This window comes from Mustela nigripes, chromosome 1 (assembly GCF_022355385.1).
Source record: "Mustela nigripes isolate SB6536 chromosome 1, MUSNIG.SB6536, whole genome shotgun sequence".
NCBI classification, from domain to species: Eukaryota; Metazoa; Chordata; class Mammalia; order Carnivora; family Mustelidae; genus Mustela; species Mustela nigripes.
In genome coordinates, this window is record NC_081557.1 from 29334837 (window position 1) to 29406925 (window position 72089).

Below are 72089 nucleotides of genomic sequence, written 5' to 3' on the forward strand. Positions count from 1 at the left end.
AAAAGGGGACGTCTGGGTGGCTCAGTTGGTTGGACGACTGCTTTCGGCTCAGGTCATGATCCCGGAGTCCAGGGATCAAGTCCCTCATCAGGCTCCCAGCTCCACGGGGAGTCTGCTTCTCCCTCTGACCTTCTCCCCACTCATGCTCTCTCTCACTGCCTCTCTCTCAAATAAATAAATAAATAATCTAAAAAAAAAAAGAATTCTGATGATAGATTACTCTGTGATTCTCAGCATACAACTTCAAAAGGGTTTAAACCATTAAATATCATTGCTAACACATCCTTTTCATCTTTTTATCTCCATCTACCTTATTACATGAACAAAATCTTTTCAACCTGTGCATCAATAGATATAAAAAGATTATATCATCATTCAAATATGTCATTCAGTTCCTAGAAATCTCAGTATTTGTATTCTAAAGAGCAGATCCAAAGAGTAGCAGCTAAACTTCAAGCCAGCACAGACAGTGGGAACTAAACTTTGGGTTCTATTTAAAGTGAATGACATTAAGGTCTGGCTTTGTGCAAAATCCCACCTGGTCCCTAGTACATGGGAAGTGAGATGACTGACAGCTACCATTACTTTCAAAGTCCACAGAAGCCACAGAGATGGTGTGAATTGGGGCTTCAAATGTTATCAGAGAAATCTCCAAATAGTCCATTTGATGTGATCTTCTGTGCTACATGTTCACATGCATGATTTCTCTCAGTACTCACACCAGTCTTTTTGTCAAGAGATGGAATCACTAACTGGTCAAATTTGCAGCACGTATCTACCCAGTGAACCATGTATCTACTTCTACATCTTGATTGTATATATGTATCTTGATTATACATTTATATCTATTACTTTGATCATATATGTGTCTTATTCATGTGTAATGTTGTTTTATATGTACATATATTTGCAAAATTTTGTGTGTACGTGTGTGTAGGTATAGCTTTAACTCACATTTCTTACTCACATAAAAATACTCATTTAGTAAGTATTTGGTGAATGATTATTGGTTTTGTTTTACTTAAGGTTTCAGCTTTGAAGTCAGTAGCTGTAAGGCAAGTGTGAGTATTCCAATTTGATGAGACATACAGCTTTGCCATTGTGATTGTGATTTTTTTTTTACATTTTTAAAATGACCTTGTGGGGTAAAATTCACAATCAACAACCTTAGGCATTGGTTTATTTCAGGAGGTTACAGAAGAATAACAGAAATCCCAAGGAAAGTGTATGAATGTCCCCAGCAATGAAAAAAAAATGATAGTATGTATTGATATTCTCTATCATGTTCATCCAATACAGTAGATTTTTCTATGATAAACTGGATTAAAATGAAAAAAAAAAAGGATAGTACATCAAAATTGAAGTGAAAATAGGCAGTTTAACCACTGGGAAACTGGTAAAATAATATTTCAACATATTTCATTGCAAAAATTTAGATTGGAAAAGTTAAGTAAGTTAGAGAATGCCTCTATTGTATAGACTGGCTGTTTAGAGCAGATATTACTGGTCCCAACACTTGGCACTTACAGTGCTTGATAAACATTAATCTATTTGAAAAGTTTCAGAAGATTAGTTTTGATCTCCAAATGTTTACATGGATTAGGTAGTGCTGTATCTTAAATCAAATATACAGAGTAAATGTAAGGTGGCATTTGTTGCTGGAGAAAATGAGGAAATGGGACTGGGAGTAGGAGAGTTAGAAGGGATTGAACAAGAAATCAGAAGATCAAATCGAATCTTTCCCAGACATTATTGACCTTGAGCTAATTACTGACTTGGCATTTTATCTTTTTTTTTTTCTTTTCTTTTTTAAAGTTGGTCTGATTTCAAGCTCTATTCAACTACCTTCTGGCTGTATGATTTCAGGCAACTTCTGTAACTTTCCTGAGCCTGTATTTTTTCCATCAGTAAAATTAAGATAAATGTTCCTACTCTATAATATTTTTGGTGAAGATTAAATAATATATACCCAATATATGAAAAATATTATGTAACCGATAAAATATTATACAGAAATCCATTTATCTTGTTAAAGAATATAATCAGGTATTGCATCTTCTGAAAAGCATTCTTTGGCTTCAAGACTGTTTGAAGGCTCTGAGTATTCCCATATCACCTTCTGCTTACCCTTAGCAGGACAGATAGACAATACACATTTGAAATCTGTTCAAATATATCCCGAAGAAAAAATATGAGGTATAACATGTCTGGGTAGTAAAAGCTCCATGTGTTAGATAGAAGGACAGAATTAAGGTCACTCAAGTTATATTTCTTCATCTTTACAATCGCTTTAATGTTATTTAGAATATATACTTTCAGTAGAGGAATGAATATGTTCCAATGAAACATGGAAGGCACATAATCTCAAGAAAAGTAGAAGCTATTACCAAGAATGTTTAAACCATGGAGAAGACTTGCAGTCTATATAAATCACTCCACGGAGGAAGGAGTTCCGTTTAGAGATAGGTGGTCATGAATACTTAAATGAGGGCTCTGGTTTGAGAATGAAGATGGGGTGGTAGGTTGGATGAAATAAATATTTAGGAGATAAAGCCTTCAGGTCTTGATCTAGAAGGAAAGGAAGAAATAGGAATAATGGATGACACTCAGATTTATATGTGTTGGGAAATTATCTAATATTGGCAGTAGTCAAAAATGAGAAAGATAATAAGCCCACTTAGATTAAAAACATGGAAATGCATCAACAACTGAATGCCAAGGATTGTGTTTTCCTGGAGAGTAAGGCTTGCTTAGATGTAAGACAAAACAAAACAAAATTCAGTTTTCAAAGGAAAATAAACTATATTCATGAGGCTCACTTTCTTTATCTATACAACAGGTATATGATTTGAAAATAAGATTAAAAGAGAGAGAGAGAGAGAAAGAAAGAAATCCAGAAAGAAAAGCAAAGCTGGACTGTGAGATATTGTAGTGAAATTGTTTATTCATATGTTAGATTGTTTATTCATATGTAAGATTGCACTTAGGTATGCATCTAAGTGGATGCACAGATAACATCTAAGCTAGATAATTTTTCCCCCCTTCAGAACACAAACAGCAGGTCAGTTAAACTTGGAGATTATTTTTGGATATAAATTGCAAAGACAATGCAGGACTGACTTTGTGTGATATGTCTACACAAAGTTTATTTTGATCTTTTTTTCCTAAATTGATAAAGATGTTTAGAATTGCTGCTTTATGCAAATATGTCTAAAAGAAAGTAATAAAATTTGAGTAGAGGCAAGAGTTTTTTCCCTTTCTGTGGTTTCAGAGGAGTCTTTATCACAACAGGTTGTAAAATGATACAGAGTAGGAATACAGTCTATCTCTTTTTTTTTTAACTGAGTGACTATGAAATTATTTGATCTCTCTGTGACCACCTACTCCTCAGAAAAGAGAGAAATTATAAAAATGTTGGATCCACTTGACTTCTGTGATGAGCACATGAGATAATAAATGGAAACTTGCCATGAAAATATAATGATAGCTTCAAATAAGAATGGTGTTTCATGGTTTCATGTCTTAACATGTTTTTAATGGAAAGTGGCCACATGTCATTGGAGAAAAATGCATTTCAGATGATTAATTTCCAAACTGAACAGGAAAGCTATTGTTAGCAAACTCTAGCTAGGGGAAAATAAAATTGTATTTTTTAACCTTAAAGTCAAAGTCCTCTATTAACAAAGGGGGCTGGCATTTTCACTTACCAAATGATATGAAATTCAAATATGAGTTGATTTTGCCTACTTAAATTTATGTCACTATTACTATTAGCCAATGGCGTGTATCCAGTTTGCATATGTTGCTTCTCAGTTATTTTAGTGAGGCAGAGGTTTAAGTATAGTATTTCTGTTCTGAGAGGATGCTTATTACTTCAGTTCCATTAAAAGAAGGAAGTAATAGGTTAGCACATGTGATTTCTCTTCATAGTAAGGCTTGGAAAAGGCAGGAAGGAGTTTTACATATATACCTAACAGAAGGATGAGATAAAAGAACCATGGTATCTACAATTCTTATGTCAATAACATACCTCTAAGATGGAAAACTTGGGGTGAACCCTTTGGACAAGAATTCTTACTGACGAATTTATCTTGTGTACCCTTGAAAGCAATCTTTACTGAACTCCAACTCTGAGTCAAGAACTAGGTTAGCTGTGTTTTTCCCAAAAGTAAGTCTTGTTTAGGTGCAGGAAAACCCAATAACTCGATTTTCAGAGGAAAATAAATATACTACATTGATAAGCTTCAGTTTCTTAACTGAACCAAACCTTGTTAATTATTGTTAAAATTGGGTGCCTGGGTGGCTCAGTGGGTTAAAGCCTCTGCCTTCGGCTCAGGTCATGGTCTCAGGGTCCTGGGATCGAGGCCCGCATCGGGCTCTCTGCTCAGTGGGGAGCCTGCTTCTTCTTCTCTCTCTGCCTGCTGCTCTGCCTACTTGTGATCTCTGTCTGTAAAATGAATAAATAAAATCTTAAAAAAATAAAAAATAAAAAAATAAATTTAAAAAAATTAAAAAATAAAAAAAATTATTGTTAAAATTTTGCTTGATTTCTCTAAAGTTTATGTCTCTCTCATGAGCCTCGCCTGAGGTGGTGTCAGCCGCTGGTGCAAATAGAGGAGTTAAAGCACAGGAAGAATAGAAATTTTCAAAACATAGATGCAACATGCGTAATTGTCTCCATTGTCCCGTGTTCTATCTATAATACGTGTTTACCCATTAAGAATCCTGCAGTGGCATTACGGGGCCAGGGCGCATTTCCGGACACTGCTCACTCCTGCCACCTACTGACCTGAAATAGGGGGAAAGCTATGTATTTCTAATTAGAAATACATAAATATTTCTACATTAAGTAAATATGTGTAAACGCCCTCTCTACAGCCCTAAACTGTGCAATCTGGTGAGGGGCCCTTCCTTGTGACTCTAAACATCTGACAGTCTTTCCCCATGAATTTGGGTGAATTTGGCCCCATTTCCTGCTTCAATTTCCACCCACCTCCACCCTGATTCTCCCCATTCTGGGCAGAAAAAGCTGGAATCAATGGTGCACCCAGGGCTGGGTGCACCGCTCTTAGACTCCCCCCCCCCCCGGGGGGGGGCATTGCCATGTGCCTCTCCCTTTCCCCGTGCCCCCTCCTGGGCTGGTGACTAAGCACTCTCCAAGCAGTGGCCCCGGAAGGTCCCAGCATCTCAGCAGGGCTTGCCTTCCGGGACAGCCTCTCCAGTGGGGCCTGTCCCTCTGTCCATGTGTCCGCACACAACAGGAGAGGGCTGGCAGTGGCAGGTGACAGAACCTAGCGCCGAGGAAAGACAGGACCCAGAGGAGGAGGGAGAGAGAAGGTGATGAGGGAAGCAGGACCCCCCCCCCCCCGCAGGTAACAGCACCAGGTGTGTCCTGGAGTGCGAGTGCCCGGAGCCAAGGGGTGCTCTACATCACCAGGGGTGTCTGGGTACTGCAACTTTTTAGTCCCCCACGCACTTAAAATATGTCTCCACTATTCAGAATTTAAAATACTTTGTGAAGTACCACTACGAAAGTGACCTGAGGGCTCCCAACTCGGGGAACTATTGCTTTCCTTCCCAAGACATGTTTCCCTCCAGTCCTAGGGTAGTGGACAGGTAAAATTCAGGGAGCGAAAAGACCAAAAATGATGAAAGAGAATCCAGAGATAGAAAAGAAATTGTCATCAAGTGATGTTCTTACACTAGAGCGGTCTCATTCTTAGTGTGCCTTGCCCTCTGACAAGGGCCGGATATTAGGGTCCAGAGAGAGCAGATTGGCCATTGGAAATGTGGAAGCAACTAATAAAAGCAACTAATAAAAGTTCTTGAACCCCCAAATGATGTGTTTTAACATCTTGGGTACATTCATTGGTGAGGGACTACCCCCCACTTTCATGTGGGAGACATAAGAACCGAGCTAATTTAACAACCACACAAGTCGGGGCGCGTGGGTGGCTCAGTGGGTTGAGCCTCTGCCTCCCACTCAGGTCATGATCCCAGAGTCCTGGGATGGAGCCCACATGGGGCTTTCTGCTCAGCGAGGTGGCCCCTCCCCCCCCCCCACCGGCTTCTCTGCCTCCTTGTGATCTCTCTCTTTCTCTCTGTCAAATAAATAAATAAAATCTTTAAAACAAAACAACAACAACAACAAAAATAACTACACAAGGCAATTAACAGAAGACAGTCTCTGAACACTGGTGCAGAGACCTAGGGTCAGTAGTAATTGCAGAGTGTACTTCCTCATTGACTTCGGTCATTCTTCTCTTCCTTTCTTCCTTCCCTTATTTCTTCCTGCTTTTCCATCATCCTTCCTTTCTTCCTTTTTTACCTTCCTTCCTTCCTTTGCCTTCAGCATTTTAAAATGACATTCTATGCAAAACATCATTTGTGTCTGTTCTGTAAGTGCTGTATTTTTAGGCTGTTTTCTTCTTTCTTTTTCTTCTTTTAAATCTTTCCTTCCTCTCTCCTCTCTTTTCTCCTTTCTTTCCTTCCTTCCTCCCTTCTCCCTTCTTCTTTCATTTATTTTCTTCCTTTTATTTTCCCTTTTCTTTCCCTTTCTTTCTCCTTCCTCCCTTCCTTCCCTCCATTCTTCCTTCCTTCCTTCCCTCTCTCTCTTCCTTCCCTTCCCTCAGTAGTTCTAGATCTACGTATATTATGATTTTATTTATTTGGTTTGGAGTTTGCTGAACTTCTTAGATCTGTAAGTCAATGTCTTTTATCAGTTTCGGCAAGTAGCTTTTCAAACTTCTTCTACCCCATGCTATCTCTCTCATTCATTTGGGTCTCCAATTAGATGCTATTTACTTAGAGATCACAAATGCCTTTTCCAAAATTATCATTCCTCCCACCTCCATGTGTTTTAGTGAGTATATATTTTACTGTGCCAGTTATTTGTTTTTAAGTTACTTTTTTTTCTTTGTTGTGTCTAATTAGCTACTAAGTGGATCTAATAATTTTATTTTTATTCAAATATCATATATTTTCTTTTTCATTTCATGTCACTTTTTATTTTATTGCCACTTCTCTGCTGAACCTATCTCTTTATATTTGTTAAATAATTTTCCAGCAGATTCTTCAAAAATGTTATACTATCTATATCTTATCATCCTAAATTTTGGGGTCTGAGTTTGCTTTTATTGACTATTTTATCTCTTCAACATTATGCAACTACTTTGTCTTGTAATTTTTTGAGTCTGTGAAGAACATTGGTGTAATAGAATAAGAGATTCTGAAGTAAAACAATTTTAGATAACCTAAAAGGACATGTTCCTTATTCCATCAGGGCACTGGAGAGGGCACTAAAGTAATCTGATTTGGAACTGAGGTGGATCTAGGCATTGTTGAAAATTTGAAAATAGGATAAGACCTTTCTCTTTAGGAAGGTTTTTAAGCTAAGCCCTGAAAATTTTGCATCAAACTGTACCTCAAAATGGGGAAATGGTGACTCAATCCCATATGGATCCTAATCTAGGTCTGGGATGTGTCACCTGGTGGGGGAATGACCTTCCTGTTGGTACCAGGCACCAGGGGATGGCATAGACGATTTTGAAAAAGTCATTTCAAAACATGGACCTCCTTGAAGCTTGGACCAGGGCAAGCATCCATGTGTGTAAGGATAGTACTTCTTACAGTAAACTAGTTTGGGCTACAATGCTCAATATCCAGCATGAACTGGTTCTGATTTCTGTATCATGAATTCTTCATAACAGTGTTGTGAATTTCTGACTTCTGTAAAAAATAATTTTGCCGTATACTTTTGCAAAATACGTGAAGGAAGGAAGGAGGGAAGGAAGCCAGTGAGCAGGCTAGTTGGATTAGGTCCGAGAATGGGGTGTATTTTGCTGCGAAATAAAAGGAAGACTATAGCAATGGCTCAAATCTGAATCGAAATAAGAGCATGTTTACTTAAACATTAAGAACTTTAAAATGAATATAAGGTGGATTGTGGAATTTAGAGTAAAGAGTCCTAGTCAAACAGGCGCTGAAAGTCAATCAAATGAATAGTGTACAAACAGTGGTTGTTTTCATGGATCCTGTGAGACATCATTACCATTAGGAAATGATTGAATTGCAATTATGTCTGACTTGTTTGCTGTTGCTTTGGAAATGTTTTAATCTCTTCAAGTGGGCTCTTAGAAGCAAAGTACTGGAAACCATGAGGTAGATTATACAAACTGAACCAAACTGGTTTATATTACATAAACTTATTAATATAGCTTTGTGTTAAATATTTAGTCTTCCTTTTCATAGTTTCTCAAGGGTTATGAGTGAAGGTTATGCAAATCCATCCATGTTCCATTAAAAAAACCCACCAGGGCATTCCTGGAAAGAATGTCCACCTATGGGTATCAGAGAAAATCACACTGCTGGAAATTGTACCAGCAGTATTGCTTAAGTGACCTACTCCAGGAGAGCCAGAGTCATAAAATCAAACATTAGGAGGAAAGGGTCAAGTTTTGGGGCAGAATATGAAGGCAGTATCTAACAATGACTTTGAGACAGGTGTCTTAAAGAGGAGGGAATAATGGTATTGCTTATTGGGAATGCTCGTGTCTTTGCTGAGAAGTTATGGCTTTATAAATTCTCTGGCAATAAGATTTCTGACCGAAGACTAGAAATAAAAAGCCTCTAATCAATTTGTCTAAAATTTCCAAGTGTCTCTGTTGCAGCAATTTTGTATTCATCTGAGTTTGTTGTTGTTGTTGTTGTTGTTCTTTTGTTTTTTTCCTTCTGGCATAGATTCTAGAATTACTTATAGGCCTTAATATGTGGAACTTAAGCTATCCCCTTCCCTTCCCGGGCTTTCTGTCAAAGTAGGTTAGTTTACATTTTATAATAAGGTATGTATTAGACTCACATGCTATGTATTTTTTTTAATCTGGTCTCTCACTCAGCCAACTTATTTTGATATTCAACCATTGTATGTACTAACAATTCATCATTTTTTTCTACTGCAAAGTAGTATTCCTTTAGTGGTATATCAGAATTTAATTATCTATTAACGTGTTGATGGACATCTGTATTGTTTCTAGTTTATAGCTGTAATAAATTAAGTTGCTATGAATATTCTTGTAGAAACCTTATGTGTTGAAATCAGTCTACAAGCTTTTTTCCATCCTTTTGTCAATTCAGCAGTAATTGGTAAAATGTAGATAAAACTATTTTGCTTATTTTCTTCTTATTAAATTTTTAAATCATTCTTTATATATTTTATGCATAAGTTCTACTCAGATATATACTATTCAAATATTTCCTCTCAGTCTGTGGCTTGTCTTTGAATTTACTTAGTGGTGTCTCCTGAAGAAGAGATATTTTTAATGAACAGATATTTATTTTGATGAGATTTCCTTGATGGGTAGTACTTTCAATGGTACATCTCCGAAATATTTGTCTAACCAAAAATTAGGAAGATTTTTCCCTATGCGTTATTCTAGGAATTTTATATTTCTTTCATTTTTTAAAATTATTTTTATTAACATATAATGTAGTATTTGCCCCAGCGGTATAGGTCTGTGAATCATCAGGCTGACACATTGCACAGCACTCACCATAGCACATAGTTTATTTTTAAGTTATGATCCACTTTGAGTTAATATTATATGCTGTACAAAATGTAAAGTTTCAATTTTTTGAATACAGATGCCAAATTGTTTAGTCATCAATTGTTGGAAGATTATCTTTTATTCATTGCAGTGGCTTTGCACTTTTGTTGAAAATCAACTTAACTTATGCCTGTGGTTATGCTAAACTCATTTTGTTCTATTGATCTTTTTGTCTTTCCTTATACAACTGTCACTCTGTCACAATTATTGGTGCTTTATAAGGCTTGTGTACTTAAGCGGTATAAATCCTTCAAATTCTTGCTTTTTTTAGAGGCTATTTCAGCTGTTCTGGATTCTCTGCATTTTCATATGTATTTTTTAATCAATTTACCGATTTCTACTGAAAAACTCAGGTAAGGATTTGATGGAGGGTTTTATTGAATCTATAGATCAATTGCGAGAGAAGTGACATGCATACAATATTGACTATTTCAGTCAATGAACATAGTGTCTTTCTCAATTTAGTTCTTTTTCATTCTTCAAATGCTTTGTACTTTTTTATTTACAGACCTAGTACATTTTTACTCATATTTATCTCAAAGTATTTCATATTTTCTGATGCTATTAAATTCTGTTGATTCTTTAAAAATTCAGTTCCATATAGTTTGTTGTTAGGGTAGACATAACTGATTTGTGTATGTTCACATTAAGACCTGAAACCATGAAAACACGTGTATTAGTTCTAGTAGATTTTTGTAGATGGTAGTGTTTTCTATTTAGGCAATGTGCTGTTTGCAAATAAAGACAGATTTATTTCTTCCTATCCTACAAACTGTTATTTATTTCTTTGTTTTATAGTACTCAGACCTCCACTTTGGTATCTTATGAATCCAAGTTTGGTTTAACATATAAATATCAATTAAATACATTCCATATTTTCATAGTTTAAAAACTAAAAATTATATGTTCATCTTAATAGATTCAAAAAGGTTTCAACTCAGTAATGTTGAATCAACTTGGGCATATCTGTCTTGGTTTCTGATCTCACAGATGAAATATTCAGTCTTCTACGATTAGCATGATAATAGCTGTAGGCTTTTTTATAAATAGATGTTTCCTAGTTACCTGAGAGTTGCCTTTTTAATCAAGAATGGATATTAAATTTTGTCAAGTGCCTTTTTGCATTTATATGCATTTTTTTTCTTGTTCTGGATTTAATTTGCTATTCTTTTTCCAGCACTTAAAGTAAATGTTGATGTCACTGTTTTGCAAACTTTCCTACTTTTCTAATATAAGTGTTTGGTGCTGCAAATTTCTCCTTGTAAGCAGGATAAATTCTATGCCATGTTCCTTATAATAGTTTTGTCAGTTCCCTTCAGTGAAAGACCACTAGGCATCTACTTGCTTAAACTACGTTTTGTTTATTGACTCACTTCAATAGCAGAGATAGTAACTAATTGGGGAACGATGAGTCATCTCAAGAAGAGGGTATTGAAATGACTTACAAGGAATTTCAGCATGTGTTTGTTGCTTTAGAGAAGGGTTTAAGGAAGTGGACCATTGATGTAGGTTGAAAGCTGTTAGGCATTCTTATGTATCTTCAAAATTCTTATCTAGACTGTAAGAGGAACAGAATGAGGCTGAACCTGGCCTTGGGAAAGAAGCAGAAGTCCCTCATGTTAGCCCAGATAAAAGGTTTGACAATTTTTGGAGTTTGCACAATGTTCACACTTTTTGTCTGCATTCAGAGGGGGCTATTTATTTCTTGATTCCCTGTGATCACAGAGTTGTCTTATTTGATACTGATATTCTGTGACATTGCGTTCAACGGGGAAACACACTGACAGCTGTGAATGCCAACCCAGCTTCCACCTGTTAAGAATTCTCTCTCTCTCTTTTTTTTTCCTTTCTCAGTTACACAATCCTACATTATTTGGCCCCTGATTTTCTCTCTGACTGCTTCTCCCTATCCTTTTTCTTTCAATTCTTTCACTGCCCCTGCTGTACTAGACTTTTTTTTTCCCTTTCACTTCCATGGGCCACACACATTTCCAATTTTTCAGCACACCTATAGTTGATAAAACTTACACACTAAAGTGCTTCCCCCAGATCATCCGATAGATGTCTCCTTCTCATCAGTTCTCAACTCAAAAGTTACTTCCAACATCTGTTGTTTCCTGTGGCAATGTTTTTTTTCTTGTGATATGTCATTTATTGTGATATGTCATTAGTGATATGTCATTTGCAAATATCTCTTTCCATTCTGAAGGTTGCCTTTTAGTTTTGTTGATTATTTCCCTCACTGTGGAGCAGCTTTTTATCTTGAAGTCCCAAGAGTTCATTTTTGTTTCCCTCGCCTCCAGAAATGTATCTAACAAGAAGTTTCTATGGTTGATGTCAAAGAGGTTGTTACCTGTGTTCTTCTCTAGGAATTTGATGGTTTCCTGTCTCACATTTAGGTCTTTCATCCATTTTGAATTTATTTTTTGTGTATGGTACAAGATGGTGGTCGTTTCATTGTTTTGTATGTTGCTGATGTAGGCAAAGATGCAGAGAAAGGGGAACTCTCTTACACTATTGGTGGGGATGCAGACTAGTGCAGTCACTCTGGAAAACAGTATGCAGGTTCCTCAAGAAGTTAAAATTGGAAGGCACATAGGTGGCTCAGTTGCTTGAACACTTGTCTTGATTTCAGCTCAGGTTGTGATCTCACGGTCCTGGGATCAGACCCCACATGACTCCCCATTGGGCATGGAGCCTGCTTAAGATTCCCTCTCCCTACGCCCCTGTCCTTCTCCCCCATTCACATGCAGGTGGTGGTCTCTTTCTCCCTCTCTAAAAATTTTTTTTAATTTAAAAAAAAGCTAAAAAACAAAACTACCCTATGATCCAGCAATTCCCCTACTAGGTATTTACCCAAAGGATACAAAACTACTAACTTGAAGGGGTGCATGCATCCTGATGTTTATAGCAGCGTTATCAACAACAGCCAAATTATGACAAGAGCCAAAGTGCCTATCAGCTGATGAATGGATAAAGAAGATGTGACATATATATATATATATGTATATATATACATATATATATATATACACACACACACACACACATATATATAACATATAATATCTATAATGGAATATTACTCAGCCATCAAAAAGAATGAAATCTTGCCATTTACAACAACATGGTTGGAGATAGAGATTGTTATGCTAAGCAAAATATGTCAGGCAGAGGAAGACAAATAGCATATGATGTCATGCATATGTGGAGGGTGAGAAATAAAACAGATGAACATAGCAGAAGGGAAGGAAAAACAAAATAAAATAAAAACAGAGGGGGAGGCAAACATAAGAGAAGCTAAATTCTAGGAAACAAACTGAGGATTGCTGAAGTGAGGTGGGTAAGGTATAGGTTAAGTGGGTGATGGGTTAAGGAGGGCACTGGTTGTGATGAGCCCTGGGTGTTGTGTGTAAGTGACAAATCACTAAATTGTACATCTGAAACTAATATTACACTGTGTGTTAACTAAGTAGAATTTTAAACAAAAGCTTGAAATTACTGAAAAAAAAGTTTGCCTCACGAGAGGCCTTACCAGTCTCTTTTCCACATGACTCATCTTCTTTATAGTATTTATTAGTAGTTAGGACATTCCTGTGTATCAATTTATTTAATGCTGGTCTTTACCCGATTTGGGAACAGTACTGTCCCCATCATCGTTGTATCTAAAGCAGCAATAATATCACTATGCATATATAGAACCCTAATAAATATTTGTCAAATTATGTTTTATAATACTTCAGGGTCTATCACAAAATATTTTGTACAGAATGAATGTTTAGATGTAGAACCCAGACATAAATTTTAGGTATAGAATTCAGACAAAAAGGATTAATTTTATGTAAAAATGGTACTAAATGACTAATTTAAATTAACAAATTTAACTGTATATAGCTCAGGAGATAATGAGGTCCACAAAATTTTCTGGTTTTTTTATTGACTGCTATATGGATCTGTTTCTCACTCTTATTCAATATTAATCTGATTTTGAAAAATATTATATCTGATTTTGAAAAATATTATAATTATTATCTATGCTTACATGAGCCATTTCATCTGATTTCCAAAGGGGGTTATAGTCATTTACCTTTTTTCCCCCTAATCTTAGGGAGACTTATAAGTCACTTATACATTCATTTAAGTTTCATGATTAGAAAACTAAGCCCACAGAATAAATGGCACAATTCTTTAGTGGCTCATGGTTATTTTAGTATACAATATTACGTTCAGATAACCCACTTTTCTACATTCCATTTCACTCCTAAGGATTTGATTCCATCTCTATCATTCATCAGACATTTTCCAGTTTTAACGTTATCTTTTCTAAATCCAGATGGCTGAGGCAAGATGCAGGGTTCTAAGGAAGAATTGCTCACTACAGAACAGGAAGACTGACATCTGAATCATTAAGTATTCAAATCTAGTATTCCAGTATTCCTAATTATACTTACCTTTTCCTTCCATTACCTAATACATTGTTTTTTTTGGTTTTTGTTTTTCAATTCCTATAGCCAGTTCTTCCTTATTCTATATCTGAATTTTTACTTGCTCTACTGGAGTTCATTACTTGGCTCTGTAATATCAGTGAATTCTTTTGGATTTTAAATCCAAAACGTGAGGTAATTTTAAGTCACCAAAAGGTGAGCTCACCTAATGCATCCCATTGTGAGATAAGCTTGATCATCATTCCTTTATTCAAGTTTTACAAGGATATGAGAAAAAAATTTACTCAAATTGATGACTTCTATGAAACGTTCTGGGAGATAGGGCAAATATTAGGTGGCAGATACTTTGTAGAAATGATCTCATTTAATTCTCTCCAGAACACTATGAAGTGGACACTATTATTCCCATTATTCAGATTGGAAAAATGAGACCCAGGAACACATTTATCTAAAGTACAAGAGCCGGCCTTGGAGACAGACTTATTTTTTCCACAGGCCATGGTTCTAATCAACTTGGGACGCTGTCTTTCTTGTTTCCTTCCTTTTCTCCTTTATTCTCATCTCTTTTCTACTACTTGGCGGGTTTCCTCTCTCTTTCTTTATTATGTTGGAGATTGGGGGAGACAACAAGGAATTGAGCAGAGACCTTGCTTTCAATTACTTCATGAGCTCATCCTTCATTTAATCACAGTGCTATGTATGCATTTAACATTTGTTAAATGTTTTTAATAAGGCAACAAATAAAATATAAGAACCCCCACCTAACCTAAAGAAAGGATCAGTTTCCCCCATCCCATTATTCTCTTATAAATATAATTTTAAAAATATAATACAAAAATATTCTCTAATCTTTTATTTTAGATATTTTAGAATTCTGACAAATCAGTTCTCATTTGGAACTTTGTTTTATAATCTGATACATTTATTTTATATTACAAAGATTATAGGAACGCATTTTAAACTTTAAATAATGGGTGATAAATGGAGGATTTTCAGAAGGATTTGATAGGAAGGATATACATTTGCACAGTTTATGCCTGATGGACAACTTTAAAAATTGCTTTTTGGAAGTAATTGACAGCAGGAAAATAAAAAATGCAAAGTTCACACATGAAAACAAGTCAACCAAATAAACCAAGAAAAATGTTTTCTTTTCCAATAAATCATAGAGAATTAACTTGTTGAGTCAATCTGGAAAAAAAAAAATGGCATGGTTAAAACAGAAAAAGAATGTGGTAAAGAGAGTTAACCAAGCAACTAATTTAGTTATTTGCACAGAGGGGTTTTTTGAAGTGTTAAATATTAGCATTGTAATGAACTTTTAATTTTGAAATTCTGTAATTTCTTAAAATGTAAATGAAAGGAATATAATTATGCAAAAAATTAATTATATATTAAATTAGGATAAATTAATTGCTATATTAAATTAGGATAAATTAATTTCTTTGTTGAGGAAGAGTCTCCTCAAAGCAATAAATAAAGTAATGCATCACTTTAAAGAGGATCAAAGACTTATTGAGGACTGATCTCAAGATTTAGTGCTTTGTATTTTTATTTCCTCAGTTAAATGGATTTTATTTAAAGTAGTCTTCAAAATCATTAGACATTTGCTATGGTAATTGCTTTAAGTCATTGTTTATCTGAAACAACTCAGCTGTCTAAATTAACATTACTTCTGCCTTTTTAGTCTTGTAAAAATAAATCATCTAACTTTAATTCATTTATAAGGCATGGAATATTGGATTGTACTTTATTTTTTCACATTTTGCTCTCATTAAAGTTTTACTACATCCAGCTCTAAAGCATACATTCCTCTCTGTATTTTGACATGAGTAGCAATGTTGCTCAGGAGAGAATCTATGCAAGAGCATAGATTCATAGCAATTTTGGAAAACTGTGCTCTTATAATTTCTCTGATTCCTGAGCGCTTGTACTGTTAAAGTTATAAATATGGAGAGATGTGAAGACACAGGATTACTTCTATCTTAAAGTGTTTGGATGATGATATGTCCTTTCAAAGATAATATTGAAAATAGATGAGGACAAGGAAAGGAAGCATTGCCTCTTGAACAGTAGGTAACTATAATATTTGCAGTCTATTGAGTGCAAATTCTCTGCCAAGAATTGGGTTACTCACTTTGTATGTGTGTTCTCATTTAATTCTTCCAGCACACTCAATAAGATTATTTCTTTCATTATTTATTACACTTACCTTATGAATGAATAAAAAGAACCATCAGAGTGAAATTAGTGTCTAACAATAAAGACATAATTTGCATATTTGCTAAATTATATTTAACTGCAGATAAAAATCTGGAAAACACTGGCTTAAACAATACAGAACTTTTCCTTTTCTTTAAATTTATTTATTTATTAAAGATGTTATTTATGGGGCGCCTGGGTGGCTCAGTGGGTTAAGCCGCTGCCTTCGGCTCAGGTCATGATCTCAGGGTCCTGGGATCGAGTCCCGCATCGGGCTCTCTGCTCAGCAGGGAGCCTGCTTCCTCCTCTCTCTGCCTGCCTCTCTGCTTACTTGTAATTTCTCTCTGTCAAATAAATAAATAAAATCTTTAAAAAAAAAAAAAAAAAGATGTTATTTATTTATATATTTGACAGAGAAATAAATACAAAAATATTTTATTTATTTATTTGACAGAGATTTATTTATTATTTATAAATAGACATATATCTATTTCACATTTTGCTCTCAGAAATATATATCTATTTATAAATAAATAGATATATAAATAAATAGATATATCTATTTATAAATAAATAAATATTTATTTATTTATGATTTGCCAGATTTATTTATTTATTTCTTATAAATAAACAAATTTGTTTATTTATTTATAATATTATAATATTATAATTATAATATATTATAAATAAATAAACAAATTTGTTTATTTATATGACATTTTATTTATTTATAAAATAAAGATATTTATTTATTTATTTATTTGACAGAGAGATCAAAAGTAGTCAGAGAGGCAGGCAGAGAAAGAAGGGGAAGCAGGCTCCCTGCTGAGAAGAGAGCTGGATTCGGGGCTCAATCCCAGGACCCTGAGACCATGACCTGAGCCAAAGGCATCGGCTTAATCCACTGAGCCACCGAGGCACCCCAGAAATTTTATTTTTCTCACATAGAAGTTTGGAATTAAGGGCCCGTAGGTGGTTCAGTCCCTTAAGGGTCTGTCTTTGGCTCAGGTCATGATCCCAGTGTCCTGGGATCAGAGCCTGCTTCTCTCTTTCCTTCTGCCTGCTGCTCACCCTGCTTGTGTGTTCCCCTTCTCTCTCCCTCTGTCAAATACAGAAAGAAAGAAATCTTTTAAAAAAGAGAGAGAGAGAGAGAAGTTTGGAAGTTAGCATTTCCGACTAAGGTGGTAATTCCGTGAGACTATCAAGGTTCTGGACTTTTATGTTTTTATGAGTTCAGTTATCTTTAGCCTGTATGTTTGGTTCATAATGGAAAGACAGATCTTCCATTCTAGAATCTAGTTTTCTTTGTAGAGAGGAAAATGGAAAGAACAAACGCTGAAATATTCTAGGTAAATGAGTCCCCTTTTCCATTTTAAGAGAAGCTTCTGGAAGACTCATCAGACAACACTCACATCTCATTGACCAAAAATACTACATCATATGTTCACCATTACATGAAAAGAAAGTTGGGAAATGCCGATTTTTATATGACCTTCGCTATCATTAAAATAAGGAGGTGTAGGGGCGCCTGGGTGGCTCAGTGGGTTAAGCCGCTGCCTTCAGCTCAGGTCATGATCTCAGGGTCCTGGGATCGAGTCCCACATCGGGCTCTCTGCTCGGCAGGGAGCCTGCTTCCTCCCCTCTCTCTGCCTGCCTCTCTTCCTGCCTCTCTGCCTACTTGTGATCTCTCTCTGTCAAATAAATAAATAAATAAATCTTTAAAAAAAAAAAAAAATAATAATAATAATAAAATAAAATAAGGAGGTGTAGTGTAGAAGATTTAAAGGGAGAAAATAAAGTGAAGAAGAAAGGGGAGATTTTTTTCCCCTTAGGAAGCCAGAAATTGGAGTCCTCTGTTACTGAATGACTGAACAATTACGTGGAGCCAAATTTGTCTAAGCCTAATCTAGAGAGATTTATTGCTATATTATGGAGCATGATCTGGATTTCCTGAGATTCACACAAGTGGAAAAACTTGAAGAGCTTGTAGTAAGCCTCAACAAACACTAAATGTTCTATTAGGTGAATGTTACAAAAACATGGTGGGACACAATCGATCTGAAAGGTGTCCTTTTTTCTTTCTTGTAATTGTAAATTGTAAAACATTTATAATGTAGCACATACAGCCCTACTGAAAACACCATGCTGAAACTTTAAGGATGTGAGAAATATAGTCTGTAGGTGTAAGAGAAAATTGCCTTTGTGCGTTCGATTGAAGTTCAAGACCACAACAGATAAATTAATTTATTATGATCTTCATCCTCCCATTTTTGAAGAAATGCAAGTCTTTCTGTGCAGAATTACAATGACAAGGTAATTTCAAATGCTAAATTTATTCTAACTTTTTTTTTTTAACCTATGAACTCATATATGTTAAGAAGAAAATCAGTTGAGGGGCACCTGCGTGGCTTAGTTGGTTGAACGTCTGACTCTTGGTTTCAGCTCAGGTCATGATCTCAGGATTGTGGGATCAAGCCCTGCCATGGGCTTGGTCTTCAGTGGGGAGCAAGCTTAAGATTCTCTTGCTCTGCTACTCCTCCCATGGGTATACTCACATGAGCATGTTCTCTCTCTCTCACTGGGATAGATAAATAAATCTTTTTTGAAGAAGAAGAAGAAGAAACTCAGTTGTATCTTTAGGAAGTTGACAGTGTAGAAAATCTATTGAGACACTTTCATCTTGCAAAATAAATAAAGAAAATATTTTGGTGAATGTGACCAATTTAAAACCTGGTTTTGAGTTTTTTGTTTTGTTTTGTTTTTAATTAATCTCAAACACATGTTAAAAATAATAGTCTGGGACGCCCAGGTGACACAGTCGGTTAAGTGTCCAACTCTTGGTTTCAGGTCAGGTTGTGATCTCAGGGTCATGGGATCAAGCCCCACGTCAGGCTCTGCGCTCCCTGTGGAGTTTGCTGCAGTTTTCCCTCCCTCTCCCTCTGCCGCTCCTTCCCACCCTGTGCCCTCGTTCTCTCTCCCTCTTTTAAATAAATAAGTAAATCTTTAAAAAAAAATGAATAATCCATTCCACTAATTAATTTACACCACAAATATCAAGAGAGTTTGTATTCTGGTCTAGGTAAGAGTATCATTCTTACAGACAGAGTCTAAGTCCTAGTTATAAGCTGTTGCTTTAGTCATATATGAAATTCCGTTTCACTTATAAAATAGATTGCAAGACACTTATTGCCAGAGACAGCCCATGTTTATCATAGTTATGTGCAACATTGAGTGTTTTTGCTGCCATATAATAGGAATTCATTATATTAATATAAAATATTAATAAGCTAATTATTTGCATTTTATTTTTTTTATTTTTTTATTTTTATTTATTTATTTTTTTTTTAAAGATTTTATTTATTTATTTGATAGAGAGAGATTACAAGTAGGCAGAGAGGCAGGCAGAGAAAGAGAGGAGGAAGCAGGCTCCCTTCTGATCAGAGAGCCCGATGTGGGACTCGATCCCAGGACCCTGAGATCATGACCTGAGCCGAAGGCAGCGGCTTAACCCACTGAGCCACCCAGGCGCCCCAATTATTTGCATTTTAAAGATTTTATTTATTTATTTGTCAGAGACAGAGGGAGAGAGAGTGAGTGACACAGGCAGACAGAGAGGCAGGCAGAGGCAGAGGGAGAAGCAGGCTCCCTGCCGAGCAAGGATCCTGATACGGGACTCGATCCCAGGACCCTGGGATCATGACCTGAGCCGAAGGCAGCTGCTTAACCCACTGAGCCACCCAGGCGTCCCAAATTATTTACATTTTAAAGTAATTGATGACAGAGGATTTAAATTGTCAAAATATATAATATTTAACAGAAGCACAGGATAGCCTAGTTAATATAACACTATTTGTATTTAGTACAATGTAAGCTCTCCTGAGTCACCTAATGTTTAATTATGTTTTAGCATAATCTATATATGTTTATGTATTTATGTTGCTAATCCTTCCTTTTTTTTACATCTCTGGGAGACCAGTCCACTTACATAAAATGAAATTACTTTAGATTTTATTTTTCTGGTTCAGCTTAAGGACACTACTTAACTCTTTTTTATTTGTTTCAGAATTTGCCGATCAGACAATTGGAAGCAAGATAGATGTCTAAGAATCATTTTCTTCTCTATTGCTTGTCCTATAAGTAAATAGACTGAGAGTTTTGGGGTAAATGCTCTTTATTTAATGCTGTAGTGAGGTCCCTTAATTTGGGCACAGAGCATAATGTTAGCTAAAGCTCTTTCTGGTAACAAAAGCTTCATGTTAATAAAATTGCAATTAAACTTCTGGCATCTCCCAGTTGAAAAAAATGTAATCCTTCTACAAAATTAAAATGGAAAAGAAAAAAATTCCAGTAATTGGAGGAGGGTTAAATGTGATAAACAGCTGATGAATTATTCAATACTTGGCATTCCTGGCGAATCTACAGAATTTAATAAGCTTCCCTAATTGACTTTCATGCCAAATTACATTATTTTGTTCTATATTTTTATTGAAAAGTTCTTATTAGCATAATGCTGAGTTCTGACAAATGAGCATACCAGCACGACCACTCCCATTTTACAGATATAAAAATGTTCTAGTATTTTCCTTATATCTTATGAATGTGTTTGTTTAGACAATGGTCAAATTAGGCAAATCATTCTCAACCCCAAAGGAATGATAGGATATACAAACCTGGGCTGGATTCACTCACAGAATTATATTGGGGGAGGGGTTGGAAGGAGCAAACATCTGCGCAGGATAACCATATGTGGACAAGTCTCTAGGTCTGACCTAGTGGGAAAGGGAAAATAATAGTATGAAGGAGAGCACCAATTATGCTTTTATGGAATCTTATGCAGCTGAATCTTGGCCATTCTCCTTTCTTGATTACTGGCCTTCTTTTTCGTCTGACATAATAAAGTCAAACTTTGAACTGGCATCATTAAGAATTTGCTAACTGTGCCTAGATTGTACCTACCAGCACAAGCCTAGTATTAAGGTGTTTCACAGTTAAACAAATAATCAACTGAAAATGTGACTTTTTTTTTTTTTTTTAGCCAACAAGCAAGAGCGGTTTTCATCCATCCCTTCATTCTTCACTCTACTGTAGGCTTTGTTCTTCTTACACTGTTATAAACAGTGTATTTCTCTTTAATTTTTATATTTTTGTCCACCTTTATTGAAATATAATTAGCAAATAACACCATGTACGTTTAAGGTGTACAACATAATCAATTGACATATGTATATGTTGTGAAATGATTACCACAATAAAGTTAGTTAACATAGCGTCACCTCACATAGTCACCATTTTTGTGTGTATGTGGTGAGAACATTAATGCTCTTAGCAAATTTTAAGTCTACAATATGCTGTTGTTAACTATAGTCACCATGCTATACACTAGACCCTCAGAACTTATTCATCTTCTAACCAAAATTATATTCTCTTTGACCTATAACTCCTCATTGTCCCCAACCCCAGTCCCTGGCTGTCAATCTCTTCTGTCTCTGAGTTTGATTCTTTCAGATTCCACATATAAGAGAGATCATACCATAATTTGTCTTTCTCTGTCTGACTTATTTCACTTAGAACAATATCCCTGAGTTTCATCCATGTTCATAAATGTCTGGATTTCATACATGTATATACATGCACATACTACATTTTTTAAAAATCTATTCATTCATTGATGGACACCTGAGTTGTTTCCATGTCTCGGCTATTGTGGAGAATGCTCCAGTGACCATGGGAGTGCATCGATAGTCTATTTTTAAAGAGGCAGAATTGTATTATTTAATAGCAGGAATGCCTAAACTTGGTTTCTTGGTGACACTGCTCTGGCTTTGGGGTGATATAGCTAAGTTAATTCACCTACTTCATGCCATGGTTTTCTCCTCTCTCAAATAGGCATAGTGATAGATACCCCACATTGTAAATAATGTAAAATGTATTGCACTTAGAATAATACTTTATGCATAATAATTACCATATTAATCTTCGTTTTTGTGGTTAAAGGGTCTTTGTCACAGGATGCCTGCCTATCATCCTTAAACTTCATTCCTACTGCCGATGCATCATACCATGTTGTGTAGCCTGGTAAATGAACCAAGATCCACTTGTTTCTCACTTAGGTCCACAGCAACCTGGACAATCATAATAGAAAGTGAGTTTTAGGAGACCTCATTAATATTTCATTGGTCTAAGTGTTTCTTATAAAACATAAGCAAATCAATGACCAAATACTTCTACTCCCAGATATCTACTGAATAAAAATTAAAATGTATGTTTAAAAAAATCATGTACCTGAATGTCCAGAGAAACTGAATTTGCAATAACCCAAAACTCTAAAACAAACTAAATGTCTACCAGAGGTTCCTGGATAAACAAATTGATAGTACTGTATTGTGGGGTACTACTTGGGAATAACAAGGGAAAAACTACTTATTCATAGGTATATCACAAGATATGCTAAATGAGAGTAGTTGAAACAAACAAGTACATATTGTATGATTCTACTTATTTGAAGTTCTAGAACAATCAAAAGTAATTTATTGAAGACTTAACGTAAGTTTTCTGGAAAGATGTGCAAATGAGCCATCAGTAGGAAAAAGCTATATCAAGACCAGAGGTGACAGGACATATATGCTGGAAAACCAAAAATAATGTGTAATTGGTTAAAAAAAAGTAAGTTTCTGCTTTTAGTAATTTTTAAAATTTCCTTTGGTAAATCTGTTTATAAACTTGGTTTTTCTTTCATGCTTTAGTCAAATGTACTGTTTGCTTCAGGGGCATGGGGGTGGGGGGGACTTTCCCTAATTGAAGACTCAACATTTTCTCATAAGGTAAAAACATTGAGTATGAGTGGCTCTTCTACATGAATGTTTACAGACCTCACAAGGTAGGGCATTAAAATAGTGACGTGAGGGCCTCCCATTTTTTTTTAACGGAATTAGCAACTTCACCATAAGCAGTGGTAAGGTTTCCATAAAATTAAAAACAACAGATAGGAGTGTTCTAATACATATTTGTGGGTTATTTTAAATACAGCTTTGAGAATAACAAGGGGACTGCCATTTTTGTTTTTAATGCAAAAAGAGTTTGTGAAACTGTAATGGCTTATTTAAAGGGAAATGCATGACTTAGGAGGAAGGAAACATGCTTTCTGTTCTTTCTCCATTAATCTGGAGTAGATACATTTTGAGGAATCTCTTCCACACCTTTGCCATCCACTACTTCCACGTTGAGATGCCATCATGTTGCTTGTAGTCCTGGGGATTCAAGCAAAACAAAGCAAAACAAACCATCATGACTAGAGGGGTGTATTTTAAACAACAACAATAATGATAATAATAGCTTGTTATTTTCAAGTTTTTATGTTCTAAGCACTATGCAATAAGGCATGGAACATGAATTATATCATTGAAACTGCAAACTCTCTGGAGACAAAATTGTCAGAAATCTCACGCTCAAAGAAAGAAGTAATTTTCTCCAAGTACAAAGTCAAAAGAAAGAGGCAAAGCCTGACTTCACTTCTGTGTTTGTAGTGCTCCCAGCTCCTTGTAATAACAGCATTTCACCCTCCCTGGGCTTCTGCTGGACCCACGCTAACAAGCAGTCCCATCATTCAGGTTCTTCCTTTGGCTGGTGGGGAGGAGGGTTGCTCAGCTCTCTCTGTGCTTAAAATTTACCTGGACATTCATGATCAACTTGGTCCTCCGCCCACATTTCATTCTGAGTCACTAAACAGTCCCTGACAAAACCTGGGGCTCACAGTGCTATAGGCCACCTGAGTCTCCTTTGGAAATGGTCCCGTGGTGTTTTGGTAATTCCCCATTACCATTCATGTCTACAGACGCTCCTGAATTTTCTGTGCATGCTTTCAAAGTCAAAGCATCCTTAGTCCCCTGGGGTCACTGTGGCCTCCAGGGACCGACCAAGAGATAGTCTCTGTGGGTTATTTCCCTTATTTGTAAAATGACATGAGCACTATCTATCCCCCACGTAGCAAATCTGCTGTGAGGACAAATGAGGTGATGTACGCAAGAGGTCTGGGAAGTTTTTCACCTCTTTAATGTTCTCCTTTCTCAGTTGAAGAGGACCAGACAAGATAATCTCTAAAGTTCCCGTAGATCAATGATTCTACGAGTTGTAATTTATGAGCTTCCTATTCAAATTCCTGATTTGGACTTCAAACACCTCAGTTTATGCTGAGGCAGATTCTAGTAAGCATTCCATAAATTAATGAATGCGTAGAATGAATTTAAAAGCCCTCAGAAGGTTAATTTCTCAAACTCCTACTTAGGTTACCTTATGTTTGATTTTCCTAAAATGTTTGATTTTCCTAAGTCAGTCTAAATAGACAATTGTAGTTCACTTTTAAGGACATTATGCCACTAAGAAGTACTAAATGATAGAAAATTTCTCTTACTTGCTTGGTCTGAACGTACCTATTGCCTTAAAAAATTTCAAATTGGCTTATATTGTAAAAAAGACCTTTTTAGTTCATCTGATCCCAAATTGAATATTTTTAATTCAAACACAAATTTGGGGCTTTAAATGACAGCTAGTGTTCAAAGGTGAACTAATTAGGCTTAAATAACACTGGATACCTTCCAACATTTTGGTGTCTTGGCCCTGTTTTCAATCTGTAGGATATTATCATTTGGTTTAGGTGGCAAACAAAAATGTCGTCTTTTTCTTTGATTTACAAGTAAAAAAAAAAAAAACCCAAAAAACAAAAAACAAACTTACCCTCCAATTCTGTGTTTTTGACATTCAATATTCCATTACAAAATATTAAATTTTTATGGACAATTTTTATGGTAGCATCACTTTACCACTTCTTTCAAATAAATAAGGCATAAAAAGCTAGCAACATGTAAGATTCTTGGAAGTCATGGACTTTGTACACTCTGCCTCACCATTTCTTAGCTGGGGAAGTGATGATCTTCCTACAAATAAAGCTGTTATATATAAAAATATATACATCTTGGGTGCCTGGTGGCTCAGTCAGTGAAATGTCTGCATTCACCTCAGGTCATTTTCACAGGGTTCCTGGATTGAGCCCCACATCAGACTCCTTGCTCAGTGAGGAATCTGTTTCTCTCTCTACCACTGGCTCATGTTCGTATGTTTTCTCTCTCTCTCCTTCTCAAATAAATAAATAAAACCTTTATATATATATATATATATATGTGTGTGTGTGTGTGTGTGTGTGTGTGTGTGTGTATACATCTCTTTACCAAATATTACTGTTTCATGACTTGCTTTCAATTGAGAAAGAGGTAATTCATTGTTATTGAACTTTGTAAGGGAACTTTAATTTCTAATGGCTTTATTGTCACATTTACCTCATGATAGATAAAATTTAGTGGTCACTGACTGCTTCATATTTACAAGGGTTCTCACTGGCTTTGGTTCTCATAATAAATTACCACTTGAAGGATATTTAATTCCATAATTGAATCTTATACATATCATTTTAATTCAAAACGTAGGACTTACTGGGGCGCCTGGGTGGCTCAGTGGGTTAAAGCCTCTGCTTTCTGCTCAGGTCCTGGGATCAAGCCCCGCATTGGGCTCTCTGCTCAGCGGGGAACCTGCTTCCTCCTCTTTCTCTGCTTGCCTGTGATCTCTGCCTATCAAATGAATAAATAAAATATTTGAAAAGTTAAAAAAAAAAAGTAGGACTTACTAAGGTAAGACTGCAAAGAGAAAATTAGGAACACGAAATGCATGACAATATTGATGTTTTCTAAAATAAATCACATGAAACATATTTTCCCAAGAATATGTTAGTGTATCTATTACCTGCTCTCACTGGAGCTGTAAGACTCAATTGTGACATTCCCTCTTTGATCCATGAACATATCTGAAACACAGGAGATCATGATATTCCTTGAACTTGTAAATGTACTAAAAAAGCACATTACCTTTTATATTATATCAATTTTTCAAAATAGGAAGGCTTGTACCTCTTTTCAGATGGAAAAACGGAAGGATAAACTTCAAGTACCTGATAAAGATTGTATCACCGAGTGAGGGGCAGAGGCACACTTGATGCCCGCATTAGTCCAAACTCATACCTCATGCTCTTTCCAGACCTGGTCACTGTGGCCTTTCCAGGATTCATCCCTACCTCTACACATATAGAAAGCCCAGCTATCTAAGCACTCACTGTTGTTTCTGGGCAGCTCCTCTGACAGATAAAGAAAAATAAACTATGGTGAGAAATCACAAACTTACCCTCAAAATACAATAGGAATAGTCTTAGCAGTCTGCATGGTTCAAACGCTGGCTCTGCCTCTTAATTTGCTTCATGATGACGCATAAGGCATCGAAGCCCAAAGCCCTGGGTCCTCCCATATGCAGACCTGACAAATGAGGTTAAATGAGCCTGTAAAAATAAAGATTATGGTCGGTTATAAAAGCTATACCCATCTTCTTTTTCTGACTCTTCACTAAATGCCTCGCGCCCTTTCTCCTTAAATGTATGGGTGAACCGGTCGGTCCGCGGAAGAACAGCAGCTTCAGTTCTGTGCTGTGATGTTGACGAAGTCACCACCTGCCCGCGGGTCTGTTTTGACATCTGAAAAGCCGGAAGAATCGTTGACGACTGCGTACCGTACTGTGAAGACCAACGCGCTAGCATCTACAATTGGTCTGCGCTCCGGAGAAGACGGGAGCCGTGTGCCATAGACAGCTTTTAAAACCTTTATTTCCAAGATATTCACTAAAGAGATTCGGAAACCTGTTGTTCAAGACAGACTCTCCTTTAATGAAAAACAAACACCTGCTGGCATTCATTCAAGACCAGGTCAGCAAAGGATGACTATTTTAATCGACCTGTATTTTAATAGACCTGATGAACAAGGAGCCACTGGGAAAATATACTGTGTGGTCACATGCTGGCAGGAAATGAAAAAAAGGCAAAACAAACCAGCAAACCCTCCCCTCGCCCTGCAAGGCCCATTCTCTGCAGTTCTCTTTCAGCTGACAGCATGTTTTACTGTGAGTTTTACTGGATTTACCTTAAGCAAGCATTAACCACCTTAATTGTGAGATGGTGCCAGCAACTTCTGATGTCACTCTGCCTGACAACAGGTGTTCTTAATATACCATGCCATAAGTCCCCGGTGTTACCTTCAATCAGATCTACTTTTTTTCATGGGGCTCGGTAATTAGAAATTGTGCAACATTTCACACTTGATTTGAGATTTAGATTTTTCAACACTCTCCCGGAGGAGTACCGTCAGAAATAGAATGTGCTTGAATGAAATTGTTTGCTTAAAACAAGGCATGCAAAAGCATGAGCCATGCTGATTAAGGGCAACGTTTTTAGATTTCTTTAGTTTTAGAAATACCTCAGCTCTCATTGCTTGACATGGCTGCCGATGTTATAAATGACCATGAATATATCAGGAAGCCTTGCTCCTGGTCTCGCTTAGCACCCCTGACGGGTTTGGTAAATGCTAAACCGTTGTAGGAGACACATCTGAGCGCAGCCTGGGCAATGGCCCTGAGCAATGGGAGTGTGCCGGGGGAAGACTTTTGTCTGGATGTCACTCTGTGATTGAAAAAGAGCACAATAGAAATGACCTTCTCAATATGCTGGCCGCAAAAGAATTACCTGGTGTGAGGAGAGGTAGTAAAATATTCCTTTTAAAAGTTGGAGCAATACAATAACAGAATAGAAAAGGGGGACTAAAATTAGAGAGAAAAGAGGCCAGTCTTTCAGCAGAATGCTTTGTTCCTTTCAGAATAACATCTTTTAAAAACATGCATCAGTAATCCATCCAAGTCAAACGTCGCCGTTGTGCAATGCCTTCTGGCCCCAGCCCACCTTTATTCTCCCCCCAACCCCAGTCAGATCTGACACTTATTTCAAATCCTACATTTTGACTTTAGAGTCTGGTTTTCTTGTTTAGGAAAATCAATGAAATGTGATGATAAAAAGCAGAATTCCATTTAAGAGGTGTGACATATTCAGAGTTTTAACAGGTATCTCGTTCTCAGTGAGCATTGCGGGGGAGCGTGGTGTTGCTCTCCCAGTGAGACTCTTGGCTTCTCTCATGCCGCCCATCCATCCTTCAAGGTTATCCTCCAAAAACTTGTCTGAGTCCCAGTTATTTTCCAAATAAGGATGCTCAAGGCCTTCCTTGATCCAGTCCCCACAGTACTTCATAGTCTCCACCATACAACAGAGTTCACTGCTATCGAATCAACCACCTAACCTTCCTACCAAATGATTGCCTACCTTTGCCCCTCATTTCCCCATGTCTGCCCCATTGCTTTTACAGTGAATTGTACCTGTAATCCTTTGTCTTCTTCTCCCCATCTCTGCCTATTTTTAGTGTACTTACCCCACCTCTGGCACTTCAGCCAAAATGAATGGCTAATCTGGTCACAAATCCTATAGCAATGTATTTAGATCCTTCCTAAATAATTTCATCAATTATCTACCATGCCATGCATTATAATATACTGTATAATATAACAAACATACATTGTATAATATATCATTCAAGATAATAGACTAATTTTGTTATTATTTCCCGAAGGTCTAGATATAATTTATGGTTTTGTCTCCTCTATACATACCCCTCCCAGAATGCATTGTGTTTAGCATGTATTAGATAACTTGAATAGATACCAAAAGCTCTTTGTCTGTCAAATAAATAAATAAAATCTTAAAAAAAAAAAAAAAAAGAAAAGAAAAGTTAAGGTTCATTGTGGAAGATGGGTTGCTGAAACTGAAGGGGGTATGTTAGAAGATGGAAGCAAGGCTTTCTACCCTAATTGAGCTTGGATTCATTTAGTCCATTCTTCAAGGTACCAACTCCTCCCAGGAAATTTGTCTTTATCCCTCAGAAATGCTGTCTTTACCTTGGAATTCTGTGGACTACACTATATAAAAACATCACAATTGTATAGATGAGCCTATTACATCACTGGTAACTCTTTAAAAAACTGTACTATAAAAAAAAAAACTGGACTATATTTTGGAGCAATTATGGGTAAGAAAGCAACAGATTTTCCAGTATTTTTTTTTTCTTATTTGGAAAAATGTGTCATTGCCTCCTATCCAGTCAAAATACTTCATAAGTTCTATTTTAAGATTTAACTAAATAAATATTTTTAAAAAAGATTTAACTAAATAAATCTTTAAGAAAAAAAGATTTAACTAGACACACATCAATTAGTGAGTCCAAAACCAAGTTTTAATCTTAAACAATTGCAGACAGCCTACATACAAAAGCTTTTAGGAAAATAAACTGGTCCTATCATTTGAATTCTAACATTCTTAATCCTTTTTAATTAAACTTGTGAAATGTCCTTAATAATAAAATTCTATGTTTGCCTACATTTGTCTTTTTTAATTTAAGGAGTAGCTCAGATTATTTTAAACCAGTTCGTTTTATCTCGCTAAGTCTCAGTTTCCTCATTTTCCAGGTATAGATCATGATGCTACCTGCTTCTTTGGCTCCAGGCCATATTGCAGCTGGTGGAAATTGACTTGAGCATTTGCAGATGATTTAGTTCCTGCTCCGTCTACCTCACTGTGTTGTTGTGAGGATTACATTTGATAATGTCAAAGTGCTTTGAAACTGGAGAAGTCTTATACTAATGGTATCATCTCTGAATTGTGGGTCATTTTAGATTGATGACACCGTCTTAATGGTGCCAGAATCACCGACCTTTTGATCAGTTAATTCCATGAAATTAAATAATGTGCTTTGTTTCCACATTTGACCCAGTTGTTCATGGCTGGGATAGAGGGGGTTCTGGAGAGTGTCTGCATGTGTGCATGGGCACACACGGGTTAGAGGAGGATGTTAACCTATTACAAAGTAAGTTTCACATTAAAAAAAAAAAAACCTGTAAATGATAATTTTATCAGTTGTTTAACCTGATCCACAGCTCAAGTTCAGATGGTTCACATAGCATGGACATGCCAGCTATTAGATATTATGCTTCCGTTTGTGTTAAAAATAGTCAGTTTCCTCTTACTCTTTTCCTGGAGAACCCTGCCCCATGGCCAAGACAACTACTGCTCCATCAGGCTGGTGTCTTTAACTTTAACTTTATCTTTAACTTTTACCTTTCCTAACTGTGTAAGTAGAAAAAGGATGAAAGAAAAAATGAAGGGCTCCTGGGTGGCTCAGTCAGTTAATTCTGAGTCTTGATTTCAGCTCAGGTTAGGATCTCAGAGTTGAGAGGCATAGCCTCATTTTGGGTTCCATTCTCAGCAAGGGGTCTGCTGAAGGTTCTCTCTCTCCCTCTACCCCATCTCCCACTCTCATGTCCTCTAAGTAAATAAATAAAATCTTTAAAAAGAGAGAGAGAGAAGAGATGTGCATTGTTCCTAATCTGGATTGATCTTTATAGAGGAGGGAAAAAAAATGAGCTGCTTAACCAGGTCTTTTCTTTCTGGTCTCTACATTTCTTATTCTCCAGCTCCCATCTCTAGAGCTGGTCATGTCTGTCCTTCCTGGGCTGTTGCAGGACCTTAATATCCTCTCTAGTCTTGTAATACTTTTCAGGCTCCTCGAATGAACTGCAACTATGCATCCTTGGGATCTAAGATGAGACATTGCCCTTTCTAGATGCCTCTCTGTACACCGCAGGCATTCATCACTGTGTACCATAACACATTGCCTTATTACTTGTTTTTTAGCCCCAGGACTGATCGTTCCTTAGCAGCGTTCTCCGGTGCTCACGGATGATCCACAGTTGAATGAATAAATAGGCTTAATGTGTTGAGATTTAATCTATGATACCATGTGTGAACGTTAAATGCATTTGATCTTGGTTAATTCCTATTTTGGGCACATGAACAATGATATTCAGAGAGAGAGAGACATTGATCTGCCGAACATTACACAGAACACCTGTCTGGATTTGAGTGGAGTTTGTCTGTTTCCAAAATATGTATCCTTGCAACGACCTCACACTGCATTTGAAGTGATGAATAAATCTTTCCATTCCCACTGAGCCTCAAAGCCCATGGGCATTTGTGGTTCACTGAGTGGCCCCATTATTCTCTGACTTGGTTTTCTCCACTGAGATAGAATTTTTTTAAACCATTTCTGAAGTTTATCTCATACGAATCTTTGCAACACAGATTCTGTTCTGTATCCAGCAATCAAATTCAAAATCCACTGAGGTTTGGGATTCTCCAGGCCATTTGTTAAAAAAGACTCTTACGCTTGAATGCTTTAAGCTCCAGTATTCTCTTTCTTTTGTTCCTTTTTGAGTCTGTGACATTTTTTAAGGTTTTACTCTTTGAAACATTTTGCGATTCCCATTGTTTGCACAGATGTATTGCGCAAGAGAATGGTATGATATCTGCCTTCCCAGCTCTTCCCCTTATCTGGTCTTAATCTTATCAAATTCTCAAAAAGAAATTTAGAAAAAAGGAACTTGAATCGGGTGTGGTTTGTAAATTCTCTGATGGTATTTCTTTTACTCTTTCTAAACATGTGTCATTTTCTTCCATGCCATGGAAAAGGCCCACACACTGTGGGCAAGTGGGTGTGTCTGCATAATATGTACCACGGGACTGGTACTAAAGTCTGCTGGTACCAAAGCCTTCCATCCAGATCCTGGCCAACCCCTAACCAGTAGCGTATCTTGGGTAAGTTACAACTTTTTGAGCATTTACTAATTTACTCTTATATTAAGAGGAAACAATAATTATAACTACCTTCTTGGGTTTGTAGAAGAAATAAACGTACCTTACTTGACTTAGTCTCAGAGGAAATTTAGTAAACAAATTTTTAGATATAATTCTTTTTAAAAAAAAATTTTATTTATTTATTTGAGAGAGAGAGAGAGCATGAGCAAGGGGGAGGGCAGAGGGAGAAGCAGACTCCCCACTGATCAGGGGGCTCCAAACAGGGCATGATCTTGGGATCCTGGGATCATGACCTGAGCTGAAGGCAGATGCTTAACCAACTGAGCCACCCAGATGCTCCTGATTTTTATATAACACTCTTTTAAAATAAAGATATTTCATTTTAGAAATTTTAAAAAGGAGAATATAAATTTTTTTTGAAAAGAAAAAAAACTCCAATGCTAATATAATATATTTTTCTTTATCAGTTTCCATTCTATCATAATGGTTTATGGGAATGAATACCCAGGCTTCTCACTATTAATGTGTTAAAAAGTGGGGGTTTGTTAGCAAGAATGAAGCAAATTCTCTTCTCCAGCCTCCAGAAAGGAGAATAGCCCTGCCTCGATCTGGATTTTTTATTTTTTATGATTTTATTTATTTATTTGAGGGAGAGAGAGAGAGTGAGAGAGGGCATGAGTGAGGAGAAGATCAGCAGGAGAAGCAGACTCCCGGTGGAGCTGGGAGCCCCATGTGGGGCTTGATCCTGGGACTCCGGGATCCTGACCTGAGCCAAAATCTTAACCAATTGAACCACCCAGGCACCCCCAATCTGGATTTTAACCTGTGAAACCTGTCAGACTTTTGGCCATGTAAGAGAATCAAGTTTTGTTGCTTTCAACAGTAAGGCTGTGGAGAGTTGTTACGGCAGCAAGTGGAAAACTAATCTCCCTACCCTGCAGCACCCACTAGGAAGCATGTTTCATGTGAGCAGGAATTGATCTTATGGTCGCTATATTTCTTGTATCAAGAGCAGTGACTGGTACACAGTAAATATTCAACAAATTGTTGATGAACATTAATTAATAATTTTGGATTGATTAATCCTTTTGTCAGATTCTATATAACTCAAAAGAAACATGTCAACTAATAACTTTTTACATTTTATAATGCACAAAGCATGTTTATATCTACTTGATCTTATTTTAGGGTAGAATATGAAGGAAGTACACAAAGTGTAGAGATGAACTTTTAATTTGAATGTTGAGAAACTGAAGATCTGAGATGTGAACGAAATTTTGCTGCTTCGGGCAGGTGGTAAAGGGGCAATCCTGTCCTCCAGGTCTGGTATTTGACTTTCAAATCCTTGTGAACATCTAGTGATTAATTAATTAATTTATCTAGTCATATTCATCCATAATAGAGTACTTAAGAACTAGGCAAGGTACTAGGAACCGAAACAAAGTAAACAAGTGGTTCTGCCTCTGTAATTCAGAACCTGGTAGCCATATAGACATACAAATAATCACTCAGTATAGTAAGGTAAAGCTCAGAGTTAAATAAAGCAGATTCAACACATTTTTAAATTTCTCTCCAAATGCAGTCCTAAAATGATACTACAGAAATAAAATAGGAAAAACTAGTAACTGCAGAGCAAACTCAAAGAGGACTGAGCATGTAAGATTGCTCCACTGTGTGTTTTCAACTAGAAGTGGATGAGGAGTGTGATTCTCCTATGGGGCAGAGGTGGTCCCAGCTCCAAGTGTTCATGAAGATGGATCTAGAAATTAGGGAACTGGTTGTCAACAAGTTCCTGCAGAGGCTTGAAGCAGTCCAGGAACTACAGAGGACGGTCAAGACACAAGATGAACACAGGGACGCAGATGAAAAATCTGGATCTGTCCAGTTATCTTTTGCATAACCCTCCTCTTTCAAAGACAGAAGACTTTGAAGTATGCACACGGGCTTTGACAGACACTGTACATTCCCTAAATAGTACATTTCCCCAACTCCTTTCTTCCTTTCCTACCTTCACTCTTTATTTTTAAGGATCTTATTTATTTATTTGAAAGAGAGAGTGAACACACAAGCAAGGGAGCTGCAGGCAAAGGGAGAAATAGGCTCTCCGCTGAGCAGGGATCCCAAGGTAGGACTGGATCCCAGGACTCTGGGATTATGACCTGAGTTGAAGGCAGATGCTCAACCAACTGAGCCGCCCAGGCATCTCTGCCTTCACTATTTAGCCTTAAAACACACATACACACACACACACACACACACACACACACACCTCTACCCTCCCATTCTCTATAGCATTTGGGATAGCTTTGTAAAATCAACCTAACCAATAAACTCCAGCCAATACGATCAGAGTGGAAGCCTTCTGGGGAGCTTTCTAAAAGGGTGGATGCATGGAGCTACAGCAGCATATTGACAGGACAGGGTATAGATGAGAGAATTAAGAACACACTGTCCTGCCATTGCTAAGCTATGAAACCAGTGACAGCAACATTCTAGTTCCAGATTTTCTACTCTGTGAAAAAGAAGTAACCTCTACTTTCTTAGGCCATCTGTAAAAGCGTTTCTGTTATTTGGAGGCAAAAATCATCCCTAAAAATTACACATACAATTCAGTAAAAGCTAGAAAAGGTACATATATATGAAGTTATGAAAGAGAAAAATGTTGATGAGACAAAGCCCTGAGGGGTTGGACTCCTAGAGCCCAGGTAGAGATTAGCTTTGGGCCGGAAAATTGAGGATGACTTTTCTGCTAGGACAGAAAGGATGGGTGTCAGGATGAATATAGGTTCAAAAACAGGGTTCTGGGGAGACAACATGCTGAGAAATCTTCCACCTGAAAACCTGACTTTTTTCTCTATAAAGCCTTTTATGTTTAGCAGAGGGTTTGAGGAGTTAAGGCAAAGTGAAGTTTGCAGTCAGTCACAGTTGAGGCAGCTAGGAATGGAAGCTGACTACCATCAGGAAGATAGTTATGCAGCTTTGGAGACCCACAATGATCGCACCGGGATGACTCAGAGGTAGAGCTTTGCACACAAGGGAGCTGACAGTGATGTCACAGACGCATGTCAGAGGAGTCTATGCTAATAAGGCAGCACCATCTAATGAAAAGAACAGGGGCTTTGGAATGAGACTGGCAAGACTGTTCTCCTAGTTATGTCACTTACTAACTTTATTGCATTGAGTCGTCTGCTTTACTTCTCTGAGACTTTGTTTACAAAACCTATAAAGTGCTATCTGCGATGTGTGGCAAATAATTGCTAAACAGTGATAAACGGTATCGATGGTGTTGCTTTTACTCCTACAATTATTGGATCATCAGTGACAAGTAATTGATAACCCAAGGGAGCTAATAGACTGAGAGGTCGTCATAAGGGAGAATTGGTGAGGTAGTGAGTAAGAATAGTTAAGACTTAGAGAGATGTAAGAACGTGTACCAGTAGTGAAAGAGAGATATCAGAGTTTCATGTTCCATGTATGAAGCACTTGGGGGCAATAACAAAAACCAGATGCCTCCGAAAGTATGGTTTGCTGGAGTGTATGTGAAGGACCTTGGATAAGTCGTTGAGAAATGTTGAGAGCACAATATAAACCATGTTGACAACAGGAATACTGAAAACATCCAAGTCCAGGATCAAAGTCACAGTAGGTGTAAGTAGCCAGTAGACAAGCAAATGCTATCAATAAAGAGGTCTGCAGGGTTCCCTCGGGGGCTCTGTCAGTTGAGTGACCAGCTCTTGGTTTTAACTCAGGTCATCATCTCAGGGTTGTGAGATGGAGCCCTGGGTCACGTTCCAAGCTCAGTGCAGAGTCTGTCTGTCTCTCACTCTCTGCTCTTCCCCAGCTTGCTCAAATAAGTAAAATCTTTTTTAAAAAATGAAAAATAAAGAGATATGCAGAATAAGAAAATTGCATGGAATTTGAAGACTGCATATCTCTATGAAAATAGCAGGATATGGCAACAGACAACGGGAATGGCAACAGCGACTTAGAGAATTCCGATGTTCCCCTCTGCTGAGGGGAGCAGCACACAGGGAGTGGGAAAATCATGAGAATAAAATCAGGGATGTAGAAATCAAATGCTTTCATTGTCTAGTTTTGAAACCTTTAACAGATTTTTTTTTAAAGATTTATTTATTTAATTAGAGAGCACCGACAGAAGGGTAGAGGGAAAAAGAGAAAAATCATCAGGCAAACTGCACTAAGCGTGCAGCCCCACACAGGCTCAGTCCCAGGACCCTGAGATCCTGACCTGAGCCAAAATTGAGAGTGGTGTCTTATACAACTAAGTCACACAGGCAATCCAAAACCTTGAACAGATATTTAAATTCCTGGGTCTCAGGTTTTTCAACAAGGTAGTAATGTCTATTTCAGAGGGTTACTGTCTTGTTGCATGAGATAAATTATATTAAAGCCTCAGTAGCAGTCCTCATATATGTAGTAGCACTTTTCAATATCTTAAGAAAAAAAAATGCTGGGAATGCATGTGGTCCCAGGAAAAGTCACATTTCAGTTATGATTATCAGGAAGAACCTTTTAGTTTCTGGATCATGCCATTAGATCACTAGAAAATAAATTTAGGGTAAGTCATTGCAACTTCCTTTAACAATCAGCTCTCTTTAAAACACTGATTTACAAGTAGGAGAAAACAAATGAAACTCTCAACTAAAGTCTTAAAGCAGATTTCGAATTAGAATTGCAATTGCATTTTTTTTTTTGCATTAGACATTTCATCAATACATTCTATTGTCTTGCCTGCTGAAAGACTTTCATCAACGAGAAGATAACCTTTTAGCTAGTTATAAGGGTGAGTCAAGAGACCAGAAATCAATGAATCTTTCAGGCTTTGTAAATGACAGGGCAATTTCGTGATCTCTAACCTTTACTGCACTATAGATATTTGTCAGGAAAAATAAATAAAAGAAAGTAAAACCATTGTGAAACTACTCTACTGGGTAACAGTGATAAACTACATAATATGGTGATTACTAATAATTTCTGATCCTCTCTAATGTTTTTGGATTTTCATGTCTCGATTCAGCCTTGATTGTGGCCAAAAAACAAAAGCCCACAAGAAATATTCTCATGTATATATGAATAGCATAAGCTATATTGTTCCATATAGTACAGAAACATTAAGAGATAATAAAGTATCTTAATTTTAGTGCTCTGGTAAGCCTGAAGTTTGTTTGCCTAACAAAATGATAGTTCAATTTTTACACATTTTTAATGTATATGAGAGTTTTATTTTTCCTCAAAGCCAATATTTTTCTTTCTTGAGGAAGAAAACTTAAATATCTACTTGTTGGCTAAAATGCAGACAATTATTATTATAATTTTTTTATTACATTTCCTGAGACATACTGATCTCTGAAAAGGCTGACATTTTGTTTAGTTAATACTTATAGACAGAACTTTGAAAAACACAGAATCTTAGAGCCCAGAATTAAATGGGATTTGGTAATGTTTTTGGCCTTTAGTTATTTAACAAACCTAAGGAAAAAAGGGAACAAATCAAATCTGTTGTGGATAATAATGACCAAGGCAATTACTCTTTCAAATTTTTTTTATTACAGGTTGTTAATACAAAGACACTACAGATAAGTGCTCTGTATTTAAATATTACTCTGTGAAAAAAAAATTAAAATTAAACAAACAAACAAATACATAAATAAAAATATTACTCTGTGAGAATTACTTTAAAAATAAACTTTACTTTTGGTTTTTTTTTTTTGTATTTTAGTAATTTCAGGTATATAGAAAAATTTAGAATATACAAACTGTTCCCATGGACCGCAACACCCTTCCTTAAGTTTCTTCTATTATTTCTTTTTTTGTTAGATTTTATTTATTTATCTGAAAAAGAGAGAGACAGAGAGAAAGACAGAGAGAGCTCAAGCAGTGGGGAAAGGGAGAAGCAGACTCCCTGCAGAGGAGGGAACCCAAAGCAGAGCTCCATCCCAAGACCCTGAGAACATTACATGAGCCAAAGGAAGATAATTAACAGACTGAGCCACCCAGGTGCCCTGAGTTTCTGTTATTATTAATATCTTGCATTAGAGTAGTATATTTGTTAATATTAATGAGTATGGACATATTGTTATTAACTAAAATCCATAGCTTAAAACAAACAAAATAAAATAAAATAAGGTATAAAAAAATAATATAAAATAAGATTTACTCTTTATGTTGAACATTATATAGTTTTTATACTCTCTTCCCTTCAAATTCTGGGCATCTATTTATCTTTTTACTGTCTCCATAGTTTTGCCTTTTCCAGAATGTCAAATAGTTGGAATCACACACAATACATAGCCTTATCACGCCGGCTCCTTTCATTTAACAATATGCATGTAAGGTTGTTCATGTCTTTTTAGGGCTTGTGAGCTCTTTTTTTATTGCTGCATAATATTCCATTCTATGGATGTACCGAAATTTCTTTCTTCATTCATTTACTGAAGAGCATCTTGGCTGCCTACATGTTTGGGCAATTATGAATGAGGCTGCTATAAATACTTACACGCAGATTTTTGAGGAGACATAAGTTCTCCACTCATATGGTTAAATACCATGGAACTTGATTGCTAGATTGTATGGTAATATTATTTTGTTTTGTCAGAAACTGCTAACCTGTCTTCCAAAGTGGGAGTACCATTTTGCATTCCCATCAGTCTCTTATGATGGTTCCTGTGGTTCCACATCCTTACCAGCATTTGATGTTGTTAGTGTTTTAGATTTTCACCATTCTAACATGTAAGTAGTGGTATCTTACTGTTGTTTCGATTTGCAATTTCCTAGTGACATATAAAGTTGAGCATCTTTTCATACGTCTATTTATCACCTGTTTTATCTTCTCTGGTAAGACTTCTGTTCAGATATTTTGCCCATCTTTTAATTGGAGAGAATTGCATTTTTAAGTTAATATTTAGTGCTTCAGGATAGACATAGGCAAAGACAATGATGCCCAAGTCAGTAAGATTTGACCAGGAGTAGATGACTGAATAATGAAAGTCTGTGTCAAAAAAAGGAAGTTTTTCAGCCACGGTGTAATATGAATGAGAGCTGTTACCATGTCCATTCAGGTTCTCTTAGGTGTAAGAAGACTTATTCTCAAGTATAGTCCAATTGTTGGATTGGAGAGCTTTATCCATTTTCTCCTGTTGCTATCAAATATTTAAGTGTTTAATATTTAAATTACTCCTCTTGTTTTAATCAAGAACCCTATGTTAACAATGCTCTCATTTGTTTTACAAGTATTTATTAAGTGGCTACTATGTGTTAAGTACTGTTTTAGATTGAGAAAATGCATTGAAGAATGTTCCTCAGCTAGAGGAACTTACAGTAAATTTGGAAGCATCAGATTAACAAGTAGGTGCATTAAAAGTAAGACAGCTTTAAAGGAAGAAAATTAAAGCTGGAAAATGAATAAAATAAGACAGGATTAATGAGATAGAGGCTGATTAGAAGGGACATCTGGTTGGAGGAGGCTCCAAGGAGGAGAAATTTGAACCAAACCTACAGGACGAACCAGATAGGGGAAGATAGTAGTGAAAAGTGCAGGTGTGGGCTGAAGATTCCAAAACTGAAGCAAGAATGAGTGGGAAAGCCATGAGGTAGGGCTGACCTTGGCATATTTGAGGAAAAAAAGAAAGCAAGTGTAGCCAAAATGTGATAAGTGAACGGAGTGAACTCTAGTAACACTTTGTCCAACGGCTGATTGTTTTCCAAGATAACAAACCTACAAACAAAAGCAATGAAAACATTTCAGTTACAAAATACAATCTCATACAAGTGCTAAGTTAAAATTTCAGAGGAATTAAGCAATGAAAAGTTCATAGTATCACTTTCCTATAGGCAATTGGATATTAAAACAATAAATACTAAACCATAAAACACATATATGCAAGTCTAACCCAATTCTGATGTTTCCCTGGATGGCCATTATGTCAGACAATAAAATATTACCCAACATGTATTTCTCACCTTCATTCCTATTAATAAAACCTTAAGTTTGTTGGAGATTTCAAGGTCCCAGCTTGCTATTTCAGTACTTCTTGCCACAGGGAATAAACCATATGACACAGACAATAACAGTATGTCATCAGCAAAATTCTAATGGGAGGTTGTAAAAATCTTAATTTCCTGATAAAAGAGCAAGGAACAGAAATGAAGGCCTCCACTCCCATACCCCTTCTCCCTTGAAGACTTTCTCGATGTATCCATCTGTTATTAGGAACATGTGTGAATGATTGCAGTCATTAGGCTACAGCCAGTTTCTCAAATAACACCACTGTGCAACTAAACTTTCTACACGAGTTAACAGTATATCTTCCCAAGCCTGGTGATGTGAGAAAGCAATATATGGCTTCCAGTTAGTCAAGCTTTCTGTCACTCACCCATGTTCCTAATTGCTAAAACTATTGAATGATCTCTTCGTTAATCAAATATCAAAGAATCACTTTATTTTCCTGGGCAGGGGCGTATATACTGTGCTTGTGCTCAGCATAGTTACTGGGACCTCAGTGAACATAAACAGGTAGAAGCAACAGGCATTGAGCTCTTCTGGGTGAAGCTCTTAAAGCCAGATGTATTTATCATGTCAACATCACTAGGAAGCTTGTGCTGTTAACATTCACATTTTATACATCAGGAATCTGAAGTTCAGAAATGTAACAAGTCCATGGCCACCCACCTCTTAAGTGGCAGTCAGAATCTGAACCCAGGTTCCAGGGTCCTTGGCTCCAATCACTCCATAGGACTGTCTCCTAGAATTAACAAGCCATTTCATTACACAAGGTTGAGGGGCCAAGCTAATGAGATTTTATGTACAAGTTCTGATTCCTTCAGGGTTGATGGAAAAAAGGATAAATATAGAGGGACTCTCTCCAAGACATGTATGCTTACTGTACATATTAAGGTTTAGTATTTATATGCATGTTTTTATAACTGTTTTTGTAAGGATTAGTTAATAGTTTTGTAAGGGAAAAATGAAATACAATAATAGTCTTGATCAAGTGCCAAATACTATCTTTGCTGCAATTAAAAATGGCTAAATTATATATATATGTATACATATGTACATATGTATTATATGTAATACATTTAATACATACATTTATATAATGTAATACATATAATACATACATTTATATAATAAAACATATATATATATATATAATTTTTTTTTTCTTTTAGAAAGCTGATTTAAAGAAAACACTGACAGATTGTTAAGAGACCAAATTAGAGGCTAGCCTGCTAATAAAGGTCATTGAACAGTGTGCACTTATGTTTGTTTTAGAAACCGAAATTTGAGAAAACGTTTGTACGCCATCACGGCAGCTGTCCAATGTTTTTCTGGAGTTAGAGGTTCCCTGTTGTTATGGCATAATTACAGAGCCCTGTGTAACCAAGAACCTCAAAACAATCTGCATTTCAAAGGAACTTGAGTGCCCAGCGATCTGTCAGTTCAAGCCCATAGGTTGTTCAAGGAAGGAATTTGATGGTAAAAAGTCTTTACACAAATCAGATAACTGAGTTACAATAAAGTTAAGAGAATTAATTAAATTCAAGCTAAGAGAATTAATCCTGTTTTGCGTGTTTTTCTGTTACATGGATATTAAAAGGCTGGCATCTCTTTTACCATTTATACTCCCTTATGGAAGTTCTCATGGGTGTGGGAATGTAATTGATAGTAGCATCATTGTTTCTTTCTATTGCTTTTACGTTGTTGCTACCAATGCCAATGCATACTTTCATAATTTTGGTGATGGCGATGCAAAATACTGTTTGTATTTTGGGAATATAAAATATCTAAACCCATATACTGATAACTTGGGCCTATTTCACACAATCTCAGCATTCAAAACAATTCACTGAGTATGTTAGATATACACCCTTTTCCATTGAGGCATCTGCTTGAAGATCACTCTCAGAGAGGCTTCCCTCACCCCTAAAGGAACAGCAGCCAACTCCCTTCTTCTCATGTCTTCCTTTATCTTCAGAGAACCTAAAATTGTTGTATCTCTATTTGTTTCTGCACTTTTTATTTATAGCCCTTCTAGAATACATCTTTGTCTATTCTCTGCTATGTACTTAGGATGCTGAATGGAGCTGGGCTTATGGTAGGTGCTTATTAAATGTTGGCTGAAATAACTAATGAATGCATACTGCTGATTTCTTCTCTGAACTGATTATTCAACAGTGAGAGTCATGATGTTTTACTCATCTAACATTCATGTGAAATGTAGACATCATAAGGTCTAATGGGCATTCCTTTGGGAAGATGTCGTGTTCCTTCTCACATGTAATAGCATAGCTCACTTTGGACAACACTAAAAATATATTTACTTGTCATATTAAATGCTTTCTCATAACTATTTTGATAATACGAGTCCTTGACTCTTGGCTGAAAGAAAGAAATATTATGCTTATTATATTTTATTCTAATATAATGTAACTTAGCAAGGACCATATCATTATTATATAAGATTTCATTTTAAAAGTTCACCATAAGGACTGGAGCAATATTTACTGGTGTAATAGTTAAACCCAGGTGGAACTTCATACTTTCTTATCTTAACCATAATCCAACAAATTACTTTAATCAAGCATAATACTAAGGAAAAACAGGAAAAGTAATTAACAAAATAACTTTCTAATGGAAACATTTACTCTTATCCTTAACTCTGAAAATGGATTTATGATGAAAATTACAAGATTTTCTCTCCATAGGATGAGCTAAAACCCCCATTGGTACTAAACATTTAACAGAATATGTAATAAACTGTGAAGATAAAACAGAACTTACTGAAAGAGACATTTTGCACAGTCACACCTGAGCCCCTCCCTATCTGTACTGAATGCCAGAGGAACAAACCATCAAATTATAACCCAGAGGGAAAGATACTTCTCGTGAAGTCTGATCATCTGTCTCATCTACTTTATCATTGGTCCATGACTAGTTTCAGGTTTCATGATTTGTAACAACTATTCTTTCCAGTTAATAGTTAGGTATTGTGACCATTTCTAAATATTTTTAAATTTTATTTTTTAATTTTATTTATTCATCAGAGAGAGAGTGAGCACAAGCAGGGGGAGCAGCAGAGGGAGAGGGAGAAGCAGGCTCCCCACAGAGCAGGGAGCCTGATGCAGGACTTGCTCCTAGGACTCTGGGATCACGACCTGAGCCAAAGGTAGATGCTTAACCCACTGAGCCACCCAGGCATCCCCTAATTTTTTTGTTTAAATGAGTTGTGTTTTCACATTTTGTCTGTTTTTGAAATATATTTACCTGGTTTGTTCTTGATTATTTCAGAATTGACAGTGGAAGTGGAAATCCCTTTGCTCTGACGTGTTTAACCAGAAGATCATGGGTCTCAACTAATTTAAATTAAGACGTTGAAAGAAAACTTGTTTTGTCCACAAATACATTGAACTCCATGGTTTATTTGTGATTAGTTTTGTACCAATATCTAAATATCTATTTCATATAAATTGAAAGTTGTCTGTATATTATGGTATTTAAAAAATACACACATGAAAATAAACCCTTTTGAGCATTTTAAAACTCATCTTTTGTTGCCTTTGTGGTTGTTGCTAATTTAGTTTTTATGTTACATAACAGAATAGGAAGATAAGAGAAAGAGTTTCAGTTTATTACAAATAAGACCCCAACACAAATAACATTACAAATACTCTTCTTATTCACAGAAATTAAATTTTCAAGTAGACCTAATGATCACTTAATATTGTAATTCAAAATTGTTTTTTCAGGAATCAAAAACGTATCATTAAGTTTGAAACACTGTAGTGGATAACACAGTTCAATTATATTTGTCTACGTTCTCCTAAATATTTGTCCCCTAAATGTTGCTCATACTATTAGATTCAAGTGTAAAGAAAGCATCCAGCTATGGAATTTAAGAGGAAAAAATATCATTATTTCATTTAATGATTTGTAGAAATAACACCAGCAAGCATCCCTAACATCCTTAATATGACAAATAGGGTAGATGCTAGTCAAGACATGTTAAGCCTCCTGTGTGTCATGTGTTGTGGTCCATATCTAGTGTTCCAAGCACAAATGCCTACAGAGGCCAGGCAGGAAATAATGATAAGTTTGATGAGGTGCAAACATTAAATTACACAACTGTGTGGATTTGTCCTTCTATTTATATTTGTTTATAATACTCTAGAGACAGAAAAAAAAAAAAAGCTTCACCAAAAAGCAAGTGTGCAAGTGCAATGAAAAATAGCAACTCCTACTTGGTCCTAGTGGCAGGGAAATAATAGTGTAGTAGAGGACATGAATGATCAGATTCTACACACTTTATAGAAGTATTTTTAGATTTTCTGTTTGTATTTTTAAAGATCACAAGATAGTGAGAGTGGGAGGATGCACAGGGAGAGGGAGAGAATCCCAAGCAGGATCCACACCCAGCCCAATGCAGGGCTGAATCCCATGACTCTGATAACATGACCCCATACTCAACCAAGAGTCAGGCATGCAACAGACTGAGCCACCTAGGTGCCCTGAAGCAGTTCTAGCTCTAACAGGGTTAACTGTCAAATCAAATGCTGGGTGTAAGAATAATATTCAAATGTAATTCCATGTATATGTGTGAGTGTATGTGTATATGCACACATACATATAAATGTATATATATGTATATATATATATATCTGTGTCTATTTGTATATATGTGTGTGTGTATACTTTTATAGTAGGTGATCATTAAATATATATATATATATATTTGTGTGTGTGTATTTGAGAGGCATGATAGTTTCTGGGTGTAGGGACTAGAAATCATTTTGAGCACGAGTTTGATGTAACCATTTGACATCCAAGTAGAGATACCAGATAGGCTTTTTAGGGAAGAGCATTTCAGGGAAATGTTTCCAAATGTGTTAATTTGACAGTACTCAGCAGAGGTATAGCATTAAAACCATAAATGAGGTCATCTATAGCCATATGGACCAATATGGTAGACTTAGCCACGTAGGGCTTTCACACATGAGAACCGTGAGTTGTCTGAGTTGAGATGTACTGTAGGCATAAAATACCCTGGATTTTGAAAACATATGGTGAAAAAATAACCTAAACTATCTCTCACTAATGCTTTTATACTGATTGTATTTCTAATCCTGTTTTAATATGTTGTCTTAAATAAAATAAATTATTAAAATTACAACTATCCACTCTTTTTACTTTTTATAAAATTTTACAGTTATAATGTGGTTCACATCTGTGGCTGGTTTGACATTTTTCCTGGAAAGTCCTAGCTTAGAGTATGAAGGTAGAGAGGGAAAAGAAAAGCTGCAATGACTGACTGACCCATGAAACTCCTTCATTTAGAGGGATGGTATTACTTTCTGAAACTCAAGTGAATATGTATTTCAAGAAGGAGGGAATCAAATGTATAAAATAATGCCGAGAAGCCAAAATTAGATTTGAAACAGAGAAGGGCCACTCGTGTTTATGATTTGGAGGTCATTGTTGACTTTGACAAGAGTTAGTTCAGCAAAGCTGTAAGGATGAAATCTAACTTGGAGTGAGTTCCAGAGAAGTGGGAGGAAAAGGAATGGAGTGCAAACAGCTCTTAAAAATGCATCACAGAACTCCTGCTATAGCATAATTAATAAAACTGGGATTAAGACAGGTGTTAATTTTGTCGCATATTGACAAGAAAAATTGATAAATAGAAGGGATAATACCTATAGTGATGCCATTAGAAAAAGAACAAGAAATTGAGTATTTATGGATTTGCTGATTTCATTTTGATATTTACCTATCTCAATTTGAAGAAATACTGAAGAGAGACAAACTTTTTTTTTCTTTTTTTTTTTTTTTTTTAAGAGGGATAAAGGTAGGGGGCAGAGGGAGAATGAGACAATCCTTTTTTTTTTTTTTTTAAGATTTTATTTTTTATTTGAAAGAGAGAGTACAAGTGGGGAAGGGCAGGGAGGGAGGGAGGGAGGAAGAATCTGAAGCTTCAGACTCTGCACTGAGTGCAGAGTCCCCTGCAGGGCTCGATCCTCCCACAAGCAGGAGGCTGTGACCAGAGCCAAAACTGGGAATCCCACCCTTAGCAGATTGAGCCACCCCGCACCCACACCCAGAGAAAGAGAATCTTAAGCAGGCTCCATGCCCCCAGCACGGAGACTGAGGTAGGGCTCAGTCTCACAGCCCTGACATCATGACCTAAGCCAAAATCAAGAGTCCAACACTTAATGGACTGCACCACCTGGGCGCCCGGAAGAGAAACAAACATTTAGCAATTAGAGTAAGTTTCTGAATGTTTGCATTTAGGGAAAAGAGCATCAACTTTGGAGTCCAAACAATCCCTTGTTTGAATTGCAGCTCTACTAATTAAATATGATTGGGCATAATGTAGGACAGGAATTGTTTTTATTTTCTATTATTTATTTATTTATTTTAAAGATTGTATTTATTTGACAGAGAGACAGCAAGAGAGAGGGAACCCAAGCAGGAGGAGTGAGAGAGGGAGAAGCAGGCCTCCCACTGAGCAGGGAGCTTGGGGTTCAGTCCCAGGACCCCGGAGATCATGACCCGAGCCGAAGGCAGATGCTTAATGACTGAGCCACCCAATCACCCCAAATTATAGTGTTTTTAATATAATACAGTGTTATATTGGTTTTGGGTGTACAATTTAGTGATTCAACACTTCCTTATATTACTTTTATTACAGTGCTCCTCAAGATAAGTGCACTCAATCCCCTTCATCTATTTCACCCAACCCCCACCCACCTCTCCTCTGGTAACCATCTGTTTGACTCTTGTTAAGAGTTTGGTTTTGGGTTTGTCTCTTTTTTCCCACCTTTTGTTCATTTATTTTGTTTCTTAAATTCCACAAAAAAGTGAAATCAAATGGTATTTGTCTTTCTCTGACTGACATATTTTGCCTAGCCATATACTCACTAGATCCATCCATGTTTTGCAAATGGCAAGATCTAATTCCTTCTTAGTGGCTGAGTAATATTCCATTGTGTGTACATACCACCTCTTCTTTATCTATTCATATATCGATGGACACTCAAGCTGCTTCCATAGTTTGACTACTGTAAATAATGCCGCAATAAATGTAGGAGTGCATATGTCCCTTTGAATTAGTGTTTTTATACTCTTTTGGGTAAATACCTGGTAGTACAGTTGCTGAATCATAGGGTAATTCTATTTTTAACTTTGTGAGGAACCTGCATACTGTCTTTTACAGTGGCTGCACCAGTGTGCCTTCCAACCAGCAGTGTAAGAGGGTTCCTTTTTCTCCACATCTTCACCAACACTTGTTTCTCATGTTGCTGATTTTAGCCATTCTGACAGGTGTGAGTTGATGGCTCACTGTGATTTTGATTTGCATTTTCCTTGATGATGAGTGATGCTGAGCATCTTTTAATGGGTCTTTTGGCCATCTGTATGTCATTGGAGAAATGTCTTTCATGTCTTCTGCCCATTTTTTTTTAATTGGATTATTTGTCTTGGGTGTTGTTCTGTGGTATCAGTTCTTTATATTTTGGGCATACTAACCCTTTTTTTGAATATGTCATTTGCAAATATCTTCTCCCACTCAGTAGGCTGTCTTTTAGTTTTGTTGGTTGTTTGCTTCAATGTGCAGAGCTTTTTATTTTAATGTAGTCCCAATGGCTTATTTTTGCTTTTATAGCCCTTGCCTCAGGAGACCTATCTAAAAGAATGTTACTACAACCAATGTCAGAGAAATTACCGCCTGTGCTCTCCTCTATGGTTTCAGGTCTCAAACTTAGGTCCTTAATCCACGTTGAGTTTATTTTTGTGTATATTGTAAGAATGTGGACCAGGTCCATTCTTTTGTGTGTTGCTGTTACTTTTTAGTATTATAAGAATCCTGTGCTGAATAGCCTTTTGGCTAAAGTTTTATTTACATCTCTAATAATTTTATTAGGATAAAATATAAGAAACTATAGGGAGAGGAAATATATGTATTTCTGTAACTTTTAATAACAGTGTTAAAAAGTTCAAGAAAGGGTGCCTAGGTGGTTCAGTGAGTTAAGCCTCTGCCCTCTGCTCAGTTCATGATCCCAGGGTCCTGGGATCGAGCCCCGAGTCAGGGTCTCTGCTCAGCAGGGAGCCTACTTCCCCCTCTCTTCCTCTGCCTGCTTCTCTGCCTACTTGTGATCTCTGTTTGTCAAATAAATAAATTTTTTTTTTAAAAAGTTCAAGAATAAAAATAAACAAGATTTCATTCTCACTAACAATGCATGGAAGTGCTTCCTTCAAGAATTCTTGAAAGACAGTAGTTATTAAAAAAAAAACAAAACAGGGACGCCTGGGTGGCTCAGTTGGTTGGACGACTGCCTTCGGCTCAGGTCATGATCCTGGATTCCTGGGATCGAGTCCCGCATCAGGCTCCCAGCTCCATGGGGAGTCTGCTTCTCTCTCTGACCTTCTCCTCGCTCATGCTCTCTCTCACTGTCTCTCTCTCAAATAAATAAATAAAATATTAAAAAAAAAAAAAACAAAACAAAACAGTGACTATCATGATTAAAGGACTACTTCTGTATAAAAGAGTCAACTGATTTCCCCAAAAATATTTTGGATGTTTTATAAATTAAGAATCTGATGCAACTCCTGAAGCTTCCTCCAAGAAAAATAAAGATGCTTCCAAAAATCTGTATTCACTATCAGAAGGTGTTGTGACTTTAGTCTTAAGTCACTTTTCCCCATTTTTATATATTGAGAGATACTAGGATGAAAATAAGCTGAAAAACATTTTAAAAGTCACTTCTCTACCCTCTCATGGTATTTGAAACATGTGAAATTGAACACAAATACAAAGGAAGCATGAAAATGGGGTTTGTAGTTCATTTGAATATCCTTTACTTCTTGTGATACCAATGGCAATAAACCTGAAAAATGTTTGGCCTCCCTGTTTCAATTTCACAATGGCATAATTAAGTCATTGATCTGTGTTGTACCAACTGAGGCCTTTGTCAGAAAGTAAAGCAAAGATTGGTCTTTGTAAATATATGTAGGTAGTTAAAATTGTAATTATGCAAGATTTCAGTTACTGCAAGCATTGGAATAAGCTGAAAGGGGTCCTAAGAAACAGCTGTCTGTGCCTGTATTGATACAGTGCTTTACGGTTTTCTAAATAATAGGGTTGCAGAGACTATTGTGGATGCTGGTGTGGGGAAATGGAGTGGGAGTGAGGAATTGCTAAGGGATGTTGAACATTCAGGGCCTAGTGATTATAATCTCTTTCAATGGGGCACTTAAGAGGGTATTATAAAATGTAATAGCATAACAATGGGTGAAGTAGAAGTTAAAATATTGCACTTTTCAAGGCATATCATGAGAAAATGTGTGCCATATAAGGTGATGCATTGCTGAGTTCAGAAGCAGTGAATGGAATTTCAAGAGGAACATTTGCATATTTTGATGGGCTAGAGGATAGATTCAGTGTTTAGAAGGTGGTACCTAGCACCTGTCGGGTGGGGTTGGCTGCATCTAGAAGATTGTTTTGCTTGGGGCATATTAGGATCATTTTCATGTGTTAACTTAAAAATCTCTGAAGTAAGGATAAAAAGAATACTTTTTGAGCACTTTCTTCTTATTGGGCACCTTCTGATTTACATTAGTATATGATGTCCCCTGTAATTTCTTAATTCTTTCTCTAAGTTGGAATTGATGCCCATCTAGCCAACATGGAAACTGAAGTTCTGAAAGATTTGCATAATTTTGCTGCCTGTATATAATTAATGGGAGACACTGATATTTGAACAAAGTAGCACAACTGGATAAAACTGTGCCAAAATCTAAGGCTCATCTTCATTTTTCAAGCCATGAAAGTGTCACATGGAACTTGCAATGATTTAAGATTCCATTCCATCTTCATACTGAAAAGGGTACTAAGTTTCTATCTGGTCTCCACTATGAAAGAAGTGAACTTCAACTTGAACATAATATCCAGTGTCTTCAAACTTTGGAGGACATTGAGTTCTACTAGGTGATGTACATCTCAAAACATAGGTCACTTGACTGCCATCAAAATAAGGTCTAGTCCAATCATTTTTGTTGGCTGTTTTCTTCTTTAGTCATATCTCCCAAAAATCATGGCTCTAGACATGCTCAATTACTTCTAGTCACCTAAATATGCCATGATCTCAACAACCTGTGCCCTTTCCTAGGCCTGAAGCACTCTCCTCTCTCCAGCCTCAAACAACTGCTACTCACTTTGGTTTCTTAGTAATTCTCTACCCAAAGCCTTCTCTGACATGTGTGAGTTGAAAGCCTGCCCCTTTTTTTTCTGTTCCTGTCACATTTCAGATTCAGCCTTTTGTACCTTATAATAGCCTATATTTTAATCATCTACTTTCTTCTCTTTCTCACTAGCCCTCAAACACCTTGAAGTTACTCAGTGAGTAACTTAATCAGGTTCCTGAACCTTCTTGTAGACCCATTAGTGTACTTCCTTATAGAATCTGGTTTTAGCAAAAAGCCTGTTAATTCAGTGTGACCAGAACCTCCCATCTTGGATATCTTCATCATCCTCAATACCTGATGAGGTTGCTCATCCTCCCCCAACCCCAGGTGATGCCTGGTTACCCTGGCCTATCTTCAGCAAGAATCCTGTTAGATTGATTTAGCCAAAGTCCTCCTTAACCCTAATGTTCCTCTTATTAATTTTCCATCTACTGACCCCACTCTGCTTCTTGGCTATAAATTCTAACTTGCCCATGTTATATTTGGATTAAGCCCAGTTCTCTACTGAGGTCTCTTTTCTCCTAAGGCAATAGTCCTGAGTTACATCTGTTTTAACTTCTTTAATGTCCAGTTCTAGTTTTTCTTTGTCATCATGCAATCAATCCAAGACCTGTTTGGGGACAATAAACAGTCATCAGGTGATAAATGGACTTAAGTCAAAATATGCAATACAGCCTAGGAGCATCCTGGAATTTATGGACACCTGAAAATGTGCAATGCCTTTGGAAATGCTCCTAAATAAATTGAGGGGACAGAATTGACTTCTCAGCAATCAACTCAAGCCATCTAACTGCTTCAAGATGTTTTTAAGCCATAAATACTTCTATGAAATATATGGTGGCTGCAGGACATCTATTGGAGGCAGTCTGCCGCATCCAAAGGAAATGTGGGCATCTGATGGCAAAACATCAGAATAGAAGTACTATGAAGAAAAACACAATAGAACAGCAGTGGTTAAAATATCTGCAAGCTACTATATTGTATGCTACAGGTTCTGAATGGAAACTAAATCTTCCCCAAAGGAGCGTGAGTGAAGGTTTGATTTGCATTATTAAAGGAAAACACTGTCATTCTCTTGCCTCCTTAATCCAGCCTATCTAACTTGACAAGGATCTTTCAGTGGCAACAAATTAACCCAAGTCAATCCAGCTTTAGGGGGAAAAAATGAATTCTTGGCTTTCATTATTGAAAAAACCATTCATGGACTTCAAGAATGAAAAATTTCAGGCATATATGGATGCGGGAGGTCAAGAGATACCCTCTGGATTCATGCAAGGTTTCTTTGTCTTTTTCTTTCTTTGTCAGCTTCTGTAAAAGGTTAAATACCTGCTAAGCGTTCCTGAATCACATTCTCAGAATTTAGCAACTCCAGTAGGAAGAAACTATCCTTTTATTCCTCAGTAATTCCTGTAAAATTTCCGAGACTCAAACTGATGTTTTGTTGTGTAAAAGAGAAAGAAACTATGAAAAAGAAAACCAGAGAAACTAACTTTTCCTCATTCCCACCAGACTGTCTCATGTTTCTGATTACAGTTTACAATGTGTGGGTTTTTTCTCCGCACCAACAAAGAGTTCTCCAACACCAGCTGGATGCCCTGCAGTTTCACTCAATTCTCACACTGTCTACCTGAAGACAGCATCAAGTTTCACAGGTTAAAGGTTCAGTTCTACAAGACTGCCCCTATCCAGTCCCACATTTCAGAAACCAATTATGTGTCCAGATTATCACCTGTGCTTCTGAATGACCAACTATAGATTGGAGGGTCCAGTGACCCTCTCCTTAGTTTTGATTAATCTGCTAGAGTGTCTCACAGAATGCAGAGAAACATTTTACTTAGCAGATTATAAGTTATTTGTTTAAGTATATAATTTAGAAACAGCCAGAAGAAAGAGATGGATGGGGTAAGGTATGGGGAATGGGCAAAGAGCTTCCATGACCTCTCCTAGTGCACTACGTCCTCTAATCTCTATGTGTTCACCAACCTGGAAGCTTTCCAAACTCCATCTTTCTGGGGTTTTATGGAGGCTTCATTACATAGGCATGATTGATTAAATCATTGACCATTGTTGATCTATTCAACCTCTAACCCATCTTCTCTCCCCAGCGGTCAGAAGAATGGGACTGACACTTCCCACCTTCCAAACATAGGGTGGGTTCCCAAGGTAACCAGTCCCCATCCTTAGGCAGCTCCATAAGTCACTTCATTGATATTAAACTCAGATGTGGTTGAAAGGGGTTTGTTGTGAATATCAAGACATCTTTGTCATTCTTATTACTTAGGAAATTCCAAAGGTCTTATGAACTCTATGCAGGAATGGGATGAAGACCAAATATATCTGTTTTATAATAAATCACAATATAACATTGCCCTTTTTTTGTCATTCCTCTGTTGAGATGGGTAATAAGGCTAAGTAGTTCAGTCACATGTAGGTTCCTGGTAGTCATTGGATGCAGGGAATTGATACTGTAGAAAAAAAATAAAATACCACTGAGTTTGTAACATTTAGTTATCTTAGTAGCTATGTTTTCATCATTAAGCAGAGAGCCTAAATTTCATTTCTGACCAATTAATTATAATGAGCCTTCCTTTGTTAGATCACAGAGTGTCTTTGAAGTCAGGTCACTATGTCTTTTATTCACAGAAAGAAATTAGTGCATATTTGTGTGTAAAATGTTTATTATAACTCCCCAAGTATTCAATAAATATATAGTAAAATGCAATAAATGTGGAAGGATGTTAAATAAGAAATTACATAATATAGAGGAAGTCCAAATAAAAAATCAGAAGAAAAAGCAATTTTTCTTTCAATATTGCTTGAACATTCTTTTTATTTAGATTTTCACATTTTCTTTTTTTCTTCAAAGCAGGTAACAATGCAGCAAACACCTCAAATCCTGTGTTTTTAAAAGAAAGCCTCAATAGACTGCCTAGACAGAATGAACTCAAAGGTGTAGTCTAAGTAAAGATATTAATGTGCTTTCAGTGAATTTTACTACTATGAATTTTTACGGCTTACTTTGACCTAATTTTACGGCTTACTTTGACCTAATTGAAATATAATTAGCCTAAAAATAAGAAATGGCTTCATGCTTTGATTCTTATTTAGAACAAATTGTTACCAAATTCTTCCATTTTATTCCACATAAAAAATTTCTACTTCTGAGAACTATCTCATAAACAGCTGTTTGGAATATATATTATTTTTAGCAGGGTTAATACTTATTATAATTCTAAATCAATGATTTCAAAATGCTAATCCTTGAAATGCACTGAGAAAATTTTGAGGACCTAAATATCTGAGCATTGCATTCTCATAGACCAGTGCTATTGTCCTTGTATAATATCAAGATGATCACAGTCTTGACAATATAATATATTTTCATTACACTTTTAATTATACTTAGTTGTTAATTAAGGACACCTTATACTGAACAGCAGCCATCTGACAAGATTAAGGAGAAATAATTGGTGTCAGTAAATAAGTACTTTATCAGTATGAGCATAGCTATTTATGACATATTGAGAAATAATCACAACATAACAAACAAATCTGGTAATAAAAATACGTCGGGTGGAAGTTGACATAACTTTGTGGGAAGAAATTCAACAGCTTTGTCTATACGTCCAGGTATGATACATGGTACTAAGTATTTCTTGTGATGACTTTATTGGATCAATCAAATTGCACTGAGGAAGCAATGAGTGACCATAAGTGGTTTTGGCCATTGTACTGATAGAATCTCCATGGTCTGAGTTCACTATGAAACTTATTTTGGCCAACATGATGGATGTGATTTTTTTATCAGGCTGCTACTTTTCAATTAAACGTCATTCTGGCTTCAAAAATTAATTGGTTTGAGTTTTCTCTTAAGGTTCCTCAAATGGTGAGGCATAAAAACTTTCTTGATCCCAGTCAAAGAAAGAAAGAGAGTAAACAGATGTTAGAAATGTTTTAATGTACTTCCATAAAAATGGTGGAACAGGAGTTGCAGCATGGTTAAGTCTGTCAGGTAGTTGTAGATATTTTGCAGGTCTTCGATAATAAGAATTAATAGATCTTTAGTTCATGAATTTCTAATTATATGACTCAGCTAAAATCATTTGCTGTTGCTTCTTATTTCATAACCAACTAGTTTTTTCCATTTATAACTTATTATCTTAGATTTTTCTTGACCAAGGCTTGAGATTATTTTGTGATTTTTTTTTTTTTCAAATTGGCTGATAACTGGCCAATTCTCTTTAACGGGCTCTAAGTCCCAATTTCCCAGATAAAATGTGATAAGCCCAAATTACATTTTTGTCAGAATTAGTGCATTATAAATCACTCTTTAAAGACTAAACCAGGGCACCTGGGTGGCTCAGTGGGTTAAGCCTCTGCCTTTGGCTCAGGTCACGATCCCAGAACCCTGGGCTCGAGTCCCACATCAGGCTCTCTGCTCAGCGGGGAGCCTGCTTCCTCCTCTCTTTCTCTCTCTGGCTGCTTGTGATCTCTCTCTGTCAAATAAATAAATAAATTCTTTAAAAAAAAAAAAAAAAGACTAAACCATTACTCTCTACTTTCTGTCCCTTTATAGGGACTAGAAAATGGCAATGACTAGAGGAAGTTTGGTTGTCATTAGATGAAAAAGATGGCAGAACTTCTCATCTGGCCCTGAATCAGTCACTGCAAGATGGTTACATAGGGAGAAATAAGCTTTCATATTGTTTAACCATTTTTTTACAGGTTAGGGAGGTAGCTTGACAATTTACACTATCTAATTCAGAGAATTTATGCTGTCCTTAGAACTGAGATACTGACATAAAAACAACCACAAAAACTAAAATATGTACCCTTAGCTTTAGTATCAGAGAATAGATGGTAAAGAAACATACAAAAGCTGGTGACATCTAAGAACCAAGCTAAACCTGCCAAGTGTTGAGGTAAAACTATATAGCAAATCTAACCTCTAAAATAACTTGAGAGGCATTTATGTGGCCATCGCCTTTAGACACTCATGTTTTGAAGAAATGGTTAGACAAAGGTAGACTTGTAAGTGAAATGAAAGAAAATTAAACTTCTCAAGGTAAAATCACTCTACCTATAATCTTATGACTAAGAAACCTAAAAACCTCATTGTCTGGATTTCTGATTATGACCATCTTTATTCCATATTATTATTATTATTACTTAAATTTAAAAAAAATTAAAAACTTAAATTTCATCAAAATTTACTATTGATCACAACAACACACTGAGGCATTCAGAGCAAGTAATATTCCTATTTTCACAAATGCAGTTACAATTGGTCAAGGTCTAGGTCCTACTCATGTGGTATTCAAGAAAAGACTTTGTGACTCTTAGTTCAGTGCACTTCAAATAACTGTATGTTATAACAAAAGGTTTCAATTTTCTTCAACAATCATCCTATGGTCTATAGCATAGGTATTTAATTCATTATTCTCTATATTTGGACATCAGTGTGTGACATGTTTCTATCCACCAGAAAGCATCCAAATAGAAAAAACCCATTGAACAGCTAAGGAGACAAATTATCTCAGCAAACTGATGTCAGTTATCTTCTGTCTTCAGCCACTATACTTCTGCTTTAATGTGCACACATGACCTAAAAAGATAATTATAGGAATGGAGGCCACATATAAGCCCAATATCAGGGATTCTACTTCCCAAGACTAATCTAATCATCATTGTTGCCTAATGTTTGACATGCTAGCCACAGAGAGAAGTGTGAGGTCTTCAATGATATCAATTCTTAAGTAAACTAAATGGAAAGCTGATTTCAATAGGGCTTTACCTAGAAGGGACAGAATAAAAAACATATTCTGGTTATGGATTTGTTTTTTCTATTCCCTGGACTTTGACCACCACTTTCTGAGGGCTTACTGAATACTTGATGCACTGGAATGAGGCCCCACTTACAGAAAAGAAGATGTGGTTGCAGGTTTATGACTGAGAGATCCACTAGTCATACCACATTAGTCTCTATCTGGAGGCTTCCAGCCTGATAGATCACCAGGATAGCCAGTTGAATGCACAGCTAAAAGGTCCCCTCTAGGGAGATATTCTGAAAGGGTAAGGTACTATCCTTAAGGACACTGACTATATATTTAATTTAAAAAATTTTATCCAGTAGAAGAAATGGACTTGCTTTTAGAAATCAAGTGTGGAACCTGGAGTGGTCTCATTATCATTCCTGACGACCTAAGGGGGATTTTATGCTTTCTGTCTTCACAACTATGGATTCTGTAGGGTCAGAAATTTTGATCTTTAGAAGGAAACTACTTTCACCTGGGACATATAAAAGTATTGTATGTAAGTATAATTATAAAATTTAGCTGCTTCCTGGGCATATAGGGCTCCTTTCATTTCTAAGACTTTTATACAAGAAGAAGAATCACTCCCTAGGTAGAGGTAATGGACCCTGATAATTTTGAGACTGTAAGGCTGCTGTTACCTAATAAGACAGAGGAAGAAATACACGTTAAACTCAGTTGTTCCATGTGGATGCTTCTTATTACACTCTTGACCAATTGTAACCATAAATTTGTAACAACAACAGCCATATTCTGAGAAGAGCAGAGGGATCAGGGCTCAGGCTCCCTTGGAAGCAGGGTCAAGGTAACTTCACCGTGCAAGATACTAAGGCCACAGAGATGGTAGCCAAGAGTACTGGGAAACTGGAAATAGGTAGATAGGAAGCATGATTTTAGCCCTGACACCAGCTGTCATTTGTCCAAGTTATGTCTGTTTTTTATGGTTCTCCTCAGAAAGAAAGGCCTTGAGGAGCAACTCTCCAAATGAATATGCAAAAGTGAATGGCTGCCAGAGGTCAATTGTAGTAGACATGGAGATTCACCACCCGGGTCTTTCAAAACCCTGTTCACTGCCCAACTGCTGTTGTGCAGTCAGCAGACAGCCTCCAACCTCCAGGTCTTTAGGTCTGCATCACTTGCAGACAGCTGTCTTGTTTGGGGGAAGCCACATTCAGTGACTGAGGGGGTCTGGATAGACAAGCCCAGCCATTTCAGCCTCTATGGGACATACTGAAAGGCAATTCTCACATGCAGAGTAACGGTATAGAAGGTCCTGCATTGCAATTAAAGTTTTCCCTCTATCCAGTCTTGTTTTGACCCCCTTCTCTCTATACAGGTTGATCTCTAATAAGCTCTCTATTCATCTCACTGTATGCATCTGGAGAATCCATTGTGCAAGACATGACCAATCATATTTCTCCCATCAACACCACCCCATCGTCAACCACCCCTCCCACAGTTTTTCTTGTGTGTGAAAGTTGTTCAGAAAACAACAAAATCTAACCTTGGAAGAATCATCCTTGGTGACTTACTCCCTTACTCCACATACAATATTTTGTTTGCTATCTTTTCAAAATTACCCACAATTTTGAGTGGAGCCTCACAATTACCTCCAAAAGTGTCACACCCATCCAAGACACAAGCATCTCTTGCATAGATTATTGCAGTAGTCCCCTAACAAGTCTCTTTACACGAACAGAACAAAAGTGATCAATTCACAATATAACTTAGATCTTGCCATTTTTTGGCTGAAAACCCTACAATCATGGTAATCAAAACGGACATGGTAATCAAAACTGGCCTTTAATTATTGGCTTAGTCTATCACATGATTTTATGTTCTGGATAACTGAAGTTACATTTGTGTAACAAAAAAATCAAACTGACTACATGATACAGAAGTTATATGGAAAGGGGGGATATAGCCATATAAATGAGGTCTAGAAATGCATACGGATATGTGCTAATTCATTGACTCAGCTTCAGAATCTGACTCCTGATAACCTGAAAATCAAAGATTGTAATTCTTGACTTCACAGCTATTTTCTAAAAAAATTTTTAAGAATTTATTTATTTGAGAGAGAGACAGTGAACGAGAGCAAGGGCACAAACAGGGTGGGTGGCAAGCAGAAGCAGAGGGAGAAGCAGACTCCCTGCTGAGCAGGGAGCTCCGTGTGGAGCTGATTCCAGGACTCTGGGATCACTACCTGATCTGAGGCAGAAGCTTAACTGGCTGAGCCACCCAGGTGCTCTCTTTTCACAGTTGTTATTTCAACAGTCTTTATTTCCTAGGTTAAAATCTTTATAGCTACCTTAGAATTAAAAATGGTATCTTAAAGATTTCCCAGAGGAAGTTCATTAGTCCTAGAAGTTAAATGCTACATGAAAACTCACAAAATATAATTTGAGATCCAGAATTTAATCAAAATTAATGATTTCCATTAGGCAACACCTTGTCTTCCTGCATACACTCCCAATTAACAATGGATGCAACAAATGAATTATCTGGTCAGGTTGATCTCTGTTCATCATGGGCCATATACTTAAATTGATTATATTTTCCCCAAGGGCCCTAAGTCATCATATACTTCACTCTCATTTGTGAACATCACTTTTTACTATCTAAACATGAAGTCAAATTTAAACAATGAAAGTAAATAAAATATTTGATAATAGTGGGAGCTTAAACTAGAGGCCATAAAGAATCTATGGTGAATAGAATCTTCATTATTATGTATCATTTTTTGGCTATGAAATTGACAACTTGAACAAAAGGTTATATTGGCTGTGTCAATTTAGTTATCTTTCTTTCTTAAAGCATTTTCTACACTCTACCCTAAAGTAAACAAGGTCACTAGATGCTCTGATCTGGAATCAGTCCAGCTCATTCATCACATTTAGCCATTTTATAACCCAGCTGTATAAAGCAAACAGGGGAATGATAGAGTTTTCATCTGATTAAGTGAGATGGATGTTAAAATGATTGGTGATAATAATAATACAGAGAAGACTAGAGAGGGGAAGGAACAGAGGGGAAGGAGAAAGAGGAGCAAACCTTTAAAGACTGCTTCTTACCATGTACCATGTTCAATGGTAAGCTTTGCATATAGAGCACATCCATTCTTCACAATAAACTGATTTTTATTAACTTCATTTTAAATATAAAAAAAACTAAGGATCAAGGTTTTTAAAAATTACTTTTCAGTGTTAAAGAGACATTAAGTCACAAAAACCAGAAATCAAGCACACATCAGGTTGTCTCCTAAAACAACTTAACCTTGATCTTACACAACTTTATTCGTTAGAGCATCACACTTACCCAATTGAACCTATTAAATGATAGATATGTAATATAAAGTGAACATAATGTTATAAAATAAGAAAGTTTTTCATCATGATATTTAATTTTTATATCTAAGCTTAATAAAAGATCAAAGTACTGCAGTCAGAAAAATCTAAATTTTAACTCCACTTAAATTTGTCAGTTAGATTAATGTATTTTATTTACCTGTATAACCAGGATAAAAGTATCTCTATTTATAATTTTACAAATGGTCTTTATAATTCAGCCATGAAAGTAAATCATAAATCTCACTACCTGAACTAATTTATCCTGTGTTCTATTTCTTTATACTTCTGCTCTTCCTGCATTTATTCAACTCGTTAAATTGATGTTAGTTTGAATTTCACTTTTTTCTTTTTAAGGTCAGAGGCAAAACAAAGATCCTGTGGATCCTGTTGACTGTTTTAAGGAAAAAACACAAATCTCAACTTATTGATGTCATATGATTTCAGAATATTATTGATTATGAGTAAAGTCCAACATGGACCAAGACTCTGATTAGATTTGTTCCATTAAATTAAAGTTAGATTAAATGAATGAATGATTGTGTTATCCTTAGTTTTATCATAATCAATAGATTTTTTAAAAGGAAGTTCTTCTTCTTTTACATTTCTAGAAATTAGGATGAATGAATTAAGATTAATTATCAGGTGGTAGGTTAGGACCAGTATGCACTATCGTTTGTAGAAATAAGCCTATCCTTGACCTGGTTAATGAGAAAGGAAAATTATATGCTGGCTAATTGAACAAAATAATAAAACATTAGTAAAAGGAAGGAATTCATAAATTTAAAAATTTTAAAAATAAACACATTTAAAAATGCACTTATTCAATCATGCTAATCCTAATATGGAGTATATGTAATTAAACCATTTTAAAAAGTTTCAACCCTGGAGATGTAATTTGTTACTATTTTCACTAGGTATAGATTCATAATGGCCTTTCTCCATTCTCCACCATTCAAATTAAGTTCAGTTAAACTGTAGGCTAAGGCATTCCATACTTTGATATGTCTACAAAGGATGAAATAGTGAGCCTATGTGTTATTCACGAGGTGTCTGGCTCAAGCAATTTGTCCATAACTTGCCAGGTAGATTCTTTGTCTACCATCTGCTCTCCCCCTGCCTAGTGTTTTTGGCACGTGGCTTTTATTTTTCCAGTAATGATAGACTAAGTGTTTCTGATCATGACTTAACTAATCTCTCTCAACTTGATCCCTTGCCTAATCAAGAAAATAAAATCTTTTACTCGTATTTCCTACTTGGTTTCTCTGTAGTTAACCATAAACTTATAGGAATTACAATAAATTCCAGGTCACTGCTGCTTAAGCAGTCTTTAACTGATCCTTCACAGGCTGTCACAACTCTATACCATTTGTGGTATATGTATATCCTTATTTGAGGATATTTGACTTCCTGGTGTTCTTAATTCCTTATCACTCATCTGTATGGTTAGTGCTATTGATAAGGCAATTATTGTTCAAGATAAGATAAATCTATTCTAAGGTAGAAATGTAATATGTGTCCTACAACATACTTACAGACACATTTAGAAAGAGTATACTGAGATTTCTGAGTTGAATTCTGAAATAGTGTCATACACACACACACACAACCCCATAATATCAAGGAAGACTGGTAAGTATGTATAAGCCAAATATGTCATATCAGAGAAGCTACGTATAGGCTCTATTCTGCTAAATTGAGAGCATAATATCAACATCTTTATGATACTCTGTGTACTCATCTTATTGTCTTTTATAACTGCACTTTGAACAGATATATAAGTTCTTTATGTTTTTTTTTTTTAACCTGAAAAATTCCTATTTTTCTCTTTAGTAGTAGAGAAATTTCATCTTTGACTCCATTTTTTAAAGATACCAAACAGGCAGTGGCTAAAATATTACATAACTCCTATGCTTTGTCTTTTTAATTTATCTTTCAAAATACTGGCCATCGAAAAGGATTAATGTAGCCCCTACTCTGATTTGGCTTAGAATCAGATTTTTATTCCAAAATGATCTTTTTAAAAGATTTTTATTTATTTATTTGAGAGAGAGCATGAGAGGTGAGAAGGTCAGAGGGAGAAGCAGACTCCCCATGGAGCTGGGAGCCCAATGCGGGACTTGATCCCGGGACTCCGGGACCGTGACCTGAGCCAAAGGCAGTCGCTTAACCAACTGAGCCACCCAGGTGCCCCCAAAATGATCTTTTTAAGAAACAATGTAGTTTGCTTTAGATTATCCACATGCTTAGTTTTTCATTTATCTGTCTATGTTTATCTTAACCCAAAACTTACCAGTTAGAGGCACCTGGATGGCTCAGTTGGTTAAGCATCTGCCTTTGGCTCAGGTCATGATCTTGGGGTACTGGGTTGGAGCCCTGCATTGGGTCACTGCTAACTGGGGAGTCTGCCTCTGCCCCTCTTCCCTCCATCCCATCCAAGCTTATGCTCTCTTTCTCAAATAAATAAAATATTTTAAAAAATGAAAAACTTACCAGTTATTTTTTTATTACTAGAGATGATAAAAGAACTATGAACTGTTATTTTAGTCTCCCCAAGTTAGAATCATATTATTTAAGGAGCCATTTACTAATTGGAAACATGGAACTAAATTTCAAAGACTTTTTTTCCCTGTGATCTAAATTCCAAATAGTAAAAATAGCAAGGTTGAAGTGAGCAGGTTCTTTAATGTTACAAATGTCACTTTCCAAGTTAGTCTCTTTTTTCAACACAAATGGGTAAGACCTCTTTTTTTTTTTTTTTTTTTTTTTTTAACTGCTGATTCCTTGAGTGCTTTGAAATGGAACCTGCCTATTCTGATATATCCATTTTCTTTTGCTTTATCCTATCAGTTCTCTGGTGCATAGGAAAGTTTATTTAGCCATCAGAATCTATCATTCTGCTCCTTTTGTTTTTCAAGGACATGCAGCTTCATGTGAGGCTAGTAGAACTCATAATAAAGACAGCCACTCTTGTCATATTGGGTGCCTCCTTTTATGGAAGTACTGCCAGTAATTTTAGATATATTATTTCTAATCTTAAAAACAATCACACATGGCAAATATCATGGTCTCCATTTTGTAGAAAAGCACAAAGAGGCTCCAGAGTTTCATAACTAGCCTACAATTACACAGTTAATAATATAGATTGGAGGTGAACCCAGTCAGTCAGTCTCCAGGACACATTAAATTTCCACTCAGTGGCAGCCTCGTTTTCTTAGGTGATCTCATTTCCATTCTTCACCTTTACCACCCCCTGTCTAATTTCTCATCTTTTTAAGCTATGTATATCCTATTTCTACCTATTTGGACCCATGTGTCTACATATCATCTATTGGCAATCTTAAATTTATTCAGTAAAAAAATGCTCAGTAAAATATCTTCCTTGGATGGGATAGAAAGCTGTCTTCAGAATCAAATCCTGTAATCTGCATTTATAATTCCGTGTACCCAGTATCATGTTTCCTGGACTACTGGTCCACTTTCTAGATTCCTGTCTTTAATCTAAATGGTAAATAACTCTGGATCCTTGGCTACTCACTTAGATGAAATGGAGAGCCTTAACTTTGAGCCTCACAACTCCCTGCTTCAAAATTATCTTCTTTATGAAAAAGAGACTGGAATAATGACCAAAGTTTTGACTTTTATGTGAGACACCTGAATTTGGAGGTCCATCTATGTTTCACTCTTTTTTATGGCTGGATAATATTCCATTGTGTATATGTATCATTAGTCTATCAATGGACACTTAGGTTATTTCCATATCTTGACTATTATAAATAATGTTGCAATAATCATGGTAATCCATATATCTTTTCAACTTAGTATTTTCATTTTCTTTGGATACATACCCAGAAGTAGAACTGCAGAATCATATGATAGATTTATTTTTAATTTTTGAGAAACCTCCATACTGATTCCCATAGTAGGCACACCAACAGCCACCAACAGTGAATGGGGTTCCCCTTTCTCCACATCTTTGCCGACACTTGTTATTTCTTGTCTTTTGATAATAGTCATTCTAACAAGTTAAGTAGAATTTATTCCAATGATGCAACAGTAATTCAATATTTGCAAATAAATCAATGTGATACATCACATTAACAAGAGAAAGTACAAAAACCATTATGACTACCTCAAATGGTTGCAGAAAAAGCATTGACAAAGCACAACATCCATTCAGAATAAGAAAAAAAGTTCTCAACAAGGAAGTAGCAGAAAGAGAAATTAACAAAACAGTTCCTCCTCTGGAGCAGGGATCTGCTGCCTAGGTCTAGCCAGTGGCCCTAGTCTCACCCTATAGCACAGTCCCTATTTTTGCTAGGGAGAACAAGGTTTCCTGCTCCAGGACAGAAGGGGTCCTGGGGCTGGAGTTGTGGCAGGGGGCACATGACTGTGACAGCAGGTTGGAAAGCCCCCATGTGGTGCAGGATGGCTCTGGGGTCAGAGGGTGGTGGGGCAACCATGAAAGGGGCCATGTCTAATGGGGTTCACAAATTGCAGAGCCCAACCAACAGAGTTGTGAAGCCAGTGGTGTCCAGCACACCTCTGGTGGACTTCTTGATGCAGCTGGAGGATTACATGCCTATGAAGCCAGACACAGGGACTGGTTACAATCTGAACCACAATGGTTTTGAGGTCTCCAACCCATGCTTAATTTGGCTCATCTCCCTAGCTGCCCAGAAATTCATCTCAGATATTGCCAGCAATCCCATATAAGCACTGAAAAATGAAGGGTGCAGCTTCTGGCAGCTCCCCAAGAAAAAGCAAGGAGCAATAGTACACTCTAAGCAAGGAAGACCTGACTCCTGTCCTCAGAGAGTATGGCATCAATATGAAGAAGATGCATTCCTTCACTAGAGCCTCCCAACCTAAATGTATTTGTCTGCCCCCTTGTCCCTATGCAAGCCTGTTTTCACAATAAAACTTTACTGTGACAGGCAAAACAAGCAAACAAACAAACAAATCCACACACACACACAATTCCATTTACAATGGTACCAAAAGGAATAAAATACCTAGGAATAAACTTAACCAAGGAGGTGAAATAACTGTACTCTAAAAATTATAAAACATTGATGAAAGAAACTCAGAGTTTTGTCATGATTCAAAAGTGTAGAGATCAAAGTACACGTTGAGGTATAGAAATGTATGATGCCATCTTCTTTGTAAAATGGAATAATAAAAGTATCATTGATACGAAGCCTGTGTCAATTTAGAAGGAATGTCTTGTTCTTCCAGCAAAGTCTGGAACTTTGAAGTTTGAATGACTTCTTGAGATCATTTAGCATGGCTAATTTTCTACATTTGTGTTATTAAAGATTTGGACTGTGTGAGGTTATTTTTCAAATTAACCAGGAAATAAGCCAAGAATTTAGTTCTTCAAACCTTAGCCCAGTTTACTCTCTAGAATATTCCCACTTATTCATCAAAGCCTACAACACATTATTTCTAGACCATGGATATGGTGACCTCACACACATCTTAATAATAAAAACAAAATTTTCACAATAGGGTGATGTTATTTCTGATTATTTTTCAATATCTTCTGTTACATAAAACTGGTCACCAATCCTCAAACTAATCTTTAAGTTTTTGTTCCTCAATTATTTGCATTTTGTTTTATTTGTTTGTTTGTTTGGTTGGTTGGTTTGTCTTCTGGCCTTTCTTCTCCTGGGGGGGAAAATTAGTATAGGATCAGTGATATAATATATACTTATATATTTATAAGAATTACCAATTATTTATTGACTCTAACTGAGATCTATAGCATAAAAAGAATACAGTAATGTCAATAAAAATAATTATAATAAGTTACAACTGATTAGTGACCCTTGAACAACACAGGACCTAGGAACACCAACATCCCCATACAGTAAAAACTTCACATATAAGTTTTGACTCCCCCAAAACTTAACTACTAATAGCCTACTATTGACCAGAAGACTTCCTGAAACAGTAGCTTACTGTATATCTTGTATGTTATATGTATTTTTATTTTATTCTTGCAATAAAACAAACTAAAAAAGTTATTAAGAAAATTTTAAGGAAAATATATTTATAATACAGTACTGTATTTAACAAAGAAATCCATGTATAAGTGGACCATGCTGTTCAAACTGTGTTTAAGTGTCAACTGTATATAGAATTTTAACATCTTTCAAAGCACTGTGATGAATTTTTTAAAATTTTTAAATTTATTTTCAGCGTAACAGTATTCATTCTTTTTGCACCACACCCAGTGCTCCATGCAATACATGCCCTCCATAATACCCACAACCAGGCTCACCCAACCCCCTACTGCCCTCCGCTCCAAAACCCTCAGTTTGTTTCTCAGAGTCCACAGTCTCTCATGGTTTGTTTCCACCTCCTATTTCCCCCAACTCATTTCCCCTCTCCATCTCCCAATATCCTCCTTGGTATTCTTTATGCTCCACAAGTAAATGAAACCATATGAGAATTGACTCTCTCTGTCTGACTTATTTCATTCAGCATAATCTCTTCCAGCCAGACCCATGTTGATACAAAAGTTGGGTATTCGTCCTTTCTGATGGAGGCATAATACTCCATTATATATATGGACCATATCTTCTTTATTCATTCGTCCATTGAAGGGCATCTTGGCTCTTTCCACAGTTTGGAAACTGTGGCCACTGCTGCTATGAACATTGGGGTACACATGGCCCTTCTTTGCACTACATCTGTATCTTTGGGGTAAATACCCAGTAGTTCAATTGCAGGGTCATAGGAAAGCTCTATTTTTAATTTCTTACAGAACCTCCACACTGTTTTCCAAAGTGGCTGCACCGACTTGCATTCCTACCAACAGTGTAAGAAGGTTCCCCTTTCTCCACACCCCCTCCAGCAACATGTTGTTTACTGTCTTGTTAATTTTGGCCATTCTAACTGGTGTAAGGTGGTATCTCAATGTGGTTTTGATCTGACTCTCCCTGATGGCTAATGATGATGAACATTTTTTCATGTGTCTGTTAGTCATTTGTATGTCTTCTTTGGAGAAGTGTCTGTTCATGTCCTCTGCACATTTATTGACATAATCACATCTAATTCTTATAACAACTTTGTGAGTTAGAATTTATGGCTTTCATTTTACCAATCAGGTAAGTAAATCTTAAAGCATGTTTACTTAGTGGCAGTGATGAGACACCAGAGCTCTCACTAAAGCCTGAGCACTTTCTAGGACTCGCCACCACTGTTTTTTAGTATCTTAGTGTTTGTGCACCCCTCATCGCCTCATGTTCACGTTCCCTATGCAATTTAGACTTACATTCATGGATTTAGTTGGAAAGACACAGAATAGCAAAGGGAACTAAATTATATTGTGATAATATAAATGCAGCACCATACCTCTTATCCAAGCAACTTCAATATTAGATACCATATAATTTATATCTTGTTAATTCCAACATGACTTGGTCTCTCTAAACAGTGACTATAACCATATTGCATTAACTAATAATGGTTAATAATCCAAACTTGTTACTATACCATGCTCATGGTTCTCCAGAGAACCATTTCATTCCACAAACCCTGACCTTGTCTGCAACCACTGAAACAGATTATTTTTTATTTTCTCTAATGTGGCATTACTTGATGGACAGCATTTGTCATTCAATCTGTTGATAAAAGTTGATCATCAAGTATAATTGTATGTTCTTAATTTCGTGTTGTTACTAAAATAAATAAACAAGTAATAAATAAATAAATAAATAAATAAATAAAGACTTTTGGGACTCATCCCATAAAATCTACAAAAATATAAATGAAATACTTTAAGAGCTCTATTGACCAAATTCTCTTTAAAAATTTGCTGGTAAGTCATTAATAAAAGTAAAACTTGAGTGGTACATGGGTGGCTTAGTCGGTCAAGGTCCCAACTCTTGATTTCAGCTCAGGTTATGATCTCAGGGTCATGAGATGGAGCCCAGGATCAGGCTTTGTGCTCAGCTGGGAGCCTGTTTTAGATTCTGTCTCTACCTCTTCCTCTGTTCTCCCCCATTATCCCCAGTCTCACTCTCTATCTCTCTAGAATAAATAAATAAATCATTTTTTAAAAACGGTAAAAATTGAGAACATGCTATTAAACTACACTTTTTCCTCCATTTACTCATTTTAATATTTTTAATGCCATCATTATTCGTGAAGACAAGTTCTTGCCTCTGGCCTTATATTAAATGAAACACAACATAAAAAGGGCATCCAAAAACAGTGTCAATTTCCCAAATATGACAGAAATAGTATTTCTGTTTAAAAAAATTTTTCTTTGTACTGCACTGACAACCACTGAAACACAAAAGCATTTCAATAAATTTTCTGAGGAATTGTAATTTTTAGCTAGCTTTATCTTTGATGCCAGAGTCTCTTTAATTACTTTTAAAGGATTTACAAAGTCTTTTCAAAGAGAAGATGGTGTCAGTAATCCCCTAAATTCCCATTTAGATTGAGGTTGGTTGTAAAAGTAGAATGAGCAACAAGAATCAATCCAGGATCTACAAATGGAAACAGCAGGTTTTTCCTCTGAAAACCCATTAATTAACTGTGGGAGCCTTCGTATTCCATCCTGTTCCTGTTGGATGTCATCTCCCCCAACTTCATTAAGAGAGATGAGTTGAAGAAGTTTCTTAGAATAAGAAATAAGAAATAAACTGCATTTTCAGCTTCTGTAGGAGACATCATATTTACCCACAGGAATGGTCAACAGTGATTTGATCAGTAACAACAGTGCAGGAAATTCATATAGAATAAATAGGCTTCTTTTGTTAGAGGAAAGCTTTCCCAACACACATGTATCATTGTCAGCAAAATGTGAGGAGTAGAAGCTTCACCCATGGCAAAAAGAGCTTTTTCATCACTGGAGACAATGGGTCCTTCTCCTCCTCATCATCAATCATCATTAATCATCACCATCTTCATCATCAATCTTCATCAATCATCATCATCATCATCATCATCACCACCACCTTTACATCTTCATGACTAACATTGCTGGACATATTGCTGCATTCTATGTAGTGTTCTGGGTACTTTGCACACACTGATTCATTTAACTGTCATGACATTCCATGAGGTAAGTATATTATATCTGTATCACAGAAGGAGACCTGAGGGTCAAAGAAAGAAACTAAGATGCAAAGGTTTCCATAGATTGTAATTAGTTACATTCAAAATTCAAGATATGCCATCTGACTCAAGAGCTTACCTCTAAATAAACTCTCTCATCTCCCTGAGGTGGCTCTAGAATCAGACAGAAGTGGGTTAAAATATTAAAGTCATCATTCATTAGTTTGGAGACACTAGTTTGGAGTCAAGTAACAGACATGCTAAGTCTCATTTTCTTCATCCAGAAAGTGAACAAATAATAATACCTATTTCACAAAGATGTGAAATTTTTTTAAAAGATTATATTTATTTACGTGGCAGACAGAGATCACATGTAGGCAGAGATGCAGGTAGAGAGAGAAGAAGAGAAGCAGGTTCCCTGGATGTGGGGCTCAATCCCAGGACTCTGGGATCATGACCTGAGCTGAAGGCAGAGGCTTTCTTTAACCCACTGAGCCACTCAGGCACCCCAAAGATGTGAATTTTAAATAAAATAATTGTGAATATACTTCTGAAAGTGAAGATTAACTTTAAGATACCAAAATAATGCTTTAGTAATTAGAGTTGTATGTGTGCATGTGTATATATGTGTGTGTGTGTGAATGTGACAAGAAGCGTTAATCAAATTTAATGTTTCCTCAGAGAATAATTTAGCTCTCTGAAAATCTTGGTGATTAATCAGGAGTCAAGAAGGCTTTTAATTTAAGTGTTTAATTAATTTAGCTAATGGGATAAACAATACAAGAGGAACTAAGAAGTGAGGCAGCTCAGGGGTCCAGATTTTTGGTACCCTCAATTCTACTTCAGAACATCATGACCTTCTTTTTTTTTTTCTTTTTGGTCTTACTTCCCATTTCTTCTTCTCCCATATTCTTTTTATTCTACTTTTATTTTAAAGAAGATTTATCAGGGGCACCTGGGTGGCTCAGTGGGTTAAAGCCTCTGCCTTTGGCTCAGATCATGATCCCAGTGTCCTGGAATAGAGCCCTGCATCTGGTTCTCTGCTCAGCGGGGAGCCTGCTTCCCCCCACACCTCTCTGCCTACTGTGATCTCTGTCTGTCAAATAAATAAATAAAATATTCAAAAAAAAAAAAAAAAAAGATTTACCAGAGTTGGAATCTGGGCAGCAATGGAAAAGTCAAGTCTCTTCTCCACCCTGTCTCCATATACATACTTATAGTCCTGAGGTGATAACCCTGAAAGATTTCCACCCACACTGCAGATTTTCTCACAAGGATTTCAGGGATATCATAAAGGAGCTCTGAGGCATTCTCCTGCCTTAATTAACATGTGAGACTCTTTGACTCTCTGTCACATCATATTATTCTGCAGTGTTTGCTTCACACTATAAATTTGACAAAGATTGCAAAGCCAATCACATCTGTAACATTATATTGTCATCAAAAACTGCTGAATGGCTCAAACTCAGGACAAGAAAATTAGGCAGAGATTACTGAATTCACTAGATCAGCATAAATGGAAAAGGAGTGGGTGGATATTCACCCTTAGCATCTTCCATTTAACCATCAGTGCCTCTGGGAATATGACATGTAGTTTGCTTTTCTGCTTGTGTTCTCAGACATCCAGAATTCCTCCCTCTTGATGCAAGACTAAATAGTGACTTCAAGACCACGAATCTTTATTTTTAAAGGTTTTGAAAATCATGTAAATTGTTCTGATGGTATGGGTTGGAAGTTCCTAAAACATGAGATTAACAAAAAAATTAATGATTTCTCCAAAAAAATTTTCCATCAGAAAATTTCTGTTTTCAGCTTTGTCTTGAAATACCTCTCATTGCCCCCTTTCTGTCAATTTTTTTTTCATTAAAACGATTTTGTGATTATAGTTTTACTTGCAAATAAATCACCTAAAACCAATTACGTATTCTGTATGCATTTCCTCCCACAATCAATAAGATTGGTAGTAAAAGGGCTAATTGGATCTATTGGGGTTCTTCTTTGTTTCAGGCTAGTTCCTAAAGTTAATTTTTTTTGGTCTAACTCTAAAATATAAATTTGCCAGAAGGGCATTTCTTTGTAATCTTATCTCTCCTGAATAATCATGTGGCATAAGAAAATATCAGCCCATCAAATCAATGTAAAACTTCTCAAATCAAAGAGGCAGTGGTGAAAGAATTTCTAGAAATAGGTTTTCTTAATCATGGTAGATAAGAAGATCAGTTACATCAGCGCTTTAGTATAAAATTGTCTTCCTCCAAAGAACTAATGTTCTATGCTTTCAAACCTCCTCAATACTCTACTAAAGTTACCTTTTATTCAAAGCTTCCTGTTGTGGTGTGTTTATTAATAATATTTATAAATTAAGTGTTTCTCACTGTGATCCAAATACCATGTGTTATGGACTGAATTGTGGCTCTCCAAAATTCATAAGTATGACTTAACCCAGTATGACTAACCAGTATAACTGTATTTGGAGATGGTGTCTTTGGAAAGAAGTTATGGTTAAGGGGCGCCTGGGTGGCTCAGTGGGTTAAGCCGCTGCCTTCGGCTCAGGTCATGATCTCAGGGTCCTGGGATCAAGTCCCGCATCAGGCTCTCTGCTCAGCAGGGAGCCTGCTTCCTCCTCTCTCTCTCTGCCTGCCTCTCTGCCTACTTGTGATCTCTGTCTGTCAAATAGATAAATAAAATCTTTAAAAAAAAAAAAAAAAAGAAGTTATGGTTAAATGAGTTCATAAGGGTGGGGCCTTAATCCAACAGGACTTGTGTCCTTAAAAGAAGAGGAAGAGACAGCAGGGATGCTACATAGAGAGGAAGGCCATTTGAGAAGGAGATGGTTCTCTACTGTGAGAAGATGGTCCTCTACAATCTAGAAAGAGAGGTCTTACCTGAAACTAACCCACTAGCATTTTGGATGTCCAGTCCAAAGAACTGTGAGAAGATAAATTTCTGTGTTTTAAGCTAGCTAGTTTGCGGTATTTTGTTATGGATACCTTAGCTGACTAATATGTTCTGATACTGGAGAAGGTATGATTATTACCAGCTCTTTGTACGTGAGGCTTAGAGATACTAAGTAAAGGTCCCAAGATAACACGACTATGTGAAGGACACATCTGGACAACTTTTACCACTGCATGAGAAAGGACTAAAAAAGAATGTCCTTGAATGTTTACTAATAGGAATTGACCAAGATGGCCTTAATAGTTCTCTCAGCTTGACTGAACTTTAGACAGCCTTCTTCCTGAAGGCTTTGACCTCTGCATTTCTTAGAGCATCTGCTTTAGAAAGTTTGTGATTTTATATAATGGATGCATTACTTGAAATATATGTAAATCTTCTCCAACACTCTTACCAGTTTTATAATCAAGGAAAGTCTTTCTCAACAACTTGGGAACCATCATTTTTGAAATGTAAGCACTGAAAGAAATAGTGACCCCAACTCCCAGTCTTCGTGGATGGTGGGAACCTAACTTAACAAGGAGCAATTACCATTGGCCTAACCAAAACAAAACAAAAACAACTGCCAACATGGGCAGGACACCACATGCTTTTCACATGCTGTTGACCAACTAACATCATGCAGCACTTTTCCACTGGCTTATCCCAGCACTTCAGAGGGCTCCCAAGTTTTGTTTCAGCAAAAGGTGGGTTCACAGTTTCTCCCCTATTACATTTGTATCAAGGCTTCCTTACCTGCTAAACTGTCCAGGGCAATTTTTCCATTGACAGATTT